General features: G+C 50.6%; 1 protein-coding gene across 1 annotated transcript; it reads right to left on the bottom strand.

Moving 5' to 3' along the window:
• Positions 1-10,102: 10,102 nt before the first annotated feature.
• TGM3 (transglutaminase 3) lies at positions 10,103-49,207 on the bottom strand. The gene is made up of 13 exons (XM_026502900.4): positions 49,163-49,207; positions 38,316-38,489; positions 37,719-37,961; positions 36,973-37,091; positions 35,497-35,625; positions 32,603-32,780; positions 32,375-32,510; positions 23,897-24,000; positions 21,463-21,708; positions 17,887-18,195; positions 15,402-15,559; positions 11,048-11,181; positions 10,103-10,671 (listed from the first exon to the last, which is right to left on the bottom strand). The coding sequence occupies exons 1-13, from the start codon at positions 49,167-49,169 to the stop codon at positions 10,524-10,526; spliced, it is 2,085 nt and encodes a 694-aa protein (XP_026358685.4). The 5' UTR covers positions 49,170-49,207; the 3' UTR covers positions 10,103-10,523.
• Between the last annotated feature and the right edge of the window lie 21,471 nt (positions 49,208-70,678).

Here is a 70,678-nt window from a genome sequence, read left to right as displayed (position 1 = left end):
GATGTGGTCTCTTGTAGACAGCACAGAGTTTGGTTTATTTATTTTTTATCCATTCTGCCAACCTCTGCCTTTCTGTGGGGGGAAATCGCAGAGATGGACACTGAGAGCATTTAACGCAATTACCATTAAGATAAGATTTACATCCGCCATCGGGCTATTTGTCTTCTGTTTTGTGTCTTCCTTCCTGGATTATTGATTTCTTCTGGGTTGAGTAGGTGTTTTCTAGTAAACCATTTCCATTCCCTTGTTGCTTCTTTCAGTGTAATTTTTAACTTATTTTCTTCGTGATTGCCCAGGGGTTACAATTAGTACCTTAAACCAATCCTGTTTGGATTCATACTGACTTACTGTGAACGGCATATAGAAACGCTAGGCTAGAGGGCTCTCTTTCCTCCTCAATCCTTTGCGTCATTATTGTCATACAAATGACATCCTTATACGTTATAAACACATCAACGTAGTTTTATAATTCTTTCTTCATCAATTTGCTAAAGGTTTGTCAGTTTCATTAATTTTTCTCCAATAAACCGATATTTTGCTTTGTTCAGCCTTTCTCCTGAACATTTTCCATTTCGTTTATTTTTGCTCTTTTTATTATGTCCTTTATTCTATTTTCCCCTTTATTCTTTTACTCTAGGCAGTCTGGTGTTGTTTTATGCTGTTGTCGTTTTAAAAAATCCATACTGGATTAATACACGCAGCCGTAACAAGCTCCCCTGGTGCTTTGGATGCCCTCACTCTCTGCGGTGCTGATTCTGTCTTGGGATCCGGTGACATCACCTGTTTCCTGGGTCGGTCTCTTCCAAGTTGCTGAATTTTGGAGGCTGGTTCCAGTCTAGGGCTCCCTCTGTTGGTTATCCTTAAGATTGCAGCAGGAGGTCCCCAGCCCTCATCGCCCTTGGGTCTTTCCTTAATATCCAGGGCACAGCTCTCAGTGTCTATCCCTGTGATTCCCCAGAGAAGGGGGAGGGTCTCTGCTCTATTCTGGGCAAACCCTCAGGCTCTGAGCTGAGCCTCAGCCTGGGTCTTTCCTTGGTGCCTCCAACTCAGCCCTGATTAGACCACCCTGACTGAAGGGGAGGTCAGATCCCCCCTGCTTCAAAAGCCCTCCTGGTTACCTCGGTGCAGAATGGTTGTGTCGTCCCTAGTACTCTCAAGCCCTAGTACTCGGATAGAGCTGGGGAACCTCTGGCTAGGACGATGCTTGCCCCACTGCTTGGCTCTGGCAATAATAATTAAAGCTGCCGTTTCCTGAACACTTAACTTTGCCAGGCATCATTCTAAGAGCTCACCGTGATTAACTCAGCTCTATGAGGTGGGCACCCGTATTATCTTCTTTGTACCAATGAAGAAACTGAGGCACAGAGAGTTTAAGTAATGTGCCAAAGTCATATAGTCAGTTGAGAGGCAGAGCTGGGATTCCCCAGGCAGTCTGGTATAATAAATAATAGTATGCATTACTTTAAATAATTTAAATAATTTTATTCATTTAATTAATTAAATCATTCAAATAATTGGTCTAATGATGAATTTATTGTTAATCATTTATTTTGTCGTTTCTGTGTTCAGGCACCATGAACTGCTTGATATTCACGGCCACATTTAGTTTTGCAGATGAGAAGTTGGAACTCAGAGCGGGAGTCAGAGAATGGAGTGGGCTTGCATTGTCTGTCCCGAAGCTGCTCTGAGCCAGGCGTCTGTGTGGGCAGAATCCATCAAGGATGCTCAGTGGAACGCTTACATCAGAGCCGTCTGGATGGCATAAAACACGTATGCCTCACGATTGTGAGCCAGCGAGTTTGCGAATCGGCATTTAACAAGCACTCCTAGTTACTCCTGATTTATTAAGAAATGTGAGACACCTTACTGCCCTGCCCCCTCCCCCCATTAGAGCTCATCGGACTGGTCATTTTAAATGCAAGTGACTTGAGCATGCCTCTCTTTCCCTCTACCACAGTTAAAAGTGCTTTAGTGGCAAGCAATAGAGTCTCTGGCAACAGGGGCTTAAGTTCTCAAGATCTTTATTGTCTGTTTAATAAAATGCCCAGAACTAGATAGTCTCAGCCGGGCCATCAAGGACCTAGTTCTTTTAAGCTTTCTCCAACATTATCTTTGGCTGCTGGCTTTTCTTCTTCTTCTTCTTCACGCTTGTTGCTTCATGGTGACAAGATGGCTGCTGCAGATCCAGGTATCTCGTCCAAAGTCCCCAGACTCTGATGCAGCAAGAGCACAGTCACATGACTTAGGCTCAGCCAAGCACATGTTCTCACCTGGAATTTTTAATTGGGAGCCTGTGACAAGAAATGGGGACAATGAGGACTCCATTCTGGGGGACGATGGTGATGGTTCTGGTGGCCAACCTGGATTCTAGTGTTACCTTATTCTCAGGTCACCAATCGTGTACTCATCCCATGGGTTGTGTGATGCACTTTTGTCTGTGATGCTGTCTCTCCCCCTTTGCTCCTGCTGCTTCCTCAGCCTGGTCCTCTGTCTTCTCCACTCGGGTCTGTGAGTTCCCTGAGGTCCTTTGGAGATTTCCTCCTCTCCTTGATCCAGCCAGAGCCAGTTTCCATTGCTCGCAGACGGGGCTACCAAGTTTGGCTCCTTCCGGTCTTAGCTGCAAGACAACTCAGAGAGAGCTTCCCTGGCCCGGAGGGAAGGTAGCCTGTTATTCCCCAGGACAACAGCCGTGTCTTTCGTGAGGATGTAAACTCCACGAGGCCACGGACCGTTGTGTTACGCGTGTGCGGGTCAGTGCCAGAAGCACCGATGGGCAGAGAAGCCCCTTCCCTCTGGTCTCATGCCTTCAGTCCCCCACATCTCCTCCTTTGTGAGGAACAGACACCTCGTTGACTACGAGAGAGCATCAGGAGGAGAAATCCCTGCTCTTCCACGGGACCACAAGGGCTTGTCCCTGCCCCGGGTGAGGACGGTGCCTGCCTCCCCAACAAGCAGGTACCGGTCAAGCACAATGGGGAATAAAATTAAAACAATATTTAGAAAGAAGGCTATAATTAGCCTTAATGCCTGTGCATAATGCCTACCTAGACATGGATAAGCCTGGACGTGATAGGGAGACATAAATGACCCTGGGAAATTATTCCCCGGGCTGACGTGGTGGAGCTTTTCCCGGTTACGACTGACGCGTGACAAACTCCCCCCCGACTCAGTGGTGTGAAACACCCACCAGTCGTTCTTATGCGCTAGGATTTCGGACAGGGCCTGGGGGGGCTGGCTCGTCTCTGCTCCAAGACGTCTGGGGCCTCAGCCTGAAGTCAAGAGACAGCCTGAAGTCTGCTCCACGTCTGGGGCTGAAGCCGCCCGAAGGTTCGTTGCCTCATACGGTTTGGTGGTTACACCAGCTGGTGGCAGGAACCTTAGCTGGCCTTTCAGCTGGCCGGCCTCCAGGAGGCCCCTCCGTGTGGCCTGGGCTGCCTCGCGGCATAGAGGCTGCTTCCCAAAGGTAAGTGCCCTGAGGGAGAGAGCCAGGCAAGAGCCCTGCTGTCTTGTGTGACTTATTAGAAGTCAAAGAGCGCCCCTTCTACTGCATTCTGTTCGTCAAGACAGTCTCAAAGGACAACCCTTTGAAAGGGAGGAAATTAGACTCCACGTTTTGATTGAGTCTGGAAGAGCATATGGAATTCTAATTAGCGTGTGGTCCTCTTCGGAAAATGGAAAATTTAATCTGCTACAGGGCTCTTCCCCCTGCTCCGTCCCCACCGAACTGAAACTGACTCTGGCCAGTCGGGGTCAGGCTCTCCCCAGTCCTTGCTGTTCTCACATTTAGCAACACAACCTCCTTCTCTTGTCGCCCCCTGCCAGGATCCCAGGCCCCCTGTCTGAACATGAGGGAGTCCTAACATCCTTCCAGGCCAGCTCCTCTGAGAAGTCCTCCCTGATTGCCCCAGCCCCCCAGCTGGACCTCAAGCCTTCTGCCCCCACCTCTCCCCCTGCCCCACGCCCCTGTTCCTCCTTCCAGGACTGGCATGGAGCTCTCGGCACCTGGGACCTTGACGGAAGAAGACGCTTCTTGAGCTTAGGAGGGGGTCCCAGCACAGTGGTTAGGGGGTTGGGTGCAGAAAGGTGGCCGATGGGGGGCAGGAGTGAGCCCGGAGGGGGTAAAGAGGTAAAGAGCCTCCCGCTTCACAGTTTCCCAGGGCTCACATGGTGGAGGAAGAGCAAAACAGCTGTGCTCCTGGAGGTCTGGAATCATCGAATAGCTCGGGCTACCACAGAATGTTGTTCGTGCCTCTTTCCTTCACAGCCCAACATCCAATCCCTGGGGACATCCGGAGGGCTCTGCCTTCTGCACCCCTTCTCACCCCACACGGCTGCCACCCCTGCTCTGAGCCGCCCCCCCTCCCACGGGACGACACACAACAGCCAGAGAGTTTCTTTAAAAACACAAGTCAGATCCTGTCATTTCTCTGCTCAAAACCGTGCTGGGCTCCTCATCTCATTCAGTGTGGGAGCCGAAGTCCTTACAGTGGCCTTACGGTGGGCGCTCCCCCTCCCCCAGCGCTCTGTCTCTATCCTGATTCCTCCGGGCCTCCGCTGGTCACTGCAGGAGCATCGCTTCCTCTGCCCTCCAAGGGTACTCCCCCCTTGGAGCTTTGCCCCGCTGTCCCTGGAACTCACTCCTTTAGATCATCACTCGGCTCTCCGTCATAGTCCACGCTGGGTTTCTACCCAGCTATCACCTGTCAGAGGGCCTCCGCTATCCACACTCTCCCCCACACATACCCACGTCCTGGATTTTATTCATCCATTATCCTTTGTGTTTACTTGATCACTCCTTTTATTACCTATCTCCACACATCCACCCCTGTACCTCTGCTTCCCCCTGATGACAGACTTCCAGAAAGCACAGATCATCTGTGCTGAGTCCCTAGAACCTGGTCACACAGTAGGGACTCTTCAATCATCTGTGATTCAGGGAGACCTTGGCCATGGAATTTTTAAGGGCTTGGTGACCCTGAGAGGTCACATCTTCCAGGATAAGCTGAGTCAGATTGCCAATGGCATACACAAAAATATCCAAATCTCTCTGTAGAGTTACGCCTCCCGTCCCCACAGGCATTTCAAGTTTAGGGGCACCTGGGTGGCTCAGTCGTTAAGCATCTGCCTTCGGCTCAGGGAGTGATCCTGGAGTTCTGGGATCGAGCCCCACATCAGGCTCCTCCACTGGGAGCCTGCTTCTTCCTCTCCCACTCCCCCTGCTTGTGTTCCCTCTCTTGCTGGCTGTCTCTCTCTCTGTCAAATAAATAAATAAAATCTAAAAAAAAAAAAAAAGGCTCCTCTTAAAAAAAAAAAGTTTAAACAGAAGGCTAGGCTTTCAGTCTGAAGCGCAGGCCATAAGATGCTTCTACAAAAGCCTGCAATTCCACAGTAGGAACAGTAGGAGGCACCCCACTCTCATCCCTCCAGGGCTTAGAAAAATCGGGAAGGGCGCATTCCAATCTCAAAACTCGCGTGTTCTCTGGGGGGAAAAGGGAAGATGAGTGGGGAAAGGGAACTGTTTTTTCATACTTCTGTGCTTTTGCATTTAAGCAATTTTTATACTGTGACTATATTTGTATAAAAATATTTTAATAAATGTGTCTGTATATATTTTAGATTTTTTATTTTACAAGAGAGAAAGCTAATTTACTACAGAGTGGCCACAAACTCAGAAGACATAAGTAATATTATTTTATTTTGTTCCAGATCGAACCGCCCTGATTACATCTTCCGAAGCGTGCTTAAAACTGTGGGTTTATTCAGTGAAAATCAGAGACATAGATCAACCAAGGCAGCATGCAGGATTAATGGAATCGCTGCGTTAACACTCCAATTTTGTTGCAGTTTTGCACGGCACGACAAATTATGCTGTGCAATAATTCAAACACATTGCATTTATCAGGTAAGGTCATTGAACGTATCATATATTCTAATGTGATATCCATACATCATTTTTATGCACAGTTGCCTATGTTTCCACCCTGTAGATCGGCAACCATTGACAGATAAATGATTGCCATAAAATACAGGTGATCATAAGGGCATATGAAGGTTAGAATGAGAGCAAAGAATAGAGAGAACTTGCTCTGGCCTCTCGTGCTACAAGGGTGGGTCACTAATGTCCCCTTTTTGAAGGTTGCCAGGAGGAGAAACAACATAATGGGGGAACCCCTCCTCCCTGGTGGGCTCCAGGAGCTGCTGGTTGAATCCATTGGTCTAAGGCTGATTTCTGAGTCATGTGTGATCAAGGTCGGGAGGAGGAGTGGCTGAGAGCCAGAAGCAGGGCGGATGGAGAGGCTGTTTCTGGGAAGAGGGACTCTTGGGGCCCCTGCTGATGGCAGCTCGTCGGTATGGGAATGGCAGAGCCCATAATTGAGCAGTTGCGGGAAAGTAGGTTGGGAGGAGGCAGCCAAGAATGCCCCTCCAGGGCTGGGTGTCACGACAGAGACACACTTCCTTGAATTTCTGCATCATTTACTTCCCTGTCTCTTTGTAAACCTGTGATAGAATTTATCACTGGATACCTTTTGAGAATTTGTGTAGGTAGCACCGCATAACACAGGGGTTAGACACTGGACCCAGCCTGCCTGGGTACCAGCACTGCCTTTACTAACTCTCCCGTGACCTAATTAACGGTCTGAGTCTCAGTTGTCTCTTCTGTAAAATGAAGGCAATACTAGTTTTTTCCTCAAAAGATTGTTGGAAGGAGTAAATCCACAAATGCCTATAAAACGCTTAGAACAGACTTCTGGTCTGGCAAGTGCAAAGCTTGAACGTCGTCCCTCCACCCTAACAGGTACAACACTGAGCAAACCAACTCTTCTTAGAGCCATGAGAGAAGTGAGGTCACAGTGCAAACCCCAAAATGGGAGACTCTGATGGGCAAATATAGAGTTGTAACTTATGGGAGCAGAGCCCCCCGAGCAGCGTCTTCTTCTGTGGGAGCCGGTCCTGGGAGGGGGGGGACCTGAACTGTGATCGATGAATTGCTGTAGGCTCGGTGTGGACAAGCCTGAGAGTTCATAACTCCAAGGGGCCCTCCAAGGGCACTCCACATCTTTGTGACTTTTACCCTACCGGATTCGCCAAGTGAAGATCAGAGAAAAATCCCCTCATGCTTTGGGAGGAGGAAGGGAACATGAAGAGGGGTTTCGAAATATTTTGAACTATGCCAGAACATTCTGTTCTTCTAAACAAGGTCTGCCCTCAAGAGAAACTATTTAGTCAGAGCCTGATCTGTTGGGATTTTGTCAGTGCCCAACTGACCCAGAGGAAGGGAAATACTCAACCCTGGCCCCCTCTCACCTTTCACGTGGGAGAAGGGAAATACACATCTCCAGACCCTCTAGCCATATAGTCTCCCCTGTGGAGGAGGGGCGGGAACTGAGAAGTATATGTGAAGTTCACAGTTCAGGGGCACAGACGCACTAAAAAACAGACCGAATCATAGGACGATAGGATGCTTCCCCTCCTCCCACACCTGATCACCACATTACTAAAGGTTACTGACAGCAGTTCATTTTACCCAGTGCATGATGTCTGCTCGCGAGAAAAAATTACAAGGCATACTGAAAGGCAAAAACACAGTTTAAAGAGACAGAGCAAGCATCGAAACCAGACTCAGATATAGCAGGGATGTTGGCATTATCAGGCCAAGAATTTAAAATAACTGTGATTAATACACTAAGAGCTCTAATGGATAAAGTAGACAGAGTGCAAGAGCAGGTGGGAGATGAAAGCAGAGACACGGAAAGGCTAAGAAAAAACAAAAAAAAAAATGCAAGAGATCAGAAACACTGCAACAGAAGTTAAGAATGTCTTTGATGGGGGGCGCCTGGGTGGCTCAGTCGTTAAGCATCTGCCTTCAGCTCAGGGTGTGATCCCAGGGTCCTGGGATCAAGGCCTGCATCGGGCTCCCTTTACTCTGCTGGGAGCCTGCTTCTTCCTCTCCCACTCCCCCTGCTTGTGTTCCCTCTCTCGCTGGCTGTCTCTCTCTCTGTCGAATAAATAAATAAATAAGCAATCTTTAAAAAAAAAAAAAGAGATGGTCAGAATGGGTCAAAAAAGACTCAACTCTGTTTTGTTTAGAAGAAACCCGCTTTAAGTATAAAGATACCTGTAGATTAAAAGTAAATGAATGGAGAAAGTTATACCACGCTAATCAAAAGAGAGTGGGAGTAACTATATTATTTTCAGACAGCACAGATGTCCGAGCAAGGAATGTTCTGGGAGATGAAGAAGGGCATTCCATAATGATAAGGAGGTCAATTCTCCGAGAAGGCATGGCGATCCTTGATGTGCACTGGCCGAACAACAGAGCATCAAAATACACTGCAATCTCCAACTTCAGTTCTCCCAGAAAGCAGCATAGTGCTGTGGCTTCTGCCTGCTTTCTTTTGTTTCATTGCTAAAATTCCCCAGAATGCAAACGGGGTGGAGGGCGTCTGTTAGATACAACTCTTACAGGACACGTGTGCCTGGGGTTGGTTAGAAACGCCACATGGATTTTTTTTTAATGTCACACCTTAGGAGTCTCCCTTGAGGGTGGAAACCCAAGCGCAGGGATCAGGCTGTGGTTGATTTTCAATCTCTCTTGATCCCATGCCCAGCAGAGAGTCTGGTGCAAAGTAAGCATTGAGGAAATGCCTGCTGATGAGATGCTGCCTGAGGGAGTTAAGGTCTGGGGCGGGCCTCACAGGGATGGGAAGAGAGGGAAACCTCTGGATTTCCTTCTTTCTATCAGAAACCAGAGCAGGTGTCTGTCCATTTCACCCTCTCCTTCTTCACTGGGGACTGGTGCAGAATCTCATGAGGAGGAATGGAACACCCCATCTCCAGGCCGAGTCTGGGCGTAAGGCCCCCAGAACTTGGAGAGGGTGCCAGAGCTTGCAAGGAGAGAGACAAGCCCCTTGCTCCATGGGGGAAGCCTGCTGCGTCCAGACACCGGAGCTGGGGCCTGGTGAGGGTGCCTTGGGAGCACAGGTGGGGGCAGGTTCTGTGCTGACAGCCCCCAGGGAGTTGTGGAGGTGGGAAGCTGAGCCTGGAGAGGCTTGAGAGGCAGGAGGAGGAGAGGGGCAGCTGGGGCCAGCCAGCTCAGCCCCTGTTTGGTGGATCAAGGAGGCATGAGCGTCCCATGGGCCAGTGGGCCCCATGAAAGGGAAATGGGCTCAAGCCATCACGAAAGCACTTCCAATGCAGTTAGACGTAGTGGGGTGCACCTCCAGGGGCTGAAACTGAGGGCCGTGTTGTCCCCTCATGGAACACACAGGGCAGAAGGCCTGCCTTTACACTCCAGCCACACAGAAGGCCTCAGCGGCCAGGCTGCATTAGCACCAGTGACACAGGCCTCTGTTGGGTTCCTCCAACCCCGATGGATCCAGCAATAGGAGGGGGGCGGGGGTGGAAGACAGGAGTGGGTCAGGCCTGAGCTGAGCACAGGGCAGACGCTTGGAGCTGGGGGTGAGGCTGAATCTTCCCTGGGTCCTGGAACTGTCCCTTAGATTCAGAAAGTGAGGCGCGATTGCCAAAATGGGATTCGTCAGCACAAGTAACCAGAAAGCTATGGGCTCTACTTGGGGTCATCTCAAGGGGCAAAGACTGAGGAGCCCTCAGAGCGTGTGTGAAGGCAGAGAAGGTTCTGGCTGAGTTAGCAAGGCGGTGGCCTCCTGGCTGCGGGAGGGGCAGTGTGGCATGAGGAGGGAAGAGCCCCGTGGGAGCAGAGGCGGGGCCACCACTGTTCCTTGAAAGGGTTCCAGAAAAGACTCTGACACCCCTTCCTGCTCTGGTCACCTGCAGAGTTTGGTCGGCAGCCACGCAGAGAGCTCACGAAGCCTGCCTGGGACAAGGAGCTCCCTCCCCAGGCTGCCTGATCTATGCTTGGACATCGTAGTAGAAAGTTTTCCTAAATTCACTAAAACTGTCTCTCTAGTTCTGCCCCCGGAGCCACACAGAACAAGCCCGCTCCCTTTGGACGTTGGAATGTGGGGAAAAAGGCCCCTGTGGGTCCTCCCTTCTCCCGAAGAACAGGGCCCCCACCTCTCTTTCTCCTCCAGCTCCTTAGACAAAGCAGCAGTCTTGGAGAGCCGAGGCTGGTTTCGTTCTCTTTAACCTTTATTTTGAGCGTAAAGACATGAGCACCAACGTTCCCATTGCCCCACGGTGGCCAGAGGGCGGAGTAGGAATGTCCCAACTGCAGGCTTGGGACCAGCAACAGTCTAGACAGTCTTCTCCCCCGTATCCTTTCAGAGAGTCGCTGGGGCAGGTGCCACTCTGTCCTGCAGCGCCAAAGAGCTGGAGGGCTGAGCAGGGCCGTGGGGCTTGAGGGAATGTGCAAAAGTGAGAAGTCCCAGGCCGGGGTGGGGCCCGCCAGCCTGGGAGTGAGGGAGAGGGTGTGTGCCCGAGGCGGAAGTCCAGTCCAGGCCGCTTGGGGGGCGTTGTGGGTTTCCCAGGCAGGGGGCTGACTCCACGGGTAAGCCCTGCCTGCTCCGTGTTACCCAAGTTTGTAGGGGGGCCCCTCGGGCCCTTCACTCAGCCACGTCGATGGACAGCATGGCCTTGATTGCAGGGAACTTGTTGCAGGAGAAGTCGGCGAGCAGCTGCTTGGTTCCACTCCGGGTGGGAAAGATCTCAAAACGCACCCGGGACCGCTCCTTGGGGCGCAGAGTTGGCACGCTGGTGGGGAAGGGCACGGGTCAGTGTGGATGGGGAGGCGCCCCGGACCTCAGGCAAGTCGGGCTGTCTGTGGCCCTCCAGTCCTGTGCTGGTGAGGTGGCTCCCTCTGGCTGCCTCCCTGGGTCACGGGCCCCCGAGAACCCTGGCGTCCCTCAGCAGGGGACGGAGGGAGTTCTGTGATCTCCCCCACACGCTAAGGCCCGAGGACCAGCTCCGAGCTCTGGTGATCTTGACTTCCTGGGAGTTCAAGTCTGGCAAACCCCCCAACCAGAGGCGAATGTGCACCCCCACAAGCAGGTTCTCCCGGGGGCCATGGAGAGGCCCCCTCGGGCCCCCTCCCGCCATCCCACACTGGCCCCTCAGGCCCGGGACTCACTCAATCCGGAGGCTGCCCAGCAGCAGGCCGCTGCCCTCCACCATCAGCACGCAGTCTTTCACCGGCTCGTCCAGTGGGTTCGAGAAGAGCATCTGGACGTTCACGGGCTTCTGCACCTGGGCCTGGTCCAGCACCTACGGGGAGACAGGTTGACCGGGTCAGGGCCTGGCTGCTGAGTTCCCCTGCCGCTCAGTGAGAGCCCACTGGGCTGGGCGGGCAACTTGGGGATGGGGAGACAGCCATGCAGGGGTTCCCGGGAAACTGCCGTCACACGCATGCTTTGGACGGGACGCCCAGGCTCGGAGGGAGAGGCGGCACATCGTAGGGGCTGAGAGCACTGTAGCTTCCCCATGCCGGGCTCACGGGCCCCTCTTCCTGGTCATCCTGGGAAGGGCAGCCCCGCTTCCCAGGATGGCCGAGCTCCTGGTGGGCTGCTCAGAGGGCGGGGGGCTATTTCATCCTGAACTTAGCGACAGTACTTTCCTTGAGGCTCTGACTTACCGGTCCTGCTTCTTCCCTTCTAGTCTGGAAGCACTCTCCCTGGGAGGCCCAAGCCTGCTCAGACAGCCCCCCAACACCCCTTCCTCTCCACAGCCCACAGCACTGGGTCCCCACCTCAACTCAGGCCACTCTCCTCTGATGACACCCCAGTCTATCGACGCCCTTTGAAACTTCTGGAGCCCAAAGCTTCCCTGCTCCTGCAGGGCTCCTGCACCCCACTGTCCTTGGTCAGAGGCTGGAGAAGCCTCGGTTTCCTGTCAGAAAAGCCACCTGGACTATTTGTTTGCTGTTGAAGAGAGAGCTGGGCTTCTGCCGAGAAACAGCCGTGACTGAGCAGACCACGTCATCGCTCTGGGCCTCAACTCCCTCATCTGAGAAAGGGGGGGATCGTCCCTCCCCGCCTTGCACGGAAGGAACCAAATGAGATCGTGGATGCAGAAGAAAACGTCTGGGAAATAGAACCCGAAACGGTGTGGCTGCTGGATTTCTTTTCTCCTTCTTTGGAGAATCACCTGCTGCTGGTGTGGTTTTTCTTTTCTTGCCGCTCATGCGCACGGCCACCGTTTGGCGGCCATGAAGCTTCGGTTCAGATCAGTTCAACAACCAAGGGCTCTCTGGTTCCAGAAACTTCGCTCTTCTTACCAGGCCCTGGAATGTCTACCGATACTTGGTGCATACCATGATCTCCACCGTAATTCTTCCCACGGAACCCCCTCGCGGCTGTGACGCGATGTGAAGTGGGAAGCATAGTTTTACGCCATTGAGCCACAACAAGGCTACGTAAACAGGGCCGTAGTTTTCACATCGATATTCAGTTTGACATCTTCATGTAGTTGCTCTTCTTCCATCATTGCTGCTTCCCACCCTGGCCCACTGACCCCAATCTGTATATGCAGCTGAAAGAGAGGGTAAGAGCCACCAGGACTGTATGTCTGATCATCAGTGGTTCATGGGCCAACGGAAAGGACGTCACCCTTCGGAACAAAGTTCAGATTTCATGGTCCGATTCCACAATGGAACATCCTCAATGCCTGCTGCCAATAGTGTCACATAAGATCACGGGATTTCACCCCAATGATTATCTTGTCATACAGATTACCCTCGTGAGTTTAAAAATCTGTGCCCTGCTCCCAGGAAGCTATGCATTGATTCTTTCATCCAGACAAGAATGTGTGGATCCTCTGAAGGCTGAAGAAAAGGTGAGGTTGTGCTGGGAGGAAATTCACACAAAGGTGTCCAAAAGAAGAATGATCAGATGCCTTTTTTTTTAGAGGGTGGGGGAGGGGCCAAGGGTGAGGGAGAGAGAGCGTCATAAGCAGGTTCCACGGCCAGCATGGGGCCCAATATCACAGCCCCGAGATCATGATCTGAGCTGAAATCAAAAGTCAGGTGCTCAACCGACTGAGCCACCCAGGGGCCCTCAGATGCCTTTTTATTTTTTTTTTAAGATTTTCTTTATTTATATGACAGAGAGAGAGACAGCCAGTGAGAGAGGGAACACAAGCAAGGGGAGTGGGAGAGGAAGAAGCAGGCTCATAGCGGAGCAGGGAGCCCGATGTGGGGCTCGACCCCAGGACTCTGGGATCACGCCCTGAGCCGAAGGCAGATGCCTAACGACTGAGCCACCCAGGCGCCCCTCAGATGCCTTTTTAAACGATTAAGTAAGAAAGTTCTTGGTGGCACGTTTTCAGCCTGTTTATATTCCGATTTCCTTTCTAAAGATATGATAGTCTCTTTAAAGACAGAGCTGACTTGATATGGAAATCCGAAAGATGTAGAGCAGAAATGCTGAATAAAAGATAAAGCTATAAGAATGTTTGAGGATAAAGGACTGTAATGGGAAAAAAAAAAAACCCTACTTTCCTTTAAGCACTGATCATTTTAACACGGAATGTTTTCCTAGCTGAACTGGCTGCTACCCGGTGTCACCTCCCAGCCAGAGCGGGGGCATCAGCCCTCGGCTGTCCATCATGTCTGCAGGGACCAGCCGCAGTTCTTGGAAATGTCTTGGGAAGCAGGAGAGGCTTCGGCACACAGAGGACAAGCACGGACTGACAGTGAAGACTGGTGGGTGGGGCAGAATGCACGAGCTCTCGGCTCCAGTTATGATCATTTTATAAATTCTGATTAGCTTCTAAGATATTGTACCAGGGATGGCAGTGATGGGCCCAGAGCAGGGCCAGCGCCTCTCCTGGTGGAGCTGACAGTCTGGTAGGAGACCGAGACGAAACAAGTGCACGAGTAAAGGTATGACTTCAACTTGAACAAATGCCACAGAGTGAGAGGACAGAAGACTCTCAAGGGCGTGGAGCTGGAGACCACGCCTAATTTGGAGGGGCAGGGAGGGGGCACGTAAGGGAAAGGCTTCTCTGAGGACAGGACACCTGCAAGGGAAGTATTTTATTATCCCCATAACAGCGTAGGGGCACCTGAGACACAGAGATCAAGGTTTACTCAGTGTGGCTGTTGATTCACGGGGGTGATTCAACGGCTAAACTCCTGACCCTCTCTGCTTTCCCCCAGACTGCCAGTCCGGTCACTGGCTCCCCCTCTGAGGTGGGGGACCGATCCCCATTCTGAAGCACAGTCCAGACCAACCAGGACAGAGAAAGAACTCAGTCCCCGGCTGGCTGCCTGGGAGCGCGTGCCCTTGGTCTCTGCCCTCTGAGGTCAGGGATCCCTGCAGCTAGGGTGTAGCTCAGGGAGGGGTGGGACCAGGGCGGCCCCAATGATCTGGCTTCTCTAGAAATCTGGGGCTTGGAATGCTGGTGGCATTGTGATGGGACAGAAAAAGCAAGCATTGTCTAGGCAGCTGGGGCGGACAGTAAAGACAGCAGATGTGGGTGGACCCGACCCATGAGGCTCTCCCTGGGACCTCACAGGAAGATTCATCTCCTCTGCCAGCACCTCGGCCCTCCAATCGCTGCTCTCTGGCTCTGGGCTGGGGGAAGTAAGGGTGGGTAGGTCCCAGGTAGGCTGGACAGGAAGGGACGGGCTTGGAGTCCGCACAAGTACTGGCCTGGTTCTGAGGAAGGAACAGAGTGGTCCCAGGGGTCTCAGTACACCTGCAAGCCCCGCCTTTCCTCCCATTCCCCCAGCCCCCCGCCACACTTGGGCTCCTGGGAAGGACCCTGGGAGGCTGGGAGCAAGTCACAGCCAAAAGCAAGACCTAAAAGTAGAGACAGAGACATCCTCATCCTCAACCAAGATGCTGTTGCTGGCTGTGATCACACCCAGACACCTGGAAGGGGCCCTGGGCTGGGAGTCCCAGGGCCTGAGGTCCAGCCCTGGCTCTGGCAGCGACGGCAGTTCCCTTCTCCTCTCTGGGCCTCAGTTTACTCATGTGTGAAGTGGCGGGTATGGGAGCACGAGAGCAGGCTCCTAAGAGTCCATGATTCTGCAACCCTGTGTTCTTGAATGTGGAGAGATGCAAGAGAACGGTGCCCAATTCTGATGCGCTCCACCAACATGGCGGGAGCGGGGCTGTGGGCTCCCCACGGGCAGGACCCTCCCCTTGTGACTCTTCTTGCTTCCTGCGCCTGGCAGAGCCCAGAACACAGCAGGTGCTCAGAGCTGAGCGGGCAAGGGAGCCGAGGAGTCCCTCCAGCGGCTTCTCAGCTGATGCCCCCAGTGCATTTGGGCCCAGAACCAAAGAAGCCTGTGGGCAGGTGTGCCATTTACCACAAGGAACAAGGACGTGGGCTGAGCGGGAACTCTGGCCAACCCATGTGGCAGAGGCTGGACCCGAGCCCTGTTCCTTGCCCCTCTCAGCAGGGAAGGAGTTTCCCTGTGGCTCGGGGGGATGCCAGCAGGGCCGGGCTGGCCGAGGAGGCACCCCTTCAGCCCCCTTTACCTCCAGGGTCAGGTTGGGGTTGTCCAGGATGATGTCCCTTTCTACCAACACCTCGGCCTCGTCAGACACCTGGCACACAGCCGTGGTCCGGATCATGTTATCGGCCTTCAGGTACTTCTCATACTGAGCGTATGTGATCTTCACAGGGTGCTGTATTTCTGGAAGGAGAAGCCAGGGACGGCAGAGTGAGAGGGAGTGGGGTTGACTTCTGGAACCTTCAGAGCTGGGGCCAGGCCAAGGCAGCTTGACTGAGCCTAGTTCCCTGCCCGGCTCTGTGGGAAACCCGCCTCCGTTCTGTGCAACATCCAGAGCAGGGGCCGGGGAGGCACGGGGCCTCTGGCTGGCTGGGCAGCTTCCCAGGAGAATGGGCTGGTAGGGACTGAAGCTTCCTCCCATCCTGGAAAATGTCAGAGGGCGGGAGAGAATACAAATGCTAACCGATTTCCTAAGGACGACGACAAAGAGTGATGAGGAAGGGAAGCCAGGGATTGGCTCCCTACGGCTCAGGATCCTCCCAGGCCAACTAAGAGCCTGGGATTCTGTTGTGACATCGCCCTGAGCCACCTCCCCACCTCTGGTCTCGCCTGCTTCCCAGTCACCCCCACACACCCGGCCGAAGCGGCTTCAGAAGGCTGCCGCCCACCCCAACATCACGCTCCTCTTCCCTGCCCTTCAGAAATTCTCCATGGAATGAAACATGAGAGACTATGGACTATGAGAAACAAACTGAGGGCTACAGAGGGGAGGGGGGTGGGGGAATGGGATAGACCAGTGATGGGTAGTAAGGAGGGCACGTATTGCATGGTGCACTGGGTGTTATACACAACTAATGAATCATCGAGCCTTACATCGGAAACCGGGGATGTACTGTATGGTGACTAACATAATATAATAAAAAATCATTAAAAAAAATAAAAAAAATTAAAATCTATATCTATATCTAAAAAAAAAAAAAAAAAAAAAAAAAAAGAAATTCTCCATGGCTCCTTACTGCCTCAGAAATGAAGTTCAGACCCCTGAATCAGGCCCTGCGTCCCTGAACCCTAACTCCCCTCTCCCTTGACAGAGTCCTCCATGTTTCCCATCGGTCCTTTGACAACACAGGCATGTGGTCACCTCCGTGCTGGGACACGCATGGTTTCCTCAAGTGGAAATGCCTTCCCCGGCCTCTGTCCCTTTACCTGCACCTCCCAGGCCTCAGGGCCCCTCTCCCTCCTCTGCGGTCCAGCTCACTCCCATGTCTCTCTCGGTGGTCATGCTGGGTGGCTGGGGGAGCCCCGGCCCCCATGGGCTCATATGCTCTTTGAGGAGGAAGCTACCTTTGCTGCTCGCACTGGGGGAACGAGCCCGGCCAGCCCTGAATGGGCAGATGAACGTGCAGAATGGTTGAATTTTTTTTCTTTTTTTTTTTTAACCCATTTTCCTCATGTGAACTATTTTTGGCCTGTAAGAATCACTCTTCCCTTGGGCTTTGAAGGTAGCTAGCAGCCCGGCAGTTGCTTCTGGCGTGGGGAAGATTTCTGCTCAAATTCCGCCAGAAGCCCGGTTGCTAGGGATGCTGCCTTCTGACAGGTGTGAAACATCTCAGTTTCCCTACAGACAGAGCTCTTTCAAGATGGGCTGTGTAATTAATCAGTTTTTATTTATGTGAAGCAAATAGCCACCCCACCCTTGTTAATCCGCTTTGTAAGGCTCAACTTTTCATAACAGCTTGGAGGATTTTGCCAATGTGGGCACACCTGCACGCGAACCCTCCCAGAGCGCCAGCCTTCCACTGCTTCTCCTCGCTCCCTTCCCAGCGGCCGTGAGTCTCTGTTCCTCCCAGATTCTCAGGCATCACTGCCCTCGGGAATCAGGAGACTCTCCACCTGGCAGCCGTGTGGGGAGGAACATCGGACAAGAGTTTAAGACCCTGCTGTACGTTGCAGCCCTTCTGGGTGGGGGGGTCAAACCTGAAAAGTGATTCACTGTGGGGTGGGGGTGGCAGGTGGGAGGGGTAGCAGAAATAGCATCTAGAAGATGAGGGAGGTGGGCCTGGATTTAGCATTAGGAACCCCAGGACCAACACCACGCGATCGCCACTTACTAGCTGTGACACTTCATCTCGTAATCAAGTCACAATCTCTCCAAGCCTCAGTTTGTGCCTCTGTAAAAGGTGATACTGAAATCTGCCCTTTTTAGAAGGTCAAACGAGAGAGGGTCTAAGGAAGCACCTGCGTGCTGAGCGAAGTGGTATATACCTCTAAGGGCGATCGCCATGTCCCTCCTTCCTCCCCCTGGTGTGGAAGGATGCTGGTCGGTGCCACCCTGATTTGCACTGTTGCCCACGACAACTTCCAAAGCTTCAAAGTCCATGGCTTAACCACAGCGGCCACGTGTGGCTCCTCTCTTAGCTGAATCCGTTCCAACAGGAACTCTCCAACCCCAAAAGAACATCAGCCACCTTGCATTGGTGGCATCCCCCACAAACCACAGGACAAGTTACCTTCTTTGGGATCCAGGGATATTGTGATGGAGTCCTTCCACACCTCGTGTACCAGCGTGCCGTTGTAGACGATGGTCCAGGCGGTCATGTTCACAGTAACTGTCTTCATGTCACTCGTCAGGTTTTTGAGCAAGAGGGCCATGTTGACTTCTTTGCCCACCTCCAATAGGCCAGTGACCTTGAACTTCCCCGAGATGCTGGGCTCCCTTCCCTCTCCTGCCAGGTGTCTTGCAGACGTGGCGCCAAAGGCCGCGTGGGGTTTAAGTTTCCCCAAAGCCTTTTGAAACACTTGTCTCTCCTGGCTGGAACCTGTGTGGTGGGAAAAGAGGGAAGCATCTCAGGGAGGGGGTGGCAGCCTGGCACTCGTTGGCTTTGCAACGATTCTGATCCAAGCAAGTGTCCTCGCCCTCTGGGTCTCTCCATTTCATTCTCCTTAACGCGAGGCTCACTGCCCAGCTGGTCCGTGCGGGTTCCCAGTCAGCTCTGCATTTCCAAACGAGCTGCAGGGAAAGCTTTATTAGCACCTGTACAAAATGACCGTATGGCCTGATAGTTGGTTCAGGCTAATTAAGTTAGATTTCTTCTTTCTTTTCTTCGTTTTATGTATTTCTTTATTTTTGGAGAAAAGGTCCCTGTGAGAACAAACAGCTCCTTTAAACATAAGCAACAAAAACTGAGTCGAAAAAAGGTTGGAATGCGTTCATAAGCAAAAAAGCAAAACAAAAAAAAAGTTATGATTTAGAATTGGCTTCGTTAAATTTTTTTTTTTTCCCAAACCGCTTTTCCATGTTATTCTGCGTTATTTCTAAAGGTGCTTCGAGGTCAAAGAGTGGCTCTTCCGCCCTTACCAAAAAAGAACTTCCCATGGTTGGTTTGGTTCCATGTTATGACTGGTTTAAGTTGTTGAGAGACTTCAGGTTTTAAAGACACAAAGGCCAGATTTTCTGACTCTGACTCAGGTTGTGCGTGCTGCGGAATGTGATGGTATAAACGGCCCCCAGAGCGTGGCCATGGTGGACCCTCAAAGTCATGGCTCTTAGGCATTAAGGTGAGTAACCACTTCTAAGCCTCTGGGCCCTGGTGGCCACACGGTTCACATAAGGCCCCCTGCCTTGACCTGAAGACAGATCCACTGTTAGGAGAAGGTGTGTTGACTTTCCAGGAACGTGGGCAGACATACACAGAGAAGAATTACCATGTTTATATCTGCAGACCATACTTAGGGCCCCCACCTTCCCCAACCACTGTGAAATTTTTAAGACACCAGATAACTTATTACAAGCACTTTACAACTTGGTGAGGCCTTTCCCATAAGTTCCATGTCTGCCTGAGACCTCAGAGGCCAACTCATCCAAGCCCATCACGTTAGAAGTAAGATCCTAAGGATGAGAAGTGACTGGTCCAAGCAACTGCTCTAATTTGGGGGTTAGAGGCAGAGAGGGGGCATTCCCCAGGTGTCTACACCCATAGGCCCAGGTTCCCCCCCACAACATCCTACTGAAAAGGAGGCAGGCAGCCAGATTACCCAAGCTGATAGCTCCTGGTGGGCTGGGTTCTTTCTGGTGCCTTCCCATCCTGTGGCGGAGTTGTATGTCCACACCCAGGGCTGATGTCTGTGCAGGGAGCTGAGTCTTCTGTGCCCAGGAGACCTCAAAGCCAGCGTGTTTGCACAACGAGGCTCAGAGCCCAGATACCTATATAGGTCACCTGATGGGCTTACTCAAGACTAAGCTTCCTGCTACTGTTTCCTCCTTTGGTGTTGCCATTGCACAAATGCTTAGCAACCGATTTTATGAGCTTTTCCTCCCTGGGGCCCTCGCAGACAAGCTGGCATCATTAGGTAAGGAGAACGGGGCAACAACAGGCAGGATGACCAGCTCTGCTGTCACGCAGAGAGAGGCTGGGGCATTGCCAAGAGTCCTGCCTGGAGTCACCTCCAACCTGGCCATGGCCTGGCCGCTCTCCGTGGTTTAGGAGGTCTGGCTGGGACAGACAGAGCCCCTGAATATCAAGTTGTGACAGTAAGGGAAGGAACCCCACAGGACATGTAGCCAAGAAAGCGGTGAGCTTCAAAAGGCATCCTGGGAGGTCGTTATCCCAATGATGCTGCAGATGTCCCAGTGGATAAACCGCTACTATTTCAGAAGTCCTCACTCGGGGCTGGGTACCGCACTTGGCACTCCCCGCACACCAGCTCATCTACGTTCTACTGCAGACAGGCATTGCTACTCTCATTTTACAGGTGAGGAAGCAAGGGATCCGAGATCCTAAGACTCCGGCTTGAGGTCTCCTGGAGAGCACTGTAGGACTGGCGTTGACCTCCATCCCCTGATTATTTGTTCCCTGGCCCCTACCCTTGTTTCTTTATTGGGACAGTGTTGAAAATACTTCTCCTTTATCTGTGAGGTTGGGGGGGCGGGGCCCCATCTGCCATGTCCCTCAGGGCCTCCCCAAAGCCGAGCATGGAGCGGGCACTTGGGTGGGTCTCAGTACGTGTGTATTGACCGAGAGAAGGGCTGTCTGACCCTAGCCATGGGAGGGCCTGCAGAGGCAGACTGGGGACCACCCTGAGGCCATCAGTCTCATGACCCTTGGCCCATGCCTCCAAATGTCCACCAGTACCACTACCCGCAGGGGTCATCCACCTGGACCTGGAGTCAGACCCCATCTCCTGAGCTCTTTCTGCAGCTTTTCTCTTTTGTGAACTGTGGCTGACACCAACAGACAGCAGTAGTGAGAGTTTTGGGGTTCACTTTGGGGTGTGCTCTGGGTGCCTTTAGGAGAGCACTTTGCTGGCCCCCTCAGAACCTGTGTTCTGTGAGGATCAACCCAAGTATCTATTTCCAAACATACTAGAAGGAGAGAGGGGACACGTTACCGAGTGACTGGCTTGCTAGAGCCAGTGTTCATTTACTCTTGGCTGTTTCTACAAATGGACGTCACCCTCACACGTGGAACTTTGTCACTCTGGAGGGTCCCCAGCGAGACAGGCTGCTGACTGACAGCAGCTTCCAAACTCGAGTAGCTAATATAATTTGCGGAGCTTTGTAGAAACGAGCCTTCCCCGTGACTCATCTGGGTGCTTCAGGCTTCTTGGGGGGCCTCTGATGCAGGCATAGCATGGGCCCACATCCTCAGGGTCTTCGTCCATTTCTTTGTTCAGATAGTGTTTCCTGCCTGCATTTCTTGGAGGCTAGGAGCGCAGGCTGACCGAGAAATTTCTCCTAGAGCCCTGGGCAGCCTCTCATAAGGGGCTGTGCTTCTCCCTGTGATGTCCAATCACAAGGCTGTCACCCCAGTTGTGGGAAAGGGACACAGCTGGAGAAGAGCTGGGCTGACAGCTGCTGGGCCCCACAGTAAAATTCCACCGGCACCGTACCTGCCTGTGACCGTTCCGTCCCCACCGTATATAGTCTGCCGAGCTGGGGGTCAGGTGCCAGGAAGCAGTCCTACCATTCAGGCAGAACGCACTGAGAACGCAGGAGGACTAAGAGGAATTTCCCCTTCTCCACCCTCAAAGCTGTCTTCCCCACCAGCACGCCCTGGGCGGCACAGCCCCACCAGTGCCCTTCCTACCTTCTGGATACTTGTACTTCTCCGTGATGTCCACGCGAGAGTTGCTGCCCACCGCCTTGGTGCTGATGTACCTTCCAATGCTGTGAGTGTCCGACGCATTCTGCTTCTGGGTGTTGTTGGAGGCATCGTAGATCCAGGTGATGCGGTCGGCGTTTACCTCGGCAAAGACGAAGGGCATGTCGAAGTCCAGGTTCACGTCGCCCTCTCGGACCGCAGCGACGGAAGCGGGGCCACACTGGAACACCCCTGGTGGGGAGGAGCGGAGACTGCGTGCGTACGGAAGCCAGGCGCCACCGCCCACCCCAGGACCCGTCCCCTAGCAGCACCACGCCCCTCCCTCTCCCCCCAGCACGCCTCAGGCCTCGCTGCCTGCCCCCCTCATGTGGCACCCAGCACGGACCGTCCCGGGGTCTTACCCTGCTCAGAGTGCCCTTCTGCAGGACAGACCCTATCCTGCCCTCCGTGGGCACATGGTGGATGCTGACCCCCCGCCCTCGGGCTGTCTCCCTTCTACCTCTTGTGCTCGCGGCTGTCTCTATTCTACCCCCACAAATCATCCTTCCCAGCTCCTCACTCCCTATTCCTGGAAGAATTCCGTAAACCCGGCCCATAGGAGTCTTGCTCCTCTGAGCTCCCAAGCCCTGCCTATCACCTTCCTCTTCCAGCATTTGGCACAGGTAGGTCAGACAGACAGACAGAGATGTGGATAGATATGCAGATGTAGAAATAGATACAGAAGATAGAGTTTCATTCACGAAGTGCCCAGCTGAAAAAAAGCAAGGTGCCGCAGAATAGAGAGAAGGGGATTATTCTATTTGTGTTTACAAGACAAATAGACAAAAAGGACACCTTTGGGGCCCCTGGGTGGCTCAGTGGGTCAAGCATCCAACTCCTGATTTCAGCCCAGGTCATGATCTCGGGGTTGTGAGATTGAGCCTCATGTCAGGCTCTGCGCTGAGCATGGAGCCTGCTTAAGATTCTCCCTCTCCCCTGCTCCCTCTCTCTAAAAACAAAACAAAACAAAACAAACTCCAAAAAAGCAAAACAAAAAAAATACATGTACTTATATGTCTGGAAGAATGACTTTCAACTTTTTTTTTTTAAACCACGATCTCTAGGTCACCGCACATAGATGGTCCTGAGACAAAAGTTTTACAGGACAATACTTGTTCTTACTGTGTCCAATGCACCCTGATATTTTTTTCTTTTCCCAACATTTTTTCCTTTTCTCTCCCCCCACCATTCCATGCCATTCTGCTTCATTTCTTTCTTTTGTTTTTAAAAGATTTATTTTTAAGTAATTTCCACACCCTGTGTGGGGCTCAAACCTACAACCCCGAGATCAAGAGTCACACGCTCCACTGACTGAGCCAGCCGGGCGTCCCCGTTCGACTTCATTTCTTAAAATGATAGCCACAACCCACTAATGTGATTTTATAACCAATTAATGGGTCGCAGTGAAAAGTGTGAAATACAGAGTCCTGGAAAATATCTGGAAGTTTACCCCCCCACCCCAAAACCAGTAATGCTCATTGCTTCTGGTGGAGGGGCTGGGTTAGGGGAGGGAGGTATGACTTCGTTTTTATTGTGGATCCTTTTAGAATGGTTTGGAATTTTTTAAATCATGTGCACATACTTCTTTTATAATTAATTTTTTTAAAAAGTAGGCTCCACACCCAGTGTGGAGCCCAATGCGGGGCTCGAGCTCATGGCCCTGAGATCAAGACCTGAGCTGAAATCAAAAGTCGAACGCTTCCTTGACTAAGCTACTCAGGTGCCCCATAATTTTTTTTTTTAAGTTTGAGAAAAATAATTCAAAACGAAGGTAGCAAACAAGATATGCCCTGGAGGTTATAAGAGGGTAAAGAAAACTTCCCGGAGAGTCTGGGACCCAAGCTGGGAAAGGAGTGGCCAGAAGTGGGAGCAGAAGCCCTGGGCACAGGGGCAGGGACAGGGCCAGACTGCAAGAAGAGTTTGGCTTGGCAGAGGGATGCTGTGGGTGGGATGGAGGCGCTGGGGTCATCATCACGGAGACCTCCAGCTGAGCTGGGGAACTAAATCCCCAGGCAACGGGGACCAAATGGTTTCCGTGCAGGAAGACAGAGGCATCTAGAGGCAGTGTGGGGAAATCCCCGTTGGCAGAGTTCGGCTTCTTTCCCTTGTTGCCTGGCACGTGCCAGGGCCACCACAGCAGTGACAACAGTCGTGTGGGCACAGGGAAGCCACTCGTTTGAAAAGCAGCCTGAGCTAGGCAAAATTAGGATGGGAAGCCTACTCTGAAAATAGTTTTGGTTTCATTCCACCGTGCCTTCCAGAGATGGGGAGCCCTCGGTGGCTTTCCTCTGCCGGTGTCCACCACTGTAAAGAATCGATGGCCAGGACAGAGAGCGAAACTCAGAGAAGGGGGTGGCCAGCGGGGCCAGGAGAGGGTTACCTTGGCTCCTCTCCTGGGGGGTGGCGTCCAGAACCTGCCATCCGTTGTACGAAGGGCCCAGGTCAGTCCGCACAAACCAGCCTTCATTCCAGACGTGGAAATTCCTGCAGACAGAACCACAGACTGCGGAGCTTGGCCAGGGCCACCCAGCAGGAGGTGACAAAATACCCCATCTCTGGCCGGACAGTGCCACATCCCCTCCTCACCAAGTAAGTCTACTCTGCCCCAGCTCTTGGGCTAAACCTGGCCGAGCACTGTCTCTCGCAAGTCCTCACAGCACTATGAAACAGTTACCGTTTTTCTGCTGATCTCATAAAAGGGGAAACTGAGGCCCAGAGAAGTTAAGCAGCTTATGATGGCAGAGTCAAAGTTTGGACCCAGGTATGCCTAACCCCCAAACCTGGGTCCTTGACCACGATGTTCTACTGAGGAGCAGAATGGCTCTAGGTGAGAGCCAGCCACCAAGCAGGCAAGCCCACACGGCTTTCTCGTGTGTGTCCTGCTGGGGTACACACCTGTGTCTCCTGTCGGCTGACAACGGATGGGGCTGCAGCGAAAGGGACAGCTCTGGCTAAGAGCCACAGCCTTCCATTAAACTTGCATATGCCAACCAGCGAAACAAACTGTAATTCTCTTTCCTGTATGTAAGCTCATAACAGATGGTCCCTTCTGCAGAGAACAATAAACTCCGAAACAAAACAAAACAAAAAAACAATACAACTACCAAACAGTGAACAAAACAGGACGATTTTGGAAGGGAGTCAGAACGTGGAGGAAGGAGCCAGCATGGGGCGAATTGCACTTTGGGTAACTTGGCCCTAAGGACAGGCCACAGTTGGGGTGAACAGCAGGGCAGTAAAAACTATAGCAGACAACCCACATTTTTTCTGACCTGAGGAGCCAAGAAACAGCCCGGGTCAACCAGGGCCACTGGAGCGTGAGGGGGAAGCTCTGGAAAGGAAGGACTCAGAGAAAGAAGATCCCAGATTAGTTCATAAACTCCGCCTGAGCCTCTGAGGGACTCTGACCATGCGTGTGTGCAGACAAGCAGTCTGGCTGACTGATAAAAAAAAGTGAGCGGAGATTTGAGTTGTTGCCAGCCACACGTGAGACGGGGCTCGCAGTCTGGGTCCACCCCAGAAAGGCTGCTGAACGAAACTAACAGAATCCCGACATACCCGATGCCCAGGATACAGACCCAGATGACTCAACAAAGAAGAACCAGAAAAACGGGATCTATCCTTCAAGGGAAAAGACAATCAACAGAGTAACCTTAAAAGAGTACAGATGCTGGGATTATTGGACAAGGACTTTAAAGCAGCTATTGTAACTCAGCTCAACGAAATAAAAGAAAATAGGGCAACAACAAGGGAAAAGAGAGGAACTCTAAGCAGAGCAAGAGAAAAGATGAAAAAAGAACCAAATGGAAATCTTCAACTAGAAAAAAAAGACCACTATCTTAAATGAAATAATTCAGTGGATGGGCTTAGAATCAAGAGGACAGAGGAAAAGGTCTGTAGGCTTGAAGATAGACCAGTAGAAATTGTCCAAGCTGAAGAAGAAAGAGAAAAATGATTGAAAGAAAAAAAATCAGTAAAATAGGGAACAACTTTTGTATAGACAGAGATTTACTGTAATTAATATTATAAAGTATTTACAAATCAGTAAGAACAACACAAAAAAGAACAAGTGAAACACACCAATAAACAACGATGGGCAGGCAGTTTTTATAAGAAATACCAGTGATCACTGAACATACGGAAACAGTTTTAATCCCACTACCACGAAAAGCAAATTAAAGTGACAAAGATACCACTACACTCATAAGATGACAAAGATGAAAGCCCAGGATGATACATGTGATTGTGTGATCCTCATTTCCAGGCATGGGAAGACAGGCACGGTCAGAGCCCACTGGTGGCGTGATATTTATGGAGGGCCATTTGGCAATGGGTATGAAAAACCTTTAAAAACCTACGTACCCACTAAGCCAGTATTTCCACTTCTAGGAATTTCTCCTATAAAATAATCCACATGAGTGGACGCAGGTATACGTGGAAAGATGTTCATGGTAGCATTGTTTGTAATAGCAAAAATAAAGGAGGAAAAATCCATCAGTGGGGAAATCGTCAGGAAACTGTGGCACAGCCTTGCAACAGAGTATCACAGAGCTGGCCGACACAATGAGCAAAATCAATTTCGCACTTACATGGGAAGAGGTCTAGAATATACCAAGTAAGAAATGGTGCAGGGTCCATGATTTTAACCACCAAATGACACTGTCTCTCTGAATTTTTATTTATTGACATAGAAAGCTATAAGAAATTATAAAACAGATTGTTTAACTTGATCCTATTTGGGTAATTAAACTTAACACACATACATCTAATGTGTGTGACTATAAACACAATAAAATGTCTGGGAGGATCTATCTCAAAATGTTATTCGTGTTTTCCTTTGGATTGTTACATTATTAATGACTCTTATTTATTTATTGTTAGTATTAGTTTTGAAGATTTACTTATTTGAGAGTGTGCAGGTGAGTGAGTAGGGGGAGGGGCAGAAGAAGAGACTCGAAGCAGACTCCCTGCTGAGCACGGAGCCAATTGTGGGTCTTGATCCCATGACCCGGAGGAGATCACGACCTGATGCTTAACCGACTGCACCACCGAGGCGCCCCTACTTTTTATTATTTTATAATCGGGAAAAATCGTGTTTTCATTGTGCATGTTTGGAAGAGGCTTCCTGCGGGGGCAGATGGGATCTCTGTACAAAGGGGAGTTGTAACCCTACGGCTATTGGAGGAGCTGGAGGTGCCCCGTAAGTCCTTCAGGGAACCAGGGGAGATATCAAAAATCAGCTTCACAGCAAAGCAGAAGGGGACAAGGCCCTAAGAGGTGAACAGATGATTACGAATAATACCAACCAACGGTATGAATGGAGAAAAAGAACACTCTTACCGCGGCAATGAGACACGGGTCATCACAATCTTTCTGGAAGGCAACAGTCATAGCTGCCCTAAGCCTTTAAAATGCTCATTCCCTTTAACCCAGGACATACCGTTTCTAGGAATCTTTCTTACAGGACTAATCACAGACGTGTGCAGGATTGACATAGAAGAATGCCCATTACTGTGTGATGTGTAACAGCGAAAAGAAAGAAAATAAGTAATTTAGGGAACAATAATAGTGACAGTAGGAAAAGAAATAATGGTTTAGCCATACAAGGGAATACAATGCACTTAAAATCTTATTTTTGATGGTTATTTAACGACATAGGGAAAATGCTCAAAATATAGTGTTTTGGCAAAAACACGTGATTTAAAACTGCAAAGTTGGCTTCCAGGTGTGGGAAAAAGTAGGATGCAGCTATTACATACTCTGTTTTGTACCCATGCCTTGTAAAATGTATAATCCCGATTCCACAAATGACAACAACTGATAGAGAAAAGATTGGCTGGAAAACTATCAAATATTAAAAATATGTGAAAAATAGGATTACAGACCACTTTTACTTCTTTATCCTGAAATTTCCTATAATTGTGGGGGGGAAAAGCCATCATAAAAATGATCCCTAGTGCGGGTGCCTGGGTGGCTCAGTCGGTTAAGCATCAGACTCTTGATTTTGGCTCAGATTTCGGGGTCATGAGATGGAGCCCGATGTCAGGCTCTGCTCTGGGCATGAACCCTGCTTAAGATTCTCTCTCCCTCGCCCTCTGCCCCTCCCCCACAACCCCCCCCCTGGTGCAAGCTCTCTCTCTTAAAAACTATCCCTAGGAAGACCCACAAAGTGTCTTTTTTAACGGGCCTTCACGATCAGTGAGAATTCGCCCAGGAGAAAGCAGGGAGTGTGGGAAGGTGATCAAGAGACAGGACCGGGATAAGAAAGCAGTTTCATGTTCCTCTGGTTCCTGGCAGAGAACGCTAGGGGAAGGTTGGTTGATAACAAAACTGGTAAGCAGCTGTGTTTTAATACTTACTTGCAAGGCGGGAATGTAAGATGGAGCAGATAACATCCTGGTCCCTCCCTCCTGTGGAAGCCAGTGCTTTACTCACAGTTATTCGGGATGCATGTGCCTTTCATATGTCCAAGGACGCCGCCATGGACATCCTGCTTGTTTCTGTTTGTGTGCTGTGCTCTCTCCCTCCTCCCACCTTTGGGCTCTCTTTCCGTCTTGAGGGGTTTCAGGAGGAGGAGCTCAAGAAAAAGACGCCTTGAGGCGTTTACTAAAAGATAGGGATTCCTCTATGTCCCTGAACCTAAGTCAATTCTGATGTACTTCTGGAAGTTTATAAGCCACTGCCCTAGAGACCGCCTCCGAGTTGTGCTTACCTTTGAATTCACGGGATCAGGAGACCCTGTCTAGAAAGTGACCTTCACACCCCTACCCCTTCCCCTGGCAAGGCATTTGTCCTTCCAAATGCAATCCAGATGCTACCTCCTCCAAACAGTCTTTTCCTGACGTGCTGGCAGCCTGCCAACCATATGTCTGCACTATCTCTGCATCTTGCACGTAACTCAGTTATTTCGCTTTTTCTCCTCCATAATTGCCTGTCTTCTTATGCAGCTGTGAGCTCCTCTGGCACCATTCCTGCCTCTTCCCCCTCTTGGTGCCTAGTGCCCGGGGCAGGTCTGGCACACGGTACCTACTTAATCATGTTTTCTGGAGCCCGAGCCGCTCTTGGAGCTGGTTGCCTTGCTGCACGTCTGAGCGAGGTACGCTGGGGCGGCTGAGTGTTAGTGGGAGGCTGGGAGCCATGGGGAGATTGCACTGGGAGCCAGGAGCTCAGGCCGAGGTGTGGTTGCCAACAGCTCTTCCCCAGAACTGGGCCGCTCCACCTCCCTGTGACAGGGCAGGGCCATCTCCCCGTGCCTGCCATCTCAGAGCTACAGAAGGTCTCCAAGTAGAGTCAGGTCTGTGACTCTAGAAATTAGGGAATCAAGTCAAACGAATGAAGAAAACAAGCTAGAAATGTCAAGGTAAAGATAACCTGGGTCCTACTGTTCCACACCATTTGCTTACTGCTCAGTGACTGATCAAGCCCCAGGGTCCTCGTTTACAGCGGCTCAGAAGGGAACCTGTGGGGGCAGGACCGCAAAGCAGCCTGATTTCCAAGAAGCGAACACTCTAGAGGCTTGTGCCTCATAAGACAAACCACTGGCGTGAACAGAATGGTTAAGAAGAAAATGCACCCCAGTGGATTCAGTGAATGTAATTTAAAAAAGAAGATCTAGAAGAAATTGCTGAGGTCCCCTGATCTAGCCCTTCGTTTTACAGATGGGAAACTGAGGCACAAAAGAATTAAGGAACTTACATAAAGTCATACACTTATTTAGAGAGCCTAAATGTCTCTCTTATTTCTCTCTGGGGCTTCGTTTTCTCATTCTCATGAAATCAGCAGGTCCCTCCCCAAGATCCTTCCTGTCCTAAGACTAAGACTGACTTGGGAGAGTCCTGTTGGCAGGATCTGTGTTACACCCCTAGCTTGGACACGAATTCACAGCTTGACTTTGGGCAAGTCATTTCTCCTCACTGAGCCCATGAGGTAGCATTTAGTCTTACAGAAAGTGCCATCTGCCGCTGAGGTGTGAACCAAAGAGCCCAGCTTCTCCATTTGCATGGGCTGGACGGCACCCAACCTCACCACAGCTCTGGTTGGTGCCCAGCCAACCGGGAAAATCTCAAGGTAAGCAATGTTCGGTTGCTCAAGGTAACATTAATAGGGAATAATAACAACGTTCCCTGGCATCTCTCCAGTGCTTTATGGTTTACAAAGCTGCCTGGGTTCAAATCCCAGCTCCGCCATTTGCTGGCTGTGAGCCCTTGGGTGAGTGACTCTGTGCCTCAGTTTCCTAAAATGGGGTGATGATAATAGTGCCTCCCCCATTGTTTCTGAAGAGTAAGTCCCTGGTACACAGAAATTGCTCAGCAGACTATTAGCTGGTGCTGTTATTATCAAGAAATTTCAGAAGCTTAACCACACTCGATCCCTACTTTCTATTGTGCAAGGTTCTAAAAGCTTCCGAAATGTGCAAAACACAGAGATTCAGATCCAAGTGTTTCTGTCCAAACCCAAACGGTCCCTATAATAATAGGCTGGGAAAGGCACTCCAGGCAGAGAATGACTCGTGATTTATCTCCCCCTGGGTGGCATCTATGCAGAAGGGACTATAGAGGTCCCTTGGGAAGGGTAGCTCTCATACAAAGAGGAGGGTGAGAATCAAAAAAATTAAAGCCAGTAAGAGACTTAAGTGAACACCTAGTCCTGGACCAACCCTTGTATTTCACTGATGGAGAAACTTGGAGCCAGAAAGATGAGGTGGCTTACACAAGCCCCAGAGCAAGACGGTAGTGGGGCTGGAACCAGGACTCAGGACTCCCTGTCCTCATTCCATCCAGGGCTGGTTCTCCAGCTGCAGCTGACTGGCAGCTGGTCGGGTAGGGACCACTGGTGGCCATTGTTCTCACCAGAAAGGCTGGTGGGGGTGGTGAGAGGGTAAGGGAGGAGGAGACCCCCAGCAAAAATCAGAGCTTTGGGGCCTGACACCCTCCAATGAGGCCAAAAGAAAAAAAAAATGACAGTGGAGACACTGCAGACTGTCTCCACGGGTCCATACTTGTCCTAAGATAATTATATTTGAAATGAATTATAAAGCTAATGCGGGGTGGTAGTGTAAACCAGTAACCAAGAGATCTGGGTCCTAATTCCAAATTCAGCTTAAAAGCCCCACATTTCTGCTCCCAGGAAGCCTTCCTTGGCGACTCCTTCCCTGCGTGCCCACGGGGCTTACTGTCTGATTCACCGCCCTGGTTGCTAACAGCCTTGACTAATGGCTTCCCCATTCCCCAGCTTCCAACAGCACCAGATGCTTTCGGTTGAGGATTGACTCTCCAGCTTTCTGGTCCCTCTGCGGATCCTAGCACAGAGGATAATGCCAGAAGGGTTACGCCCAAAGGGACCTCCCTTCCCCAATGTTGTTGGACCAATCATCTCTTGCGAAGGAAACCAAGGCCAGGCATTGCCCCAGCGGTGAAAACAGGTTGCAGTGGGATTCGGGACAAACAACAGAAGAAAAAACCAGGGAGGAGAAAAAAAAAAAACTCATTTATGAGTACCTGGGAAACAACATTTTGCTGACGCGGCAACGTCATTAGAAAGTTGTATGTGTGTAGATCAGGAAAGGACATCCTGAAACAAGCCTTCTCTTCCTCGTTACACCCTAGTAGCCACGTGGCCTTGGGTGGATCACGTAAGCTCTTACTCTCCTTCAGAGGTGAGGGATATTTATCTTAATTCCGGTGCTGGTGTTGGGATTGTTGTTGCCTTGTTTTAACAACTTTTTCCATTTGTATTTCTTTTCCTTTGACTTTATTCAATTGGTTACGCTAAGCACATTTCAGAAAAATTGGACATCCGTATTCTGGAAGTATTAAGTAATAGGAACTATCTTATACAGAGCATTTCAGAATTGAACGTCTGGAAATCAGATGGTATCTGCTATCAGGTTATTTAGCCCTATATGCATATGAGTGAGTGTGTGTGTGTGCGTGTGTGTGTGTGTGTGTGTGTGAGGGAGTATCCTTGGAAATGGATTTAAAACAATAGATTGTTGACATAGGCATGTAGTTCTTTGCATATATAGGCACATAGGTATCTACGTACATGTAGATATAATCATTTTCAGTTACCACTTGGTAATAACTTGGCATATACTATGATCTCAAATAGCTGTAATAATATTTAACTTATGTATATATACTACTATATGAAGTGATAGATACACTTCTGTAAGTTTCATACAACTGACTTCCAGGTGCCACCCATTAGACATTACATACATATATGTGTATAAAGATATATGTGCACCTGTCATATTTATGGTTAGAAATATATATGTTCAACTACATGTACATATGTATATGTATATACATATATATGTTCAATATATATGTTCAATATGTTCAATTATGGTCAAAACTTCTTATTTTCACTCGAAATCCAGAATATACTGCCTTATTATTCTATCAATCAAGGTGCATGAAAAGTACACAGGCGTAAGAGAAAATGCCCTGCTTTCCTTTAAGCAAGACTATAAGTCATATGGGTTGCCTGAAACAAGAGAAATTCATATTTGGTACTGGAAAATCAAGAGTTTCTACAGTCGCTTAGGGGCTAGCGGACCCGATAAATTCAGGGCACTGGCGCAGAGCCGGTGAGCCACTACTCCCGCTGGTATGGGACCCTTCATCTGAAGGGAGACAGTGGACTCTCGGACTTCGCAGAGCCCTGGGAAGCGTTGTTTGGGATCTTACTAGAGATCTCATCGGCACTGCCAACACTCCCATTCTAAAGCTTGTGCTCCTGTGTTACTTGCCTCCCAGCTTCTGTTTGGAGCCGGGTCCCGGGACGCGGGGGATGGGCGGGTCTCGGTAAGAAGCCGATCAGGTTTGGTGTTCAGAAAGGGTCAGCTACTCACCACACGCTGTCACTGCCTTTTTCTATGGGGTTCCCATAGGGGTCGTAGTACACGTCCACACTGAGGTTCCGGTCTGTGTCATGAGCGGAGTTGAAGTTGGTGACCACTCGGGAGGGAATCCCGAAACATCTCAGCACTGCAAGTCAAGGAGCAGTATGAGGACCCAGGCTGCAGTGGAAATGGCACCTTGGACCCTGCCCCCCAGGGTTGCCCACCAACCCCGAGTACCTGTGTTGAGGGTCCCAGCAAAGACCCAGCACTGGCCGTATCGGACTGGCCTGAAGCCCGATTTTTTCCACTCCTTGAGGATCTCCACGCTGCCGTTCCAGTTCCGTGGGTCCAGGCCACCCGTGTAGTTGCCACTCCAATTCCCGGAGAGCACACCGTTTTCATCATTGCCGTTGACCTGGGCAAGAGGGGAGCCCCAGATGCATGAGCGGTGAGTTCAGGGGACAAGGTGGGGGAGATGAGGAAGGAAACCAGGGAGATGTCAAGTGGATTTTCTGTGTCTCCCCGGGTACTTTGGGGATGATAATTATAATAATGATCCTCTAGGGGTCTTGAACAGTTTATTAATTTAAAAGTGTTTTGCTTAACGGGCCTTGATCAATGGCCCCTAACCCATCTATCCATCCCGTGAGCAGGCTCACGTGGTAACCTGAAGCTCCACGGCTTGACACGGCAAGGCAGGGTCCGGACACCGGCCTGCCGGTGACTTCTTGCCAGGACTCATGGGCTCTCGTTGATTTTGACTTGGGAGTCCATGTTTTGAAACTCAATTTGGGGGTACTGGTCTTCTTCCAAGGTGCCTTCAGAATTTTAGCAGCTAACGTCTTGGAATGCATAAAGATGGAACATTGCTTTTCATTCATTCATTCATTCATTCATTCATTCACTCACTCATTCATTCATTCAGCTGAAGGCCTGATTCTCGTATAAGCAGCCCAGGCAGGATGCAGTGTGGAACAGAGCGCCGGGTTAGGAATCAGGAGCCCTGAGTTGTGTTGTCTTTTGGAGACACATATTGGCTAAGCCTCCCTTAACCTCGGCCTCAGCTCCAGCCCACCCCTTCCAGGCCACAGATGAAATGTCATTCACAGATGAAATGACATAATGTCTGGGATTTCTCAAATACTCTATAAAGGAGGGGGTCAGAGCTGAAACCAGACTGGCCCTGAGGAGGGGACCACAAAAGCTGGTGGTGGGTACCTGGGAGCTCGTTTTACCATTTCTTCTATTTTTGTGAAGGTCTGAGCTTTGCCACAATAAAAAGTTAAAAGAGAAAGAAAGGAGAAACCAGGTTCAAAGCCCAACTTTGCCATTGTCATCTGGGTGACTGTGGGCAGGTCATTTCACCTCTCTGGGCCTCCATTCTTCACCTTCCTTCCCATACAGGGAAAGTTAGAAACAAATGAGCTTCCAGGAGCTGAGTGTTCAAAGTTTATGAAACACAGACCAGCATGGATTCCAACCACCCAGTGAGAGGCCATGAGCCCTGCTCCCTGTAGCTTCGTGGGGCTTCACATGTGGTGAGGCCAATGAGAATAGCGTCTGGACACAGAAGGATCCTTGCCCAGCGGAGGCCGGGCCAGCCTTCCAGAGCCCCTCTGCGTGAGGGGTGCGCTCCTCCCCCCACTTCCAGCAAGGCCTGGGCTATAATCGCAGAATCAGGCAAGACGGGCCTTCTCCGAGATGGAAGATTACGTAGCCCATCCCATCTCCTGAGTCACAGGTGCTCCAGCCACCGAAGTGGTAATCAGCAGGTCATCTCTGGCTGAAAGCTGAGCATTTCAAAGCCCCGTACGGGCCATAATTAGCTCAAGGTCCAGCCCGACCAGGAGGCCTGGAGAGAGCAGCAGGGAGGTGAAGCTGAGGAACTTGGCACTGAGATAACCTGGTTTGTCCCCAGGGTCAGAGTGAGTCAGCAGCTGCTGGAGTCGATCGGCCTCCCCCACCCTCTTCTGGGCCTACGAGGCTAAGCCTCCCTTAACCTCGGCCTCAGCTCCAGCCCACCCCTTCCAGGCCACTCCATCTCCAAGGATCAGCCCAGGCCCCACTTCCTTGGTTCTTGCCCGTTGCCCCCATGGCTCTGCATTCCCTGGGCCACCCCCCACTCCTTTCCTGCCAGCCTGGTGTCAGCTTCCACTCTCACAGGAAGTCCTCTGGTTATCCGGCAGTCGGAAGATTGCTCCGATGTCTAACAACCTAACCGGCTCGTTAACTCAGATACGCTCCAACTTAAAAGGAAAGAGCCAGAGAAATGTGTAGGCCGTTAACAACAACAAAAAAATTAGAGAGTTCCGGGCCATGAGTTGCAGAGGCTTACACTACAAGAACTCTTTGACTTTCAGCTTTTTAATTCATAACTTTTGAGCAGGTAGAAACCACATTCAGACACTTTGCGAGGGAGGCCTTGTCCACACACTGAGTAGCGAGAGATAGACTCCTCCAGGACCCAGCGTGTGTGTGTGTGTGTGTGTGTGTGTGTGTGTGTGTGTGTGTGTGTTCGGGGAGGGGGCAGGTCTCACATGGAAGAACTGAGTGAATGCAAGAGGCCCTGGGCAGGCCGCTGGATGACTTGTTCTGGGCTGACTCAGAGGCTGTGTGCTGTGAACCAGTCCCTTCAGCTGCTCGGGTTTCCCCATCGAGATGCTGCGTGGCTCGGCCTGCTCCCAGGCTGACACGTGAGCCCGCTGCTGTCGGGGGGAGGGATCAAAGCAAAGGAGGTTCATACCTCAGGCTCACTTGGGAACTTAGCCTTTTCCCCAGGAGGCCCAGTGATGGAGCAGAGTTTCGGCTTTGAGTTCTCCTAGCCTGGTGGACACCAAAAGGGCAAGTTCCCTGATCTGAGAAAGGCCTCAAGAGAGAGAGGACAGGGCCTTGGAGGCAGGCAGACCTGGGTCCAGCGCGGCCTCTGTTGTTCACCCACCACGTGTCTGAGGCCAAGTCCTTTCATTGAGAGGAGTGTCATGCTCTGTGTGCAAAGTGGGATGGTGATAGCACCGACTATATTTTATGAGGCTTCCATGAGATGACACGCGTAAGGAACACATGTATACCTAACCCATGGTTGAGTTCGATCTACGGTAACAATGGGTTATCATGGTTTTCCTATCACTCACCATCGCACTGAGCACTCGGCCGACGTATTTGGGGTCACTTCTGCGGGCCACGTCAGTAGCAGGGTCACGACGGAAATTCAGGCTGTGATCCAGGATCGAGAGGCAAATGTTCAGAATGCCTTCTTCGAACTGTTCAAAATGGGACCATATGTGATGATGAAGGAAATGACAAGGGTACAGGAGCTACACTGGTGAGAACCACAGGACCGACCTGGGGCCTTCCACTCTGCGGCCTCCGGGACAGAGAGCTCCCGAGGAGTAGCCGCCTGGCCCGGCCTCTAACCCGCAAACCCAGCCAGAGCCCTGGCTAGCCACCAGGCCCTGTGCCGAGGTCCCTACAGTGAAGGAGACTCCCTCACTGCCGTGGCCTCGGGAGCAAATCACATAGCCTGCTTGGGCCTCAGTTTCTCTATCTGCATAACAGGGAATCAGGCCAAGCTCATCTCAAAGTTCCATCTGGCTCTATGATCTTGAGAATATCATTTAGACTTCTGGGGAGCTAATTATAAAGATAAAATATCCCACTAAAAGAAGATTTTGAAGCCATTTTCCCCAAATAAGACTTATTTTTAGTCACCGTTTCTCAAACGGAAAAGGCCGCGTTTTCTGTTGCCTTAGGTTCTTGGCCTGTGCTGTTCCTTCTGCCTCCAGTGCTTTCCCCCAAGACATCTATCTAACTCCCTTGCCCTCCTTCAGGTTTCTGATGACAAGTTCTTTCCTCAGAGAGGCTTTTCCAGACCCCGCCATCAAAATTAACCTCCCTCCCACCCCGAGGTGCACCGCATGTCCTTACACATTTTTTTTTTCTTTTTTCTTCCTTCCAGTGAAATTTGGCCCCCAAACTCCAACATATAAAATATACAGCTGACTTGCTCTGGTTGACAACAGAATGGGATCGGGAGGCACCTGCTCTGTCCACCCCCTCCTGGAATAGCCAAGGCACCCCCCCCCACCCTAACATCTTCACTTGTCTGCTAGAAAGAAGCAGCGGTGGAGGGAATCCCTGAATATTCTCTAGGGACTCAGAATGGGGGTCACGGTAATGAAGGACCAAGAGGCTATGGCTTTGAGAGGCCAGACGCTGCTACCAGGGAAGTTCGGTCATATTCTCACATGGAAAGAATAACAGGAAGTACGCCGTTGTCCTAAGTGGCTCTTCTAGGCCTTATCCTCGTCTGTGTATCATGGCACCAGTAAAAACCTCACTGTATTGATTCAGCTATCTATTTGTTTTGCCCAACTAGAGGGTGAGCCCCTCAAAGACAGAAAATGTGTCTTCTCCATTTTCTGTGTGAAGAAGTATGCAGCTGGGGCCTGGCACGTAGTAGGTGGTCAGTAAACATCTTCTGAATGAGAAAGTGAACGAATAGAAGGGCGGGCAAATAGAGTTGGGAACTTGCACTTCTCTGCAGAGCCAGCTGCAGAGCTTCTTGGGTCATAGGAACAGTATCCCCAGCCTCCTTGTGACCCTTTTACCTGTCCAAAGTTCCAGCCAACCATGCCGATTCGATTCGTGCTCCCCACGTAGATGATGCCGGCGTCTTCCTGCACGTACTCCTCTCTCTCAGCATGGTTATTCATAAAGACCCCATCCTCTGTTTGATACAAAAACCAGATGTCACGAACTAGAATCTTAGAGAGGACTGTAGAGACCAGTCCTCGTCCCGTTCCTGAGTACCGGCTTAGTAGCTGGAGCAAACGATACCTGCAGCCCTTCCCTCAACCTCCACTAAGGACTGTAGCCTTGAACTCTAATGCTTCCAACTCATACTGTGGAAGCTATGAACTTGAAAGAGAAGCTGGAAGACCTGAGGATCTGAAAATGAGACCCTAGGAGTGAGATGTTTGCCCTTCAGGCAGGAAGCTGTCTCCATGCTGTAGAATTGTATGGGGTCATTGTCCCTTATAAGTTATACCATAATATGCACTTTGTAAAAGCTCATGAGATCCCCACAATAGCCCCAGAGGAAATAGCAGGGTTTCCATTTAATGGTAAGGAATTTGCAGCTCGGAAGGACAGACTGACTGACCAGACTTACAGAGCTGGTTAGGCGGCAGAGCTTAACTCAGATCTATGGCTTCTGACTCCTGGCTTCTATGCTCTTTCCATTGCCCACAGACTTGCCCTAATCAAACTTGAGCCTGTAAAAATCATCCCTCCAGCTCCTTTCCATCGGTACTGCTTAGCTGATGGCCGCGAGTGGGGTTGGTTAGGTGCCCACCTGGCAACCAGGGGTTGAAGAGCAGTATGAACGTCCCAAGCTTCAGAATGAAGTCTTTGCCCCGGGAGGAGATCTGAGCACTCAGTGTGTACACTCCGACAGGTGCGTTGACAGGACTGGCCATGGAGATGGTCAGAATATTGTCCTGTTTGGACACGAGCTGGGCACTCCAGCCCCCATGGCTTGTCCCATTGGAGACTGGAAACACAGCCTTTGTCCTGGCCGACTCTGAGGGGTAAGGCCCTGTAACAGAAGACAGAGGACAATGAGAACAAAGGAGTGGTGGCCAGACTGTGGGGAGCGATCGGGTCCCAATACAACCACAGGGGCGCTTTGCGGGGGGACATCATCCACGGAAGCACCACATGGTGACTCGGGAAGAAACCAGAGAGACCGCGTGGGCCAAAGCTCTCTGGATTCGAAGAGTAGGACTCTCGGGCTCCCAGACGGGCCAAAACTTGCCCAAGGTCACACCAAGTCCACGGCAGGGCTGGGTTGGAGGCCAGAGCCTAGTGACCCCAATGTCACACCACCTCTTGGATGCACAGTCCCAGAGGGCTGCTCAGGTGTGTGTTGGGGGCAGCGGTGAGCAGGTACCTGTGGAGACGATAAAACCCAGGCTTTCTCCATCGCCAAGACCTCGGTTCAAGCTAAATGAGAAACTGAAGGACTGGCCTCTGCGCAAGATGAGCTCCCGGCTGGAGAACCTGTCTGTGTGATGTGCCTGCCGGTTGGAGGTCGCCTGCCAGTTGACACTCTGGAGTTCTAAAGCTGTAAGACAGAAGCGGGGACCTGAGGTCCTGGAAGGCAACGGATGGTGGCGTGGGGAAAGGTGTACGTTACCACAAGGACAGCTTTTGGGTGGCGCTAGTTGGGGAAGAGCCAGCCTTCTAGGACGAATTACATTAAACTTCAGAGACCTTGACTGAGCGTAGCAAGCACTTCGTAACCTATTCCCCATGCTGCCCGTCCAGGCAGCCGGCCCTCTGCACGCACTACTGCTGAGACTACCTTCCCCTCCACTTGGTCACCTGTCACTTGGCCCTTAAGGCCCTAAGGCCACGTGCTCAGCGTAGCTTCACCCAAACAGCCAGGAGAACCATGCAACCAGCTCGGTGTGAGCACCTCGTGTTGCGTTAGCATCATTACTTTGTGGGTGGGGGGCTCAGATAGGACTGGGAGGAGGCTGTGTCTCTCAAATCCGCCACCCACCAAAGGAGAAGCTTGCTTGCTTTTTCCCTTTGGACCTGCCCAGACACCAAGTGCTTTTTACCCACTCCAGTATCCAGCAAGCCCTTACTCGTGTATTCTTTACTTTCTCTCGATGCACAATCCCTGGGTGTCGGCTGGGCCTCTGCTGCTGGCTGGGGAGAATAGCATGACCCCGAGGAGCATTTCTAGGCCTAGAGATCGGGTGGTCACTGGCCTGGAGGGGACTTTCAGGTGCTCCCTGGCAAGAGCAGTGTATAGGAACCAGTCAAAGCCCCATGAGATCGCTGGATAAGACCCTGAGGACCAACACCTTGAGCCTCCCCCCACCCCACCCCAGATTCTTCTTATGTGATTGTGGAGATAACTGAGAAGGGTTTATGACAGACTCGGGGATGTAGAAGGAGGGCAGCCTAGATAAACCTTCTGAGAAATGGTATTCCTTCAAGTGGCATTTGAGATGTTCTATCGCCCTTCCTCTGCAAACCCAACTGGATTCTGGCTTTATGATGGGAGTGTGGTGACACGTCCCAGGGCCGGGCAGAACTTTTTTTTTTATGTGTGTCTCTCTCTTTCCATCAGAATGCGCCTTCTTGATCTTCCTATGCTGATGCCTAGCACATTGTTTGATTGCGTTAGGACAAGTAGACAGACAAATGGACGACGGAATAAATGAACAAATAAAGACTCATCACGTGATGACCACTATGACTAGTGCTCATAATTGAACCCACAAGGAAAGGTGAGTATGGGGCATTCACTCAATAAACACACACAGACTACCTTTTATTTGTAGGACACTACATCAGTGCAACGTTGGAGGCGTGAACATGTATGAAAAGTGGTTTTAACCCTCAAAGAGCTTTAGCCGTGGGTAAGACAAGCGGGAATGAAGGATGCAATGGGGTAAGTCCACTGTCCCCCGGTAAAAGGTACCTAGGAGAGGCAGGCAGAAAAGAATCCCTTTCAGTTGTGGGGATCAGAAAAGATTCATTGCAACTGCCAGGTCTTGAAGAGAGTTTTGTTAGATGCAGAGGCAGCAGCCCACATCCCAGGACATAGGGAGAGAATCCCAAGGCAGGGTAAGCAGGTGTGTTTGGCTACTGCAGAGGCTCTGCACCCAAGAGAAAGGTGAGGTGGGAGAGAGTGGGGCTCCAGGGCAGGCCTGGGGCTGGGGCCTCCCACCCAAGCAGCGGGGGAGATGGGCAGAGGCTCCTCATTGATCCTCTCTCAAGCGAAATGCAGACTGTCTGGGGTGGTGAGTAAAGACTGCTGCTGGAGAGGGGGTTCAGGGAGTGATCTTGCCACCAGCTCGTTCACATCTGCCATTCATTCATTCATTCATTCATTCATTCATTCATTCAACAGAAAAGTATTGAAAAATTAAGTGATAAGCTTTTGCACAAACCAAGGGAAATGAAAACATTCATGCAATCAACAAGTATCTATTGAGTAAAAGGAGAGCAGAGAGAAGATTAACGTTTCTGTGCATAAATATTGAATGGTGACAGCCCAGATCTGACCCCGTGTAACTGGGCAAACATCGAGCTCTCCATGGCTTGCAGAGAGCTAGCTTGTTAGTTGCGTGGTCTTTCTAGGGCAATGGTCCCATCGTTTCCAACCCTTGTCTCCTACCAACTTGCTTACTACCTTCCGCTCATCCCTGCTAGTTGTGATCTGGGACAGCTTTACTCTCTGTCTTGTTTTAGAAAAAAGAAGAGACCTGGGGCACATGTAGCCTCAGATCATATGAGTCTCCAGAGATTCCTCACCCCCCCAACCCCAAAAGGAAGCGTGCCTTTCTCCCCTATGTGAAGCTCACTACTTTAGACCATAAACTTTTTGAGAGCAGAAGGTATGTCCCCAGATAGCCCTCGGGCAAGCACAGGGATAGGGAAAGAGGGGTTCCATGTCTGTAGCTGGCATCGGGCTCCCCTCCAACACGCCCACCTCCTGCTTTGCTGCACCAAAAGTTGTGCTAAGTTTCTAGTGGGGGCTTCTTCCTTTCTTCCCAGAAACCAACGGCTTGCTCGTAGGGAACATGACAAAGAAAAGGCTGAGCTGCAGGGGCTTTGGCTGCAGAGACACTGGAAGGAGATGAGGAGCCCTGTGCCCCAGGAGGTGAGACTCCGCACAGAGTGACTGTGATGGTCATCTCCGCATTTCCTGACACCAAGCATGAGCCCTGGCATGAAGGAGCCAAGCTTCCCATGAGAGCACTTGTGGGATACACAAGGCTTCTCTGAGCTACAAGGTGAGGAGAAGCAGGTCTCACATTTGACATCAGTCAACTGCATGTCAACTGTTATTAACAATATACAGAGCGCTTGGCATATATCATGGCTGGAACCCTTATACAAATGGAAAACTGATGCTCAGGGGGATAAATGTCTTATTTGAAGTCATATACCCAGTAACAGGCAGAGCCAGGTTCTGAACCCAGGTCTTACCGGGGCACTCTCCTGTTGCTGTGGTCTCCGGTTCTCTGCCTAGAAGGGGGACCCATGTAGGACCTTCAGTCCAGAAGTTACCCACGTGGTGAGTGGACCTCACTATGCGTTACCCTCCTGGCTGCCATTTGTATTCTGACAAAGAGGAGAGAGTGAGCACCTGGAAGAGAAACGTGTTCCGAAAGGGCATTCATTCTACATGGCAGGTGGACAAAAGGGGAGCAGCCTGTTCCTACATCCCTGAGTGGGATGGGCGGGTTGAGTGCATGCTCATAAAGCCTCTGGTGTGAGGGGCGTCTGGGTGGCTCAGTCGTTAAGTGTCTGCCTTTGGCTCAGGTCTTGATCCCAGGGTCCTGGGATTGAGCCCCACATCGGGCTCCCTGCTCAGCGGGAAGCCTGCTTCCCCCTCTCCCACTGCCCCCCGCTTGTGTTCCCTCTCTTGCTGTCTCTCTCTCTGTCAAATAAATAAACAAAATCTTTAAAAATAAAATAAAATAAAGCCTCTGGTGTGGTTTCGGAAACCTTTCTGCTTCCATGGCTGTCCCCTTCGGTCACTGTCCCTTCAGTCACTGTCCTGTCTCTGAACCCTAGGACTGGCTCTGCCAGCCCCCAAATCAAGGATCTGATGGTCCTGTCTGTGGATTTCTTAGTTTCCTTTGCTCTGCCCACCCCCCCACCCTTTAGCATAACAGTAATCACAGCCCCCTCCGCCAGAGTGTAAGGGAAGGGAAGGGCAGGGAAAGGCAGGGAGTGGGGGCGGGGGACAGGAGAAGTAAGTTTCTTCTCCAGTTTATAACCTGATGGATGTTTATGAGCCTCAGGGCTGTATTCTGCCCCTGTCTGGATGGAAGGAAAGGAGAAAGGGAGAGTTGCATGACTCCTACAATTGACTTATGAACATACACTCTTAAAAAACATCAGAGGGAAAGAAACCTTGGAGACAGAGCATATACTCCCAGTCTGATTCTGGATGTGAGCACATGGAGGCCCGGAGTGTGGCTTGCCCACGGTGGGACATCCCTGGACTCTCCTCCCAGTGTTCTCGCATTTCCATGCCACCTCCTGAGTCACTGCTTAGCTCCAGGGTCAGGCCTGGGGCCATTTCTCCAATTCTGTTCCCTGAGAATATCGGTGCCACCCGCGGTCCCAGCATGGCAGAGACCACTAAGTATCTATCCCGATATTCCATCGCCCCTTCTTTCTTGGTAATAAAAGCCCCCATATAACTGGGCACTGCATTTCCCAGGCTCCCCTGCAGCCAGGGGGTCATGGGAATGAGTTCTGGCCAATGACCTGTAGGCCGAAATGACATAGCTGCCGGGAAACCTCTTTTTTTTCCCTTAATTGAGCTAAAATTCACAGAACATCCAATTTACCATTTCAGCCGTTTTAAAGTGTACGATTCGGGGCATATAGTCGTGCACAATGCTGTGAAACCATCACCGTGGTCTGGTTTCAGATCTGCTCATCACCCCCATTAGTGGTCATTCCCCATCCCCCCCGCAACCACGAGCCTGTTTCTGTTGCCATGGGTTTGCCTGTTCTGCACATTTCAGATAGAAGGAACCACACAGCTCTGCGGCCTTCAGGGCTGGTTTCTTTCACTTAGTGTAATGTTCTCAAGGTTCATCCACGTGACAGCGTTTATCAGAGCTCATTCCTGCTTACGGCTACACCCGATTCTGTTAGATGGCTGTAACGGATTTTGTTAAGCCATTCATCCATCGAGAGACATTTGAGTTGTTTCTACCTTTTGGCTCTTGGGAAGAGTGTCGCTAAGAATGTCCTTAGGCGAGTATTTGTTTGAATACCTGTTTTTTATTCCTTTGAGGACACTTCTTTTTAAAAACGGTTGGCAAATGCCCTTAATCTGCTTCCCTCCCTCTTCTTCCCTCCTGCTGCCTGGAGTGTGGGTGTGATGTGGCCCGAGGCCCAGATCTGAGTCCATGCTGGCCCATCCCCTGGGGAACGCAGACTGGGACCCTGGACAGAGTCGGGCCCTTGGGATGTGTGCAGCGGCCTCACCCGCCCAGAACGGCCCACATCTAGACCTATTGCTTAAGAAAGAAGCAAGCTTCTGTCTTGTTTCTCCAAGCCATGGCTGTTTGGGAGTTCACGGTCATTCATAACCCAACCTAATCCCATATACCTGAAAAGTAACTCCCTCCCACTCAGTCTGTGGTCCACCTTTGGCAGAGATAAGACGAGAAGCACAGAACAGATTCCAGACTGTGTTAGGAGTCAGCTGTCTGTCTTTATCAGCCTGGCTCTATAACTGAACCACCGGCCGCGGATAGGACAGCAGCAGACTGGGGTTGCCTGGTGTGCCCCTGGGGCTTGCACGTCCTGTTCCCAGGGGACCACACCATCCAGCTGCTGGCAGGTGGTCCAAACGACGTAACTGAGAACTCCAGCGCCTGGGTCTTCGCCACCTGCCCAGACCCTATTCCCCATGTCCCCTCTCTAGACAGATTTTTATCTTACAGATTTCTAGAGCTAATTAGGGCTGATATACTAAAAATCGTCTAACCAAGTGTCTTCAAGCATTTTGTTAGAAACCACAGTAAGAAATTAAGAGTGTTGAAATACATGGGTCTATAACAGATACAGAGTTTCACAAAACAACACTAACTTTTACTCTGTACAATGTACTGATATTTTCTCTTCTACTACTTTTTTTTTTTTTTTGATTGCTGGTCACAATCCACTAAACTGATTTTACAATCTTCTAACGAGTGACAACTGGCAGCTTGAAAAAAACAGTGATGTAATCTGATATTCTCATATTTCAGGAGGAGTACTGAAGCAGAGCGTGGCCCAGAAACTAGGTCTGGAATCCTGGTCACTGAGGGGCTGTGAGCCATTCCCAGTTCTCCCTCCTCTCCCTGCCTCTCCCCTCCGGGCACCTGGGACACCCCTAGCTCCTGGCCAGTCCCCCTACTGGCCCCAGGCACACAGGGTTTTCCTCCCAGATCTCAGCTCTCTTGAGCCTGGGCCGTTTCCCTATGTTCTCCCCCCATGTTCAGACATGTTCGATCCCCGAGCAGCATGGGGAATAGAGTTTCTTGGCACCCACCCAGGTGGTGGGGAAGATGGGGTTCCATTGGCAGCTGAGCGAGGCCCCCTGGGGTCATGTGGAATGAGCTCTGGACTGGTGGTCTGAAGGGCCTCGGGCCTCGGGTGAGCTCTTATCTCTGGATGACACTTTCTCCATCTGTAGAAGGGGACAGTGAGACCGGGACATCCTCCCTGGTAGGGTTATTATCGGGATCCCATCACTAACGCCTGGGCCCCCAGAAGTGGGGGTGAGGGGGATAAATCCCTTGGGATCCCATACAGAATGCCAATAGCAACACAGGATAGAGGAGGGTTTGAGCTTCTTAATGGGCTGTCATTGAGGACCTCAGACGGGCCAGGCACAGTGCATCTTACCTGCGTTATGTCCCTCCATAGTGACAAAAACCCTATGATGTCGTTATCCCCATGTAACGGATGACAGATCTGAAAGTCCAGTCGCGTGATGTCACTTGCCCATAGCCCACGCTCAGGCAGATCCTGGACCCAAGCCCAGACTGGAAGCCAGTTTTGCTGACTACACATGACTCCGAGCTGCAGCCCCGCAGCCAGCTAAGGTGACTGGGGAGTCAATGACCTGGGCACGGTTCCAGGAAGCTGTCACAGAGAAAGAGCCACCTGTAGCCTACTCCCTGCCTTGACATGATGTGGTCAGGGTGAGGGGAAGGAAGAAGGACTCCTTGGCCCCTTTACTTCCAAAGAGAGGTCCAAAGCTCCTGAACCAGGGGTTCTCCACCCTGACTGCACAGAAGAGTCATCTGGAGAGTGTGATGGTGGCCTGAGCCCCTTCCTAGACCCCCTCAATTAGAGTCTCACGCACAGGGTCAGCATTGGTGGTTTTCGTCCTTTGGTTTAACTTCCCTGGTGATGCTAATAGGCAGGCAGGACTGAGAATCCCTACCTTAAGCCTAGTCACCGTCTTACACACATCAGCACCCTCTCCCACCAACTGTCTCGCCGGAGCCCCCTGAAGCTCTGGGAGGGAGGTCGGGGGAAATCACGGAGGAGGAAACGAAGCTACGAGCAGGAAAGGCAGACACTTTCTGATCCCATCCCTCAGCCCCTACCAGAAACCCTGGGGCCTTGTTCCCTCCACTCCTAAGCGATGGGGAAAAGAATTTCCTGGGCTCACACCCCAGGCCGGCATGCGGGCCCTGGGGAGCACCATTGCCCCATGTGTGGATCTGGCCCAGCAGGGTGGAGACAGACGGAGAGATTATGGGAGGTGAGGAGAAACAGCACACCGGCAAGAACTGGGGCTGAGAAGGGGCTGGTGAGGGGGTCGGAGGGGGAGAGGGTCCTGGAAAGTCCTCCTTGATTAAAACCTGGACTTTATCTCATGGGGTTTTCTTCAGACCCCAAGGCAGTGAGAGAACAGGCTCATGAAAGAAGTTTCCAAGTAATAATAAGCTATGTGGCCCGAGTGCCTATGAAGTAGATACTAAAAGAGCCCCGTTTTATTTTATTTAGATTTATGTATTTTAGAGAGCGAGATATAGTACAAATGGGGGGGGGGAGAGAGAATCTTCAAGCAGACGCCCCACTAAGGGTGGAGCCCAACGCAGGGCTTGATCCCATGACCCTGAGATCCTGACCTAAGCCGACTTGGAGAGTCGGACACCTAACTGCCAGAGCCCCCCAGGTGCCCCTAAAGCAGCCTCATTTTCGAGATGAGGAACCTGAGACGCCGGGTTACGTAGCCTGCCCAAGGTCACTCAGCTGGTAGGGACAGCGCTGAGGGTCAGCCCCCGGCACATCCGAGGACGTGCACTTGTAACCCTGCGTCTGCTCTACCCCCGTGTGGAATCCTGGCAGCGAAAGTGGAACCCCAGGCAGCCCTTGCTGCAGGGGGAGGCAGCCGCTGGCGGGGGCAGGGAGCCCGGGCTGCCCCAGGTGACAGGAAGCTGGGCGGGGTGGGGGGCTGAGACAGGGAAGGGGCTGAGCGGCTGAGTGGCTATAGCCCGAGCCCCTGAGCTGCAGGGGTGAGCTGCCTGCAGAGGGGGTCTAGGTGTTGCTCTGGTCCAGGGGCTGAGACAGGAAGCCAGTGCCCCCGGCAAGGAGAGCGCTGCACGCTCCTGGGTTTACAGACGGGGGCAGGACCCCAGGAGGCTTTCCCGGCTGCTCCCACAGCAGCAAGAGCCGCCCGTGTCCCAGCTCCAAGGAAAAATAAGTTGGGGCCGACCCACAGCCCCGAATGGCACAGGTCCTCTGTTAACTGGGCACGAGGCCGGGGAAGGTGTGTGCTCTGCCCAGTAAAGCAGTTGGGCAAGAAAAGCTCACCGCCCCGGGGGGCAGAGGGTTAGTCCCCAGAACGGAGGTCCTGGCCTTCCCCCCACCCCCGGTGTGGACCCTGAGGACTCTGCCTCTGACTCGGGGCCCCCAAGTGGCTTTGGGGGTGGGGAACAAGGCTCCCCCTCCACGGTGGGCCCCAGGATGCCGTGCCACTTTGTGCAGAGGGCTGCCAGCCACACCCTCCTCCGTCACCGTCAGCCCCACCACCGCCCAGGCTGCTCTCTCCAGCTGGAGACGAATGCCTCAGCCCCTGCTGATTCCAACTAGAACCTGAAGTTAGGAGCAGGACTCAGAGTCCTTCCAACCAGCACCCATGGGACCCTGCTGGTCCCCTGGCTCACACCTGCCAGCCCACCCACATTCATTTTCCTGTTCCCCGTGCCCCAAACACTCCTCACTCCACGAGGCTCCTGACCAGGCCTAACTCATTGTCCGTGACCAAACGCCATCTGCTTCCCAGGGTCTCCCCCAGCCCAAACCCTGGCTGAGCCTAATGTCCTCCTCCCCTCGGCCCCCACAGTGCTGGGTTCGGGTTTGCAAGGCAGGCGAACGACAGTCCGTCTTGCGGGTCACTTGCCTGTGAACTGGTGTTCCAAGCACGGTCAGGCTGGAGCTCACTGAGGGCAGAGACTACAGCTTGTATATCTGCGTCCCCCACTGCGCCCGCCGTGGCTCCTTCCCCTATGTCCTGCGCGTAAAATTCACTCATTCAAGAAACATCTTCTGAGCACTGCCTGGCTGAGTGACGTGGTGCTGAGCTAGGAACGGCGTGCGTGACAACGTGACAAATTGAGGGGAATGAAGGTATCCACCTGTCTCTCCCCTGCATTTTTAAAAGTTGATCTTTTTTCTAACTGGTTAGTGTCTACACCCTGTCATGACTTTAGGCCATATCTGGTTGATTTAGATGTTAAGCTCTTAGAGCTCAACGTCTCTACAAGTCACGGGCACTGACATGCTGCGTGTGGCTGTGGCATGGTCTCGCCGCGAGCGGGCTATTTGGGGGGTCCCTGCAGGGCCTGTGGGGTGATGGCCGTGCACTCACCCCTGGGGTGAGCGCGTGCCGGGGCCCAGGCTCCCTTCCCCTGGTTTCCTCTCATGGCGAGAGCGGTCAGTACCAGAAGGAGCCCAGAGTCTGTCGACTCCAGGCCTCGCATCTTGCAAACGGGAACCTGGGGCGTGGTGATGTCAAGGAACAGAAAGGCAGCTGGGAAGAGAACTCAAATGAGAAACCAAGGTCAGTGCTGTTTTCCCGCGTCCCAGATGTCACATGTGCTCATCTCCGAGCTCAGCTCTGGTAACAGGACAGTGGAAAGGGCACTGCAGGGACCTCGTCTGGGCTCTGCTCCCAGCTTCCTGTGTGACCCCGGGGAAGCCTGCCCACCGGAGGGAGGGAGATGGCCTAGGTGACGCTGACATCCCCTCGTGCTAACGTCTGTGGGGTCCAGAGCTCTTGTTAGCAATCCGGCAAGAATGCATGTTCCCAGGAGGCAATGGGGAACGGAGGAGGGGCTCGTGTTTGCAGCCCCCCTGCCCTGGGCTTTGGGATTACCGAAGTCACCAGCACTCGCCTTTTGCATCATGCTGAAGGGCTTCCGTGGCAAACCTTCCCAAGGTTCTAACTACCATTCACGATATTTTACAGGAGGGTTGACTCATGCCCTGTTTGGGTTTGGCGTCGCTGTCAACCCACGAGGCTGAGCACCCCTGACAGGCAGTAATTAGCACGCTGCCCAGCAGGGGCACCAGCTAACGAGAGCCCAGATCCTCGGCAGTAACCACAGGGCCAGAGAACCCGTACTCACTGTAGCTCTTTCCCACCCCCTCCCCCACCCCGGTGCTGCTCGAAGGGACAGCCCCACAGCACACCTGCTCCTTCTGCCACGCGGGAGATTTCAGCTCATCAAGTTGCTTTCAAAGAGCCTGCAGTGCTTCCGGATGTGTGGTTTACTTAGGAACATTCCAGCTGTGCTAATGATTTTTTTTAAATCAACTTACATGCTGTCACTCTCACTCTCCCTTGTAGCGCTGAGACGTGCTTTTCTTTGCCTGCGTTACTGACGGCTGGAACAATTGCATTGAGAAACAGGGGAAGCAGGTCTCATCCGGCTTGAAAAGGTGGGACTTGTCCATCTGTCTAAGGGACCTGATGTCCAGCAGGGAGGAATACCCTGCCCCTTACTCGGGTCTACATTCCAAACTTGTTCTTCCCCTGGAATCAGCGCTGGAGGGACGAGGCGGCCCCTGAGAAAGAGGCGCCTGCAAATACCATCCTTCAGTACTAAGGTGTCGCCTTCAGAGCCCCGGGGCAGCTGTCCCGAGCCGAACACGGATGGGCCTCTCAGGCTGGCCCCGGTGGTGGTGGGGGGAAGCCCGGGCTTCCAGCAAGGACCTGGAGGGAAGATGCCATGAACTCACCCGTCATGTTCGCCTTCCTCTGCCTCTTCTGTGGGAATGGCCCGGACAGACGGATGGAAGGTGTAGTGAGAAGGCTGGGGATGTCCTTACCATTTATAGCAGCCTCTCCTACACATCTCATTAGAATTCTAATGAGGTGGGCGAGGCACCAGGTCATTCCTGTAGTGCCTGTAAACGTTTCACTTACGACATACTTGTCACCCAATGGAAGGTCATCCTGCTTGGGCAAGACCAGCTTGGGCAGGAGAAGGGAGATAAGAAATGCCAGGGGTTTGCTTTTGTGATTTTTTTTTTAAGATGCACTTCCTGGATTGTAGAGTTTAGGAAATGATGTCATGCTCAATGTACCTTGTCCAGAACTGGTGCTAAGACGTCCTCGGGGAGGTCAAAGGGATGTTTCTACAGAACCCAGGAGCAGAAAACGGCCTGGTCCTTTCTGCACGTACACAGTGTTGGTGTTTTCTGCTTGTACAAGAGGTAGGAGACGCTCACCACAGCTGGCTGATCGAGGCTGCAGGGCTGCAGAAAGAGCCCTTGGTTCGGAGCTTGAAGCCGTGGGTTCTGACGCAAGCAGGGCCCTGGGCCATCACTGAAGCGCAAAGCCTTGGAAGCCCTGTCTGCGACCAGGGGAGATTGTGCCCACCCTTCTCCGCTCCCTAAGTGCTGGGAACAATCAGACGAGGTGGTACAAGTGTGAAGTGCACGGATGTGGACTGCAATGGAGTAAATCCAGACCGAAGGGAGACTGTTCTTTCTAAAGAGGCAGCAGTGACAGCCACAGAGCTGGTCGTGGTGACACGGTTTCCTCCCGGTTCTGCCCCAAGTTCTCTGCAGGAGGGAGGGTAGGTCACAGTCCGTCTCTGGGCCCAGGTTCTACAACGGTTTGAAGGGGGGGGGGGGGTGACTCTGGCCGTCTGCATTTTGCGTTGGCTGGTTTGTCATTTACACAAATCCTTGTGTGGATATTTACAAGTCCCAAGGTTTCCTGCGATCAACAAAGGGGTTTAAAAACATCACAATGCTCCAGGGAGTCATGACAGAGCGGAGATTGCTCAAGGCCTCCCCGGGGGTGGAGTGGAAATGAAGACCTCAAACCTCGATGACAAGATCGAGTCTCTAGGGAGAAGGTGGGAAGTCTGGGCCTCGAGGAAGGGGCGACCAGACAGACGGGCAGGATGGGAAAGAGGAATCAGCCTCTCCGTCTGTCCTCTCGGCTCCCGCAGCATTTCGTACCTGGCGCACTTTGGGACCCCGATGACCATATGCATCTCACTGCAGTCGTTCATCTGCTTAGGTCTGCCCCCATCCCTGGACCGAGCTCTTGCAAACACAGGCTGCGTACTATTTGCATCTTCTCGGAGCCAAGAGGAGGGCTTGGCCTATGGCAGGAGCACACATATTTTTGAAAAAGTGAATCGATAAACATGGAAATATTAACTGCCATCAATTTAGTGCTCACTGTGGGCAGGTCACACATTTCCCACCTATGACCTTTTTTCATCCTTAGAGCAAGCCCATGGCGTAAGTACTATTATTGCTATCTTGCCGCGGGGAGAAACGGGTGAACTTGAGTCTCTGCAACCTGGAGGTTCACACCCGTAAGTGAGTGACTCCAGAGCCTCTTTGACGTCGGCTGGCCAAGTGAGGTGGGAAAGACTGAGTTCTCTGGAGGGTCCACATCCAGTGGCACTGCGCCCATGCCAGGCAGAATGTGACCCCCTCTTGGCTCTGGCAGATGACCAAGAAGAGAGCAGAGGGCAGAGGGGTGTATGGCATGGAGTGCTGGGCCCCGATTGTGGGTCCTGGCCCCTGCCCTGGCACCGGCCGTGACTGCGAGCAAAGCCCTCCTTAGGCTGAGTCGGTCCTGCAGGAGCCCTGAGAACTGCGTGCGTTGTTTTGGCGGATGGGTGTGAAAGTGCACTGCACACTCTCGAGTGTGGCATCAAGAGGGGTTTGTTTACTAGTGCTCCCGTTGTCGTTGTTGGCTGGGAGCTGAGAAGAACTGGACCCTGGGCCTTCCTTTCAGAACGAGCTGCCCCAAGATGTGCTACTACGGCGTGTGGGTCGTTTCAAACTGAAAACAATCAAGGCTCACAAGACTCAGGAAGAAACGTTGACCTCCCCACTTCCCCAATGGCCTCCAATGTTTTCTTTATAGAGGTCCTGCTGCAGCAAGGGAGTTGTCACCGTAGATAATGGCAGTATGACATGAACAAGGTTCGGTGGACAGGGAGGAGCCCAGCAAGGTGGGTCTGATTCAAGTCCTCCCTTTGTCCTGTTGTTCCTGGATGGCCCAGCAAAGGTCTGCTCCCCAAACCTTTACCCTTCCCATTCTTCCTCCGCATGGCCTTCCTTCCCTCTGAAGCCCCAAACCCTTTAGTTCTTAGTCCAGGATGACATAGACGCCTCATTTTGCCTGACTGTCTTTGGAACCTCTCACGTTTACGTGGGTTCTCTGCATGGATGGAATTAAATTTGATTTTCTCCTGTTAATGTGTCTCCTATCAATGTAATTCAGAGAGCAGCTACAAGAACCTCGAGAGGCAGAGGAAGATTTTTCTTCCTTAGTAGTTGGCCTAGCTGGCAGAATAGACTTCCCTGGCTGGAGAGGCTGCAGGGGGAGGTCCTAGGCTGGACCGCCAGCAGAAGTAGGAATTCTTACCCTGTCAGCAGCCCGGACTGTCTGTGGGGTCTGGTGGAGCCAAAGTGGGGAGAGTCCTTTTTCTCTCTCTACGTTGAGATTAGCGGGAAAAAATGCTTGTGGAAGTAGTTTCTTGGGTTTAGTGATTCTGGTAATTTTGAGTTTTACTCATCCATTTCCTCTCAGAGAGAGTCACTGCTTTTCTCTGTGTCTCTCAGGTCCTTTGTCCTAAGAAGGAAAAACCGTAGGCGACCAACGCAGGCCTAGGTCCTCTAAGCCTGCAGCTGGAGCGGACTTACAGACTCGGGGAGCTCAGGGGTCTCACCAGACCAGCGTGTGTTTGGACAAACGTGCTGTGGGTCAACGTGCAAGCGAGGTAAAGCTGTTGCTAAGCGACATCTTGGAAGCCAAAGTCGCAAAATTGGTGGGTGGAGGTGGAGCACTTGAGAGCTGTGCCCCCCAACCCCGAGACTCCCTGGTGAGGATAAGTGGGCCACAGAGTGGGTTAGGGGGACGCTAGGTCACCTGACCACCTCGAGGACACTTCCGTGGGACCAGGAGCTCTGTAAGACAGCACAGTCCCCCAGGCGGAAGCGCAGGCCTCTGAGGGACCCAAGGCTTAGCTGAAGTTGTTAATGTGCATATAAAAAAAACTGGGTGAGGTTTTTCCTTTCATCTTGTTCTGGGTTCTGAGAGCTTCACTTTAGGACCAGCAGCGAGGATACTCTCTCTGGTCTCCATCGTCGGAGGAGCACTTACTAGAAGTGGGAGAGGCTGGCCCTCCAAGATCTCTTTGCTCGGCTGTGCCAGCTCTCAGGGGGGAAAAAAAGACTTCAGCGGCGCCCAGCTGGCTGTCAGTAGAACTTGCAACTCCTGATCTTGGCGTCGCGAGTTCGAGCCCCACGTCGGGTGTAGAGACGACTTAAAAATAAAATCTTACAAAAAAAAAAAAACAAAAAAAACAAAAACAAAAAACTTGAGAGCCGCAATTCTTGCTTTTGCAACCTGAATCTTTGGAAGGGCACAAGCGTGACTCCGAGAGAATGCAAAACCCGTTCTGGATCTGCCTCCAGATAACTGCAGCGGTTGCAAGAACCTAGAACATTAAAAGAAATATTGTGCTGGACTTAAGAAAAACGGAAAGTTTAAGAAGTAATTTCCCTAAACCTCATCACCCTCAGAAAGTGCATTTTTCTCTTCCTGAGGGACAATTTCCCCTCCAGTGAGGGGTCAGCTGAACTTAGCCACACCCCAGAGCCCATCATTAAATCTAAAATAAACGATGGGGAACTGGATTTCTTAACTGACACTGGTGTGAGTTTCTCCACCTTCTGCTCAGAGAATTTCCCTCCACCTGTCCCTTCCAATTCCATCCAGGTTGTCCGAGTCTCACTGCCCACGTCCTAGCCCATCCCAATATCTTAGGCTCTCTTGACACCATTCACGCCTTTCTAGTTTTTCTTTCTTTCTTTCTTTCTTTCTTTCTTTCTTTCTTTCTTTCTTTCTTTCTTTCTTTCTTTCTTTCTTTCTTTTAAGATTTTATTTACTTATTTGAAAGAGAGAGAAAAAGCATGGCAGAGTGGGGGGCAGAGGGAGAAGCAGACTTCCCACTGAGTGCAGAGCCCAACGTGGGGCTCTCTCTCAGGACCTGAGATCATGACCTGAGCTGAAGTCAGACGCTTAACTGACTGAGCCACCCAGGCGCCCCTCAAGAGGATGCCTTTAAAAGATGTTCTAATTAGTCCCTGGGCTACACATGCAAATGGAGTTGGATCGAGTGCCAAGCCTGTGTGCATTGTATTAAGCTGGAGAAGGAAAAAACGGATTCCATCAGTAGCTCAATACAGGTTTCCCCCGCTATAGATAAGTAGAGTGTCCCTATGAAATCTTTCACAAGCCAAAGTAGCAGGAAATGAAAAAAGCAATTGCTATCAGTTTATATGGAAAGAAAAAATTTTGAATGTTCCCAGACCCAAAATTAACTTCTCTTTGGCTTTGCTGATACCTTCGGACACATCTTTGCTGACCGATGCACAGAATACATCCAGACAAAGCACAGGTGCTTGCGGACACACGCTGAGACGCTGAGTGTAGGTCCTGGGGAGGGAGCTCGGCGGGGCCGCTCTCAGCACTGGGGGCATGTGCGGCCTCAATAAGGGCTCCCTGCGACACAAACGCTGAGTGCTGTTTTTGCTTTTCGCCTTTTTTCTGTAAAAACGAAAATCCTCTTGGGATTTCTTTCAGTTAGCAAACGCAGGGACCAATGTAGGGCTCCCGTAAGAGCCAAGTGACGTAATGCAAACTTTTGAAAAGCGGGGGACACCTGGATCCTCTCTCCAGCCTGGCCGAGTGAGGAGTTGAATCTATAACAGACTTTCCCTCGTAGCAAGGTGTACTTTTCCTTACGTCTTCACCCTGGAACACTCCAATCTCGTCAGTAAAGAAAGAAGGTCAATTTGACTGAGACTGCAATCCGATCTATCTATTTGTGCAAGACCTAAGGGCCATAAACCTTTGTTCTTCCTCTGCATCCCGAGTCCCAGATCTGGCTATTATTCTTAGCTCGATTCCTGCCGAGGCAGCCTGGTTTGTAGTAATTGATCTCTGCTCGGCTTTCTTTTCTATCCCACTGCACCCTGACTCACAAATTTCTTTTTGCATCGACATTCAGAGGGAGACAATTAAGACGGACTCGAATACGTCAGGAATATTGTGAGTCTCCCTCAGTACCTTCCAAGTACTTAAAGCAGACTTTGATTCTATAGCCTTTACCCCAGGCTCCGGCTTGTTCCCTCTGCGAATGATCTTTCACTTTGCGACCCAACTAAGCTCTTACAGACCCTCAGTCTCCTCAAGGCACCAGCGGAACCAGGCCAGAGGGCCTCCAGATCTAACTTCAATGGGTGCAAACCACTATTACCTACTTAGGACATGAGAGAATCACGGGGCATTTGAAAGCTCACCCTAAAATGCCTTGAGTCAGTTTTGTCCATCTCTTTTCCCAAAACAAGAAAGCAGTTAGTTACACAAATTTTTAGGGGCAGCTGGTTATGGCTACCCGTGGATCCCTAATTTTGCAACCCTTGCTAAACGTCTTTAAGCCCTTCTCCTAGATACCATATATCCTGGCCCTCAGAGACAGGAACCTCCTTCGAAGCCTTGGAACTAACCTGTCAGCATCCCCAGCTCTTGGCTTGCTGAATTTTAACAACCCTTTTCATCTATACTACCATAAAAATCGTGGGATTGCTATGGGCATCTTAGGACAGCCTTGAGCCTCTCAGATACATCTTACGGCATATTTCTCGTGCCAGTTAGACCTTCCGGCATCAGGTGTGGTCCCATGCTTACATGCAGCAGTGGCTTCTGCCATCTTAATGGACAAAGCCCACGCACTCACATTCACTTCTGTGTTCCCCATGTGGTGTCTGTTCTCTTAGAAGTTCGTAAAACCCAGCCCCTCTCTACCCAGACCACTTGTGAACAAGCTCTTGACTGACCCTTCCATCATCTTAGATGGCTGCCACACTTGAAATCCAGCTACCTTACTGCCCCCGGTGTTGGAGAGCCCACTCTATTCCCCACAATTGCCTTACAAGTATAGAAATGGTCTCCGAGCCACAAGAGGCTCTCTCAGACACTCCTTTAACACACCCAGACTGACTTCTGTTTTGTGATGACTCCTAGAAATGCTATTTCTGGGGAAACATAATAACTGGGTATGCCATAGTTTCCCCATGTAAACAGCGGAGGCATATTTTTTACCCAGCTGCTGAACTCCTTGCTCTTACGACCGCCTGCACGTTGGCAGGAGGGAAAACTGCCACTATTTACACAGACTGCAAATATGCTTTTGGAGGCTGCCATGCTGTTGGCACAATTTGGAAATCCTGTGGATTCTTAACCTCTGCTGGTACTCCAATTGCCAATGGGCATGTAATTGTTGGCCTATTACAAGCTATTCACCTCCCTTCTAAAGTCACCGTGGTTCATTTGTTCATTGTTCCCAAATTAAGGAAACGGATGCTGTATCTTTAGGAAATGATAGGACTCACGGAGCTGCTAAATACCCAGCCCAAAACGGACCCCCTTGTCCTCTCTCCACCCAATTTGCAAACCTGCCTTCATCCTTGACCGATGTGATTAACTTACAGGCAGATGCCCCACAATCTGAAAAAGACAGCAGCATACAAAAGGGGGCCAAACGATTATCAGATGGATTATATATTTATTGGGCCAAATGGATGACTTCTTCTTCTTCTTCTTTTTTAAAGATTTTATGTATTTATTTGACACAGAGAGAGAGACAGCCAGCGAGAGAGGGAACACAAGCAGGGGTGAGTGGGAGAGGAAGAAGCAGGCTCCCAGCGGAGCAGGGAGCCCGATGCGGGGCTTGATCCCAGGACCCTGGGATCACGCCCTGAGCCGAAGACAGACGCTTAACTACTGAGCCACCCAGGCGCCCCGGACTTCTTCTTCTTCTTCTTTTTTTTAACCTGTTGGCTTGTACTTTTCTTCCACCAAATGGGACATACGTGCAGACAGGGGATAGTTAAGGAGCTAAAAGCCAATTGGTTTTGCCCTGGCATCCACGAGATTTCTGACCGCATTATTTTCCTGTGTACTACTTGTGAATCTCACCAAATTTCTGGAAGAAATCACTATGGCCCAGGAAGTCCCCGTAGGACCGCGCTGCCCTTTGCTGTACTTCAGACGGATTTTGTACATTTGCCCTCAGCCTTGGGCTCTTCGCACTCTTCAGTTACTGTCTGCACATGTAGTGGATGGACTGATGCCATCCGACTAGACAAGCTCATGCCACAAACACCGGTAAAGATATTAATAACTGAGATGGTTTCTCATTTTAGCATCCCTTTGGGGACTGAATCAGATCAAGGAACTCATTTTACAGCAGAGATAAACCACTTGCTTGCAAAAACTCTGGGGTACTCATTAAGATTTCATACCCTGTATCATCCTCCATCATCAGGGCAAGTGGAACATAACAATCAAGACAGAAAAAGGACTTTAGGAAACATCTGTCAAGAAACCAGACTTAAATGTCCAGAATCATTGTTCTTGGCGCTTATAAAGATCCAGAATACTCCAAATAGGGGACATGGATTGACTCCTTTTGAAGTAGCATTTGGGTACCCAATGCCTACGGGCATCTCTCAAACTTCTGTGGTCAAGGGCACATTACAGGGACTGAAGTGAACAATTTAATGCCATGACCAGCTATCTGTGAGAACTAACTAGTCTACTTGCAGCATATCACCAACAGGTAAAAGAGGCATGGCCCCCACTGACGGGCGAGACTTGCCATCTCTTCTGACCGGGAGACTGGGCGTGTATCCAGGTCTTTAGAAGCAAACGCGTGCTGTTGCCTCGCTGGGAAAGACGTTATAAGGTACTGCTAACCACCCACGCTGTTATCAAAATACAAGAAAAGTCCTCCTGGGTTCATGCAAACCACACCAAAGCAGACGCTGATCACTGCTCTCAAGACCATTGGAGACAAGCCCTACAGGTGACCTTAATGGGAGGATTTCTGGGGCCAGTTCCCAGGCATCAGAAGCCGTCAGCATTATGAAGGAGACAGCTTTTCCCAAGATCATGGAGCAGGCAACTTTCCTTTCACCTATCCCTCCTTTAAAACAAACAAACAAGCAAGCGAACAAACAAAAACACCCTACATTCACACTACAACCCAATAACCACCACAAAACAAAACACTCCTTTTCTTATTAATACTTTTCCATATTCATGAATCAGAAAGTTGGCTGGAGAGCACGGGTCTCAATCTGTTTCACTTCCTGTCTCTAAGTTGCCACGCTGGACGCCTTTTCAATCTGTGTCCTGCCCTTATTGGCGCTCCTTTTCAACAGGTCGTGTGCAGAGCGCACATCCCCTGTGCCAGGTGGCCGCACCCAGCCCCACGATGGGATGGCCCCGCTCCTGGGACTGAGAGCTGCTTTAAGGAGCTGTGGGGACATGTGTTTCTACTTGTTCTTTCCTGTTGGTCATCGCTATTAATCTGTGTCTTCCCTCCTGTGGAAACTCCCTTGCCACTCAGCGACTAGCCCGTTTTCTCTCTCCACAGTCACAGGCTCAGCTTTTAAGATGTGAAACTTCCAGGGAAGTTTCAGAGGAGGGAACCCCGGAGGTTCAGAACGAGTTGCCTTAAGATGTGCTACTTTGGCATGTGGGTCATTTCGAACTGAAAACAATCAAGGCCAGCAAGATTCAGGAAGAAACTTTGATCTCCCCCCTTCCCCAACTGCCTAAAATGATTGGTGTTTTTTTGGGTTTTTTTAGAGAGGTCCTGCTCCAGGAAGGGAGCTGTCACCATAGATAATGGCAGTATGACATGAACAAGGTTCGGTGGACAGGGAGGAGCCCAGCAAAAAGATCTGCTCACCAAACCTTTACCCTTCCCGTTCTTCCCGAGCATGGTCTTCCTTCCCTCTGAAGCTCCAGACGCCTTAGTCCTTAGTCCAGAATGACATAGACACCTCATTTTGCCTGTCTTTGGAAACTCTCACGTTTATGTGGGTTCTCTGCATGGATGGAATTAAATTTGATTTTCTCCTGTTAATCTGTTTCATATCAATGTAATTTAGAGAGCAGCTAGAAGAACCTCGAGGGGCAGAGGACATTTTTCTTCCCCAACACTCTCAACGAGCTGGTGAGGCCACTTGCAGAGGCGACAGGGAGACGGTGCTGCCGAGGTCACACAGACATGGGCCCAAATTCTGGTTCTGCCAAGTCATCTCATTTCTCAGAACCTCCGTTTCCTCATCTGTAAAGTTGAGGTTGAGGTGCAGCAAGAATCAAAAGAGACAATGAATAGAAAGTGCTCAGTGGGGGTGCCTGGGTGGCTCAGTCCTTATGCTTAAGGAGTCCTGGGATCAAGCCCCGCATCAGGCTCCCTGCTCAGCAGGGAGTCTGCTTCTCCCTCTCCCACTACCCCTGCTTGTGTTCCCTTTCTTGCTGGCTGTCTCTCTCTCTCGGTCACATAAATAAATAGATAAATAAAATCTTTAAAAAAAAGTGCTCAGGGGCGCCTGGGTAGCGCAGTTGTTGGGCGGCTGCCTTTGGCTCAGGGCGTGATCCCGGCATTCTGGGATCGAGCCCCACATCAGGCTCCTCCACTGGGAGCCTGCCTCTTCCTCTCCCACTCCCCCTGCTTGTGTTCCCTCTCTCGCTGGCTGTCTCTCTGTCAAATAAATAAACAAAATCTTAAAAAAAAAAAGTGCTCAGCCCAGTGTCTGCCTGGCACAGCCCCGTGCAGTCTGCTAGTGTGGACATGATTAGTCTTCTTATGACCCTTATAGAACCCTCCCGTCCTGAGTGGTGCAGATTTTGCCCTGGGACCCACAAGCATGGATGGTGGTGCCTGGCCACTTGGTCTTCCCTTGGAAAGGTCTGTGGCTGATCAGTCTTAACCCCAGTGTGGTAGAAAGAGGCCCAGGTTGGACTCAGAAGACCCGAAGGAAAGCCGGGCTCGGTGGCGTGCCCACCGTGGGACCTTGATGGAATTCTTTTACTTCTCTGAGCCTCAGTTTCCTCACTGGCCTATCTCCACACCTCCCAGGGCTGTAGCAAGGCTCAACGCCACGAAATCCTGCGTATGACCCTCCTCCGTCGATAAGGTGGCACTGCACAGACGTCAGGGCTGGCTTTCTTCCTCCTCTCCCTGCTGCTCCGGCCGGCTTCCCATGCAACCTGCCGACTGACCAGCAGCAGGGCCCTGCCTGTGCCACCCCGGAGTCTGCCCTGAGTTGGCCTAATGTTAGCTGCTGACGGATTGCACCACAGCTGTAGCCACAGCCCCAGTAATTTGCATGCTTATGTCACAATTTTAGCTAAATGACTTTCAGTTCATAGGTGGAGTCACCCAGCTACATGCAGGATGAAATTCCTGCTTGGCCACACTCTGCACCCTGGACTCCAGTGAAGATGGAACATGCACATATGCGCTTTTTCTTTTTTTTTTTTTTTTTAAGATTTATTTATTTATTTGAGAGAGAGAGAATGGGAGGAAGGGCAGAGGGTGAGAGAGAGAGAATCTCAAGCAGACTCTGTACTAAGCATGGAGCTGGACATGGGGCTCGATCACACAACTCTGAGCTCATGACCTGAGCCAGAACCAAGAGTCAGAAGCTCAACCGACTGTACCACCCAGGCACCCCCAAACAGGGGCTTTTTATAAAAGACAACATTAAATGATGGAAATTAAAGAGGGCACATGATATTATGAGCACTGGGTGTTATATTCAACTAAGGAATCATTGAACATTATATCACAAACTAATGATGTAACTATACCTTGGCTAATTGCATTTAAATAAAAAAATAAAAATTAAATAAAAATTAAAAAGGCAATGTTAATGAATCATTTGCCTTTTTCTTCCCTCCAGGTAAGGGATTTAGGGCTGCTGGAGATTTACAACCTGTGGAGAGGCACAGAATCTTATGTGATGTCATCGACCCAGCCTTTGCAAGCCCAAGGATCTCCTTTCCTGACAAACTTCTCTTGAAAACTCCAATGGTGAGGAACTTGCCCCTCTCAAAGCAGCCCACACTCACACCAGCCAGCTCTGGCTATAACAGTCATTTCTGGGGTGCTTCTGTTCAAGGAGTATCTTCCGCCTTTTCATAGAAGCTCTCCGAGGGCAGGAGCTGTCTGCATCCGTCCCTGGATCCCCAGTGCGTCCCTGTGCCTGGGGCATGCCATGAGCTCTCAGTAAACTGCCGTTCAAGTGCATTGAGAGGACCAGAAAGTTCTTCCTCATTTGAACTGAGAATTTGTCCCCTTAGAGCATCTACACAGCTATCCTCATTGCTTCCCCCCAATCCCTCATTGAGCCCACGTGAAATAAGTCCGTTCTCCCTTCGCCCAACCATGACCATGTTCTCCCTCAACATGGGGGCAAATCTGGCAAACACCTCCCCCATGCCCCACAACAAGTTTTCTCTTTTCCAGGTTCCATGTCAGTTTCTTCAACCATTCCTGATGAGTCCTGATTTAGAGACCACTCCCCATCTTGGTGAGATCCTGTTCCTCGCCTCCTCCGAAACCTTCAAAGGCTCTCCATGGCCCCTTGCAGCCCAAATTTCCTGGTCTGGCATTCAGGGCCCTGCAGTGTATATTCAACCTTAATTCCGTTGTTTTCTCCTTCTCAGCAAAACACATAATCTTTTTCCTAGAACCCAACCTGCTTGTCCCTGCCTCTACACTAAAACACCCTTGCCTGGAACACCTTCCCATTCCTTCTGGCTCCAGTTCTCCTCATTACCAAGGCCCCAAGCAAGTCTCTCCATCCCTCCCAATCCTGCCAGTGTATTGCGGAAAGAGGGTTTGCAATGAGACAAGCAAATCTAGGTGTCAGTCTCAGAGACACATTTTCATTGATCGCGAGCACGTATTTTTATAATCACACTGACCCTGGGCAAATCACTGAAACTCCCTGAGCCTAAGGGTTCTCCTTTGAAAAACGTAATGATCCCCACACCCCTTGCACTTTAGAGCAGTCTGAGGAATCGTGGATGACTTCTGGAAAGCCCTTTGTAAATGACAAGACACATCGACTCCCTCCACCTCGGTGCCTGTTGGACATGCTCTGTGCCATTCACCAGGCACCAACAACACACCATCTAGATGTGTCAGTGATGCTTCCTCGGGAGGGGAGTGGGCCAGACCACATGGCTGGCTGCCATTTCCTGATGCCAGGCTCCGTGCTAAGAGTTCGTAGCAGCTCGCTTTTAAGCCTCCTGACAACTCCGGGAGGGAGAGATTCCTATACCATTGCACAGATTGGAAACCAGAGGCTGGGAGAAGCCACAGAACTTCCCAAGATTCCACAGCTAACCAGTTGCAGCATCAGGGTCTGAATTCAGGGCTGCCTGACAGCAGAGGCCCCGTCTCTACCACCCTGTCTCTGACAAATTCTCCAGTTCAGTGAAACCGGGGTCTTTCTTTCAGGAGACTCTCCCTGATCCTGGTGATGATGGCATTAATAACCCAGGGCTGAACAGGAAGGCGAGCCCACATCCAGGACTAATATCAGACTCCACTTTGATACGTTTATGCCCAAATTTTCCACTCCTGCCCAAACAAACAAAACCTTGAAGGAAGAGTAGATGTGTAAAAGTCCTTATAAGTCCTGTTGTGCTCATCTCGTCAAATGCCTGCTCGCAAGACATGCGGAGTCAGTGCCAAGGGACACCCAGCCCCCGAGAAGAGAGATGGGGAGCAACGGAACCTTTTTTTAAACGACAGAAACCAACAAGAACGAAAAAGATGTGCATACCGCTCATGGAGGGAGTTCAGAAAGAATGATTTATACCATCGTGGAGATAAGGAGTTATTTATCAAGGAGGATGCCTTTTGGGCAGACCCTGAAAGTTGAGATCACAGGGAGAAAGCAAGTGGAGGCTAGCACGCAGCTCTGCCCAGAGAGTCTGCGAACGAGTTTATTGGGAATGTTCGGCACCCAAAGACAGTGGGAATGGGCCAGAGGGGCCCGCTCCCTCCCGAAACAGAATGAGGGCACTTCATCTGGAGGCGTGGGCAAGGTAGGGTGGTGGGCAGCCCCGGCTTGCCATGTGTCAGAGGCTTCCCGATGGACCCGCGGTTTCCTCTGCCCAGCTGTCACTCGGCTTTGTCTGTGAGCCAGCCATAGAAAAGCCAGACAGTGGGGAGAGAAGCCACAGCCCGTGCCGTGCGGGCTCCGAGGCCATGACCGGGAAGGCCACGCGGTGGTTTGCATCAGGCAGAGGCACGGAGAGCATGCTGGAAGTCAGGGCGGTCAGAGAGCAGGTCACCGGGATTGTGTAAAATCCTGAAAAGGAAACGATCCGAGAGGTCATCCAGCTGGACCTGGTCATTTTAGAGATGAGGAAACAGGCCTTCAGAGAAAAGACTTGCCCGAGGTCACAAAATAACTGACTGACCTGTGTCGCAGGGCGTATACTGGTCAAGTTGTCCCCCTGTCCTTTTGCCGATGAGGACACCAAAGCCCAAATCACCTGGGACTAGAGAGCAGCCTTTCTGGCTCACTGTACCTGCTTTCCTCCGCACCAGCCCAGCCTGCCCCTTCCTTTCAGGGGAGAAACCCATCCTAGAAAGGCCTACGGGGTGGCCTGCAAGAGTAGGGAAGGATTTGTCCGTGTTATCAATAGCGGCAAATATTATTAACATTGTTAAGCACTCAATACAACGGCCACAAAATTTGCTCTTATGATCACCGTCTCCCCTGATCCTTACCCAGCTCCTGGAAGCAGCCGTTGTTACAGGGGAGCAAGCGAATGCCCAGAGGGACCACAGCATCTTAGGAGAAGCCAGACTCCAATGGGAGACTCTGGATCCCAAATTCGGTACTCTCTCCCCGCTTCATGTTAGAGCTAATATTAAGTGGGTTTCAGAAAAATGTATGTTTGGATGACACCTGTGTGGCTTGCCATATGACAGAGCATAAGTCGCTTGAGTATAAATGTGATTTACGAAGAACTTGGGAAAGGGGGTGCAGGCTGTCCAGGGGAGTGTGGTCGGTGGGGAGGCACAGGCCAGGCTGGGAGTCTGCTGGCTGCAGGAAGCCCACTCTGGCTCCAGCCCTGAGGCCCCCTCCAGGCAGACCCAGAACCAGGCACTCCCTCTCAGGGAGAGAATTGACGTGGCTCGTTTAACGCACGACCTGCCTCTAATCTGGGTCCTTCCCTTCGGAGGGGGGTGGACTGAAGGATCCGTAGATCTTCCTCTGAGGTCTCAAAAGAAAAGAAAAAAGATCTGAGGGAGGGGCAAACAATTGCTTCTGGATTCTATTCATTCACCCACCCAACATTTATCACGTCCTCTTTTGACATGTTGGGAGATTAAAAAATGAGGCACTGCCTACCAAAACCTGGAAAAGGATACATATACAAATACATATAAAACAACAGTTGATAACGTTTGTTAATAAAAGGCAATATTTTAGAAAAAATGTGTTCGGTCACTAGAAGCTTTATTAAATCATGGCGGATTCACATATGCAGATATTAGAAAGGATGACGTAGGTATTTGTGTATTTGACATTGAAGGATGTCCGTGATATGTTCAGTAAAAACCAAAATGATGAGTATGAATGAACACGTTTGGACAACTGTAGATGAATGTGATACATAAATATACATACTTGCTCTCGCAGAAAAAAATCTGTATGTCTAGTCTACAGAAGACAATGTGTTACAACATAAACCCTCATCCCTGGGGTGTTATTAAAAGATGATCTTGAAAACAAACAAACAAAAAAAGATGATCTTGATCCTTTATAAAATTCTATATTTTCTCAATTTTTATAAATAATATTATAAATCATATCACACATGTTTAGAATCAAAAAAACAAATTTCCATTAAAAAAAAATGACTAGGGACGCCTGGGTGGCTCAGTCGGTTAAGTGTCTGCCTTTAGCTCAGGTCACGAGCCCGGGGTCCTGGGATGGAGCCCCGTGTGGGGCTCCCTGCTCAGCTGGGAGCCTGCTTCTTCCTCTCCCCCTGCTTGTGCTGTCTCTCTTTCTCTCTGTCAAATAAATAAATAAATAAAATCTTTAAAAAAAAACGACCGGACGACCACAGATGTTCACGATTTATAGAAATATAAAGTAGATTCAAAAACTGTATGTCAGAGGATCCAGTGTTGATGCATCTTTATAATGAATGTAGGACTTTGAAAAGCCTCGGGTGTCATTCAACAAAATGCAAATGGTTTGTATTCTTTTTTTTTTTTAAGATTTATTTATTTATTTATTTATTTATTTATTTATTTGACAGACAGAGCAAGAGAGCACAAGCAGGGGGAACGGCAGAGGGTGAAGGAGAAGCAGACTCCTCGCCGAGCAGAGAACCTGACGCAGTGCTCGATCCCAGGACCCTGGGATCATGACCTGAGCCGAAGGCAGACGCTTAACCATCTGAGCCACCCAGGTGCCCCAAATGGTTTGTATTCTTGATTTTGCTTTGCTGTATTGTCTATTACAATGCTTATCTCCCAAAAAGCTCTGGGAGACGTTTTGGAGCGTGTTAGAGATGAGGACTGGGTATATATAGGTGGTTAGAGCTGCTGATGCCTGAAGATATCCGAAGGCTTAAGGCAAAAAGAACGTCCTGATGGGAGAGCTGAGAGCTGGGTTGGGGAGGAAACACAGGTAAGGGAAGCAAGTTGTACGTAAAGGAAAACTTGGAACAAGAAGAGTAGGGCTGAAGTAGACTTTCAAGTCAAGTAGGCAGGTAAGTAAGTAGGTTTGCTTCCCCCCTCATTCCTCCCTTCCTTTCCTAGTCTCTTTTCCTTCCAGTCCCCAAAAAGAAAGGAGGAAACGACCCTCAGTACTTGCCATGTGCCAACCACCGTATTTGGTCCGTATCCACTCTGAGTTACCCATGCTTCAGCCATTCCCATAGCATGTCATGGGTTTTATTCTATCTACGCACCATATTTACTTAGTATTTTTCTTTAAGTTAACTGTCTTTTCATTTTTCTTTGATTTACATACCTACTTTAGCTGTGTACCTATCAATAACATCTCTAAAAGGGTTTGGTATGTTAGTTACTTTCCTAATACACATTTAAGTCAACATATAACTATGAGAATTTAAAGATGTTCGTCCGCATGTCAGAGTTACATGTGCCACACTTCAGGATACATCTAAATAAGCTCATTTGGTCTTCTCAACTACCCTAGGAAGTAGGGATGATTGCTTATCTTACACATAAGGAAACTCATATCCAGAAGTGCCATGAAACTGGCAAAGACAAAGTAAGACTGGAAACTACTTATGTCTCTAAGGCCCGTGGTCCTTCTCCGAACACTGCCCAACAGTGGGCAGGGAGGAAGAAAAGAGCTGTACAGAAACAAGATCGGTCCAAAGAGATTCCGATGCGTTTGATACAAGTAGCTCATTCAGTCTCCATAGAGCCAGGCCCCACCGCCCATTCTTGCCTCCCTGGTAGACTCCTGGTTTCCTCCTCCACAGCCAAGCCCCGAGTCTGGCACAAACCTGGTGCTTGATTTGTGTTTGTCAAGTGGTGGCTTCATTCCAAGGGCAGATCCCACAACGGTTGTCCTGGTGCCAAGTCTCCTGGAAGCCACCCCGAACCCTGCCCTTTGTGCTTGCCATCACTCAGATCATGACTTTTGTTTCAGTTTCTTGCCCAGGCAGACAAGCCAAGGCTCTGCCCTCAAGTTGAGGCTTGGCAAGAGTTTGCTATTTTAGGGAGCACATTTCTGACAGTGGGTGTTCATTCTGAACAGTTTGAAAGCATTCTTTCATCTTCTCTGTTTACTGACAGCATCTAGCTGCCTAGCACAGACACCTTGTTTGGCAAAGAAGGGCAAGATTCTCTGCCACCTCCCCCCTTGGCCCCTTCGCCTTGGTCCTTTTGGGGTGTAGTTCTTCTGTGAAACTGAGAGAACATGGTCAGGGTCATGTGAGGAAGATCTGGACTCGGCATCCCCGTCTGCTACATTCTCCGCCCTGCTGGTGGCTGGCTCTGGGTTTGGGGGCATGCGGGGAAGCAGAAGAAGAGCGTCAAGGGTAATAGAGCAAAGGAACTGGTATTTCTTATGGGTCTATTGTGTATCAAACACTGTACTAGATATTTGATATCTGTTATCTCATTTGATAGTTTTAACAGCCTACAAGCTTAACAAATAGGGTTATCATGCTCATTTCACAGAGGAGGAAATGCAAGTCTGGAAGATTAAGTAACTTGCTTACAGGCCATGCAGCTATTAAAAGGCAGAGCCAAGATTTGAACCCAGGTCTACCTGCCGCCAAGGCCCACAGTCTTTTCACCTTACCAGGCTACCCTGTCTCTAAAGGAGAAATAGTTTACAGGGGACGGGGAAATCATTTCGTGCAGGATTTCCCAGGCTGTTTGCTTCACCACACCAGTTCCTCAGATAGAAGGAGGAGCCCAGACTCTTTTGAAGAAAGTTGGTTTGCATAAAATTAATGTCTTTAAGTCTGTCTTCACTATTCTGTGTACGTGAATCTCCAAGAGGGAGCTACCGTGTGCAACAAATTACCCGAGGAGACAGTTTATTTTCCTACCAAATACCCAAGAAACCAGTATTTCACCGAACAGTTGGAAAGTATTCATCAAATCAGACTCCCTTATTTTAAGGATAAAAAAAAAGAGGCAGGGGACTTGCCCGAGTAATATGACAAGCAGAAGCGGAGGAATTCCAAACACCCCACAACCTCGCTCTTGTCTTGCCTTCCCGTCTCAGTAGAGAGGCTCTGCCCATTTTCTGTCATTAGGAATGAGGCGAGTACTCACCACGTGCCAGGCATGGGGGTAAACAAGACAGTGGAGAGACAGCCCCATGCAGTGCAGAGATGGTGCTGATGATGGCGTTGCCCTTGAACCAGGCTTGGGGGGCAGGGAGGCTTCCTGGGCGACTGAGCAGGTCCAAGGACTCTGCTCTTGCTGGGTGCCAGGGCACCTCACAAGAACCCAAAGCCTGGGACCCTGACCCCCGACATACATTATGGATAGCAAGGCCAGTTTAGGACTTCACGTCCTGTCACATCCTCAAAACACTTCCTTCTTTGGGGACATTAAAAGAAGCAATTGGTAGAGGTATAGATTCCTTATTAAGTCTGCTGACTCTGCAACATAAGCTAAACGAGTCCCCGGGGCGCCTGACCACAGGACAATCACAGAAAATCAGAGCTGGAAGAGACCTTGGTGTCTAATTGATCCCCGCCATGCTACAAACCGGGGAAGTGAAGCCTGGAAGCCCAGGTCTCCCAGGCATCGGGGTCCAGCATGGCGTGCCCACTCTCTTTGTGAGCCCACGGTTTCTGTGCAGTGTGATACTTAAGCTATTTGAGGTAGGAAGTCAAGACATAGTGTCTGTGAGCCTGCATTCCATCCGTGCAAAGTGGGTGAAGGAAGGGAAGTATGCTCATCAAGTGCCCTCCTGCAGCAGAGTCTCCTTGTGCTTGCTAGAAAGAACGAGACTGGCCGTTCTAGGAGGTGGGTTTTGGGTCCAGCCTCTGCCTCTACAACACTACGTGCCCTTGGGTGGGTATCACTTCTGCTCTCTGGACCTGTTTCCTCATCTTCGAGAGGGAGAAAGTTGGGTTTGTGAGGTTTCTTTTAGCTCTGTAGTTCTGTGAATGTTCCACGGGAGGGAGCTTCGTGCCAAAGACCAAAGCATGGCTGACCCCTGACTGCCTCTCCATGTCCCTGCTCTACTGTCTCACCTTTTTAATCTCTGGATATTTACTGGGCACATTTTCTCTCTTGAGGTTATAGAACCCGTGTTGGAGAGACTCAAGGCCTGGGGTAGGCAGGCTGTGCTGCTGGCAGAGTATAAATGACAAGGAACTTGCTGTGGCAAGAGTGGCCTGATAAGATTGCTGCCTGAGCTGCAGGGAGGGAGGGTGCACCTGCCCCTGAGGGATCTTCTGGAGAATGCGGCCCCGCCTCTCTGCTGGGCGCACAGCCACAGGCTTCAGCCAAGGCCAAGCCCAGATACAGGGCTGGGCTATTGACATGGTGCTGCCTGTTGCCTCGGCAACCCAGAACAGTCCTGGGCCATGGACCCCACTAGTTCTAAAGCTCCCAGCTCTGAGATCAGAGACCATCCTTCCATCCTGCACTGTCTCCCTGCTGAGAGGGCATTTTTCTGAGGTCACAGGTAGATGTCAAGTAACTACCCTAGAGGAAGTGCCCTCTGTAGTTCAGGTTATCTCCGGTATCCCACAGTCAATGCTGAAATTTGGCCAGGACGATGGCCAAGGGGATAGTGAGTCCTGGAACCCAGTTCTTCTCGGAATGTTTTAAGGGACTACCCTCTAACTGGAGACATTTAGCTTAGAGACGTTTAGCTATGTGAGACAGAAGAATCATGATCACGGTCTTCAGAACAGATGGGCTGTGACACTGGAGAGGGATTGGCCTTGTTTGAAATGGGCTCCAGTGTAGAAGCTCAACGTAAGGACAACACTTTCCAGAGCTCAGGTAAAGAGAAACAGCACGTCAAGGGATGGTGGATTTGCCCATCCCTGAAGGACAAATGGAGGCTTGATGATCGTGACATAAATGTTTTGGAGACGGTTGTCAGATCAGCCAGGGTCAAGGGCATTACACTAGATGGTCAGCTTAAGGTCCCTTTCGATTTGCAGGTGTGGCTTCTGGAAAAATCCTGATAAGAAGACATTTGCTTTTCTGGGCAGAGGTTGCCCAGTAGTGCCTGAGTCCTTCTTGAAAGAAAACGATTTGTACCTTTCTCCAAATACCTCTGAATTTGTAGAAACCGTATCCTTTCTCTCACCAATAACTCTGCCATCCCTCCTTTTAGACTAGGTAATAAACGCAGGGACTTCTCAACTTGTAAGATTTCTCTCTTCTATCTCGAAATTCTTGGAGAAAAAATAAGCATTCTCTTCTCTGTTGAGACATCGATCCCATAAACTGGGATTTCAGTACCCTGTTCTGCAGGCGTGTGTGTGTGCGTGTGTGCGTGTGTGCGTGTGTGTGTGTATTTTTCCAGCTTCGCTGCCAAGCTGGCATTACTTTACCCTTGTGATTGATGGCTCATAAATTAACCCTTCTGCTTTGGTTTCTTGATGAGATGATTAGAAATGTGGCTACAGTTCACGGCCATCTCCACTCTGCCTTAGGCTGTTCGGCAGGTGGAATGTCAATTAGGTCTTTTATTGCTGCTGCAGAGAGTGAATGGTGATTTAATTTATATACATATAGTGATTAGGAATGATTGGAGAGAACTGAGATATTCCCAAATCCTGACTTCATGAAAAGTATGACTACTTCCCCTCGTGATATTCTGTGATACACGTTTAGAAACCAGATCTCAAGGGAGAATCCATGTAAGAGCATGATCAAGTCTGAACTCAGACGATGCGGGTTTTAGTCATGGTTCCCTCGCTGGGACAAACCATTGAACATCTCTGGATCTCAGTTTTCTCATCTGTAAAATGGAGATACAGCCATTCATTCACTCAGCAAAGCACTGTGTGTAAGAGGTACGGACTGCTCTCTACTTGTGGCATTGCTACACATATGAATTGATGGAGATCTGTGTGGAACAGTTTCATAAATGGTAAAGTACACCCAGAAGAGAAGGGGTTGTATCTTCTATATAAGATGGGATCGGGAATATTTTTTCCTTCCCAATGAAGCCCACTACGTTTGGTTCTAGGAAAGTGTTTCTTAGCAGCAATCCTACTTCTTTTGTGGCTGATACCACTGGAAATATAGTAGATGAGAACAATTATTTTCCTTTCTTTCCATCCTGTCCAAAGTGAAAAGTCTCCACACTTAGGAAAGAATGGCCATCCTCCTTCTATGCTTGAGTTCTCTTTAGTTAGCAGAAAGTCTGCTCAACTGCTAGGACCTCTCTAGATGCACACTCTTCTACAAAGTTCTGCACGTGCCCTCAGTTGCACGAGGTACCAGGGCCACTTTTCAGTTCTGGAGAAGCTTAGGAAGGCAGCAAGATGTAGTGATGAAAAACAAAAACAAAACAAATACCCCCGCCCCTTGCAGACATCTTTGCTGCTCACTGTAAGCCTCTGTCTCCCTGTCTGTAAAATAAGGATTCTAACACACAGCCTACCTACCAGGCACAGCTGCTGTGATTCTCCGACGGGACAGGGCTGTGAAAGCACTTGGCAAACTTAAAAGGCCACGTACCAACGTCAGGGATGACTTTTCGGTGCTTACCACCTGAACGTGCGTTAACAATGCCGGCTCAGGTGGCAACCACGGGTGATGGTGGCTGATTTTATGATCATTATCTATTTAATGAGGTTCCAACACTTGTATTTTCTAAGAGTCACTCTCTCTCTTTCTAAAT

This window comes from Ursus arctos, unplaced genomic scaffold (assembly GCF_023065955.2).
Source record: "Ursus arctos isolate Adak ecotype North America unplaced genomic scaffold, UrsArc2.0 scaffold_16, whole genome shotgun sequence".
NCBI lineage: Eukaryota > Metazoa > Chordata > Mammalia > Carnivora > Ursidae > Ursus > Ursus arctos.
The sequence above is the reverse complement of the archived record's forward strand: the minus strand, read 5'-3'. Positions and strand labels throughout refer to the sequence as shown.

Excerpts from the sequence above, each read along its gene's own strand:
- TGM3 (XM_026502900.4), bottom strand. Across the intron at positions 32,511-32,602 it reads TGCTGGGACCCTCAACACAG|TGCTGAGATGTTTCGGGATT; the intron begins GTACTCGGGGTT and ends CTTGACTTGCAG. Across the intron at positions 15,560-17,886 it reads ATCCCTGGATCCCAAAGAAG|AAATACAGCACCCTGTGAAG; the intron begins GTAACTTGTCCT and ends TTCTCCTTCCAG.